The following is a 59,544-nucleotide window of genomic DNA, read 5'->3' on the forward strand; positions in this document are numbered from 1 at the left end:
TGCCTATCTCTCTTATCTTTCTTATGGTTAACCCACCTATGTGACTGTATATGCAGTTATTCTCCCTTCCTAAAACTGCCATACATCAGATCCCCTTGCTCTTGTAAATTCCTCATTGACTCTAACTGACGTTCCAGCCGATCAATTTGATCTGATAGGATTCGCAACCAATAGCATTTGTTGCAGTTGTAATCCTCAGTAACACGTAAACTCTCCCTAAATTCCCACATCCAACAAGCAGAGCATATTACTCGACTGAAGGCCATTTACCTGACAAAGGAGCAACGCTCTGAAAGCTAATGCTTCCAAATAAACCTATTGGACTATAACCTGGTGATGTGTGATTTTTAACTTTGTACACCCCAGTCCAACACTGGCACCTCCACATCATGGCTCGCAGCAGCAGTAACAGCCAGCACTTAGCACATGTTTGAATCCATCTCCCCTCTTCCAGGACAGAGGCCCTTCAATCTTTATGTACAATAGAACTGAATTTTAATATATGTAAGAACTGTGTATAAAGAACTGTATTTTGCGATTCTATTGCCGTCTCAAACTGTGCTGTGATTGCTGAATAAAGAGGCTATTTTCACCACTCATTGATCCCAGTCAATACCTGAACATAATCCCACAAAGGGTTTAGAGGGATATGGGCCAAGCATAGGCAGGTGGGATTAGTTCAGTTTCAGAAAGCTGGTTGGCATAGACGAGTTGGGCCGAAGGGTCTGTTTCCGTGCTATACGACTCCGATTTAATATGAGGTGATTAATCCTGTCTCTTTGCACATTATTAGTCCCTTCTTTTTGCTGTTATATTTGATTCTAGTCTTGACATGCCTTTTTTATCGAATAAAGATTGATTCCTCAGCTTGATGGTAATCGTTGAAAGAGGATATGTTGGGCCATGAGATTACAGATTGTGGTTGGATACAAGTGCACTGCTGCTGAACGTCCAGAGTGTGTCACGTAGGATCTACACATGTGTTGGGAAATGAATAACAAACAAGGAGTTCATACTATCAAGTTAGGTAGCTAGAAGCCAATAATATCAACATCACAATCATACTGAGCCATAACCCTATGTTACTCAGGCTTGCTCAGGATGCAAAGTGAAACCAGCCTCTGATTTCCATCTCAAATAAAGTCACGCTCTGGATAGGCATCTGAGGTGCTGGATGTAAAGGGCGACAGTCAACCAGTAACTCACTCAGTAAGGGGATCAAGGTGTGAGGGTCACTCACTCAGTGAGGGGATTGAGGTGTGAGGATCACTGAGTGAGGAGATCGAGATGTGTGCGTCAGTTACTCGATGAGAGGATCAAGGTCTGAGGGTCATTCATTCAGTTAAGAGATTGAGGTGTGTGGGTCACGCGTTCACTCAGTGAGGGGATCCAGCTGTGAGGATCACTCACTCAGTGAGGGATTGAGGTGTGAGGGTCACTCACTCAGTGAGGGGATTGAGGTGTGAGGATCACTGAGTGAGGAGATCGAGATGTGTGCGTCAGTTACTCAGTGAGAGGATCGAGATGTGAGGGTTACTCAATGAAGGGATTGAGATGTGAGGGTTACTCACTCAGTGAGGCGATCGAAGTATAAGGGTCAGTCACTCAGGGAGGGTATTGAGATATGAGGGTCACTCACTCAGTGAGGGGATCGAGGTGAGAGGGTCTCTCACTCAGCGAGGGGTCGAGGCGTAAGGGTCACTCACTCAGTGAGGGGATCAAGATGTGAGGGTTACTCACTCAGTGAGGGGATCGAGGTGTGAGGGTCACTCACTCAGTGAGGAGATCGAGTTGTGAGGGTCACTCACTCAGTGAGGGGATCAAGGTGAGAGGGTCAGTTATTCACTCAGTGAGGGAATCGAGGTGTGAGGGTCAGTTACTCAGGGAGGAGATCGAGGTGTGAATGTCACTCAGTGAGGGGATCGAGGTGAGAGGTTTTCTCACTCAGTGAGGGGATCAAAGTCTGAGGGTCATTCACTCAGTGAGGGGATCAAGGTGAGAGGGTCTCTCACTCAGTGAGGGGATCGAGGTGAGAGGGTCAGTCACTCAGTGAGGGGATTGAGGTGTGAGGGTCACTCAGTGAGGGGATCAAGGTGAGAGGGTCAGTTATTCATTCAGTGAGGGAATCGAGGTGTGAGGGTCAGTTACTCAGGGAGGAGATCGAGGTGTGAATGTCACTCAGTGAGGGGATCGAGGTGAGAGGTTTTCTTACTCAGTGAGGGGATCAAAGTCCGAGGGTCATTCACTCAGTGAGGGGATCAAGGTGAGAGGGTCTCTCACTCAGTGAGGGGATCGAGGTGAGAGGGTCAGTCACTCAGTGAGGGGATCGAGGTGTGAGGGTCACTCACTCAGTGAGGGGATCAAGGTGAGATGGTCTCTCACTCAATGAGGGGATCGAGGTGAGAGGGTCAGTCACTCAGTGAGGGGATCAAGGTCAGAGGGTCTCTCACTCAGTGAGGGGATCGAGGTGAGAGGGTCAGTCACTCAGTGAGGGGATCGAGGTGTGAGGGCCACTCACTCAGTGAGGGGATCGAGGTGTGAGGGTCACTCACTCAGTGAGGGGATCAAGATGAGATGGTCTCTCACTCAATGAGGGGATCGAGGTGTGAGGGTCACTCACTCAGTGAGGGGATCAAGGTGAGATGGTCTCTCACTCAATGAGGGGATCGAGGTGAGAGGGTCAGTCACTCAGTGAGGGGATCGAGGTGAGAGGGTCAGTCACTCAGTGAGGGGATCAAGGTGAGAGAGTCTCTCACTCAGTGAGGGGATCGAGGTGAGATGGTCTCTCACTCAGTGAGGGGATCGAGGTGTGAGGGTCACTCACTCAGTGAGGGGATCGAGGTGTGAGGGTCACTCACTCAGTGAGGGGATCAAGGTGAGATGGTCTCTCACTCAGTGAGGGGATCGAGGTGTGAGGGTCACTCACTCAGTGAGGGGATCAAGGTGAGATGGTCTCTCACTCAATGAGGGGATCGAGGTGTGAGGGTCAGTCACTCAGTGAGGGGATCGAGGTGAGAGAGTCTCTCACTCAGTGAGGGGTTCAAGGTGAGATGGTCTCTCACTCAATGAGGGGATCGAGGTGAGAGGGTCAGTCACTCAGTGAGGGGATCAAGGTGAGAGAGTCTCTCACTCAGTGAGGGGATCGAGGTGAGAGGGTCTCTCACGCAATGAGGGGATCGAGGTGTGAGGGTCAGTCACTCAGTGAGGGGATCAAGGTGTGAGGGTCACTCAGTGAGGGGATCAAGGTGAGATGGTCTCTCACTCAGTGAGGGGATCGAGGTGTGAGGGTCACTCAGTGAGGGGATCAAGGTGAGATGGTCTCTCACTCAATGAGGGGATCGAGGTGAGAGGGTCACTCACTCAGTGAGGGGATCGAGGTGTGAGGGTCACTGAGTGAGGAGATGAAGCTGTGTGGGTCATTTACTCGATGAGAGTTTCAAAGTCTGAGGGTCACTCATTCAGTTAGGGGATTGAGGTGTGTGGGTCACACGCTCACTCAGTGAGGGGATCAAGGTGTGAGGATCACTCAGTGAGGGGATCGAGATGTGAGGGTTACTTACTCACTGAGGCACTCAAGGTGAGAGGGTCAATCCCTCAGTCAGGGGATTGAGGTGAGAAGGTCTCTCACTCAGTGAGGAGATCAAGATGTGAGGGTCACTCACTCAGGGAGGGGATTGAGGTGTGAGGATCACTCAATGAGGGGATTGAGATGTGAGGGTCAGTTATTCAATGAGGGGATCAAGGTCTGAGGGTCACTCTCTCATTCAGTTAGGGGATTGAAGTGTTAGGGTCACTCGCTCACTCAGTGAGGGGATCGAGGTGTGAGGGTCAGTCACTCAGTGAGGGGATCGAGGTGTGAGTGCCAGTCACTCAGTCAGGGGATTGAGGTGTGAGGGTTACTTGCTCACTCATTGAGGGTTCAAGATGTGAGGGTCAGTCACTCAGTGATGGGATCAAGGCCCGAGGGTCCCTCGCTCACTCAGTGAGGGGATCGAGATGTGTGGGCCAGTCACTCAGTGAGGGGATCAAGGTGTGAGGGTCACTCACTCAGTGAGGGGATCGAGGTGTGAGAGTCACTCACTCAGTGAGGGGATCGAGGTGTGAGGGTCACTCACTCAGTGAGGAGATCGAGATGTGAGGGTCACTCACTCAGTGAGGGGATTGAGGTGTGAGGGTCACTCACTCAGTGAGGAGATTGAGATGTGAGTGTCACTCACTCAGTGAGGGGATTGAGATATGAGGGTTACTCACTCAATGAGGCACTCAAGGTGTGAGGGTCAGTCCCTCAGTCAGGGGACTGAGGTGAGAGGATCATGGTGTGAGGGTCAGTCACTCAGTGTGGGGATCGTGATGTGAAGTTCAGACACTCAGTGAGAGGATCAACTTGTGAGGGTCACTCACTCAGTGAAGGAATCGAGGTGAGAGGTCAGTCACTCAGTCAGGGGATTTCAGTATGAGGGTCACTCAATGAGGGGACCGAGGGTCTCTCACTCAGTGAGGGGACCGAGGTGAGAAGGTCTCTCACTCAGTGAGGGGACCGAGGTGAGAAGGTCTCTCACTCAGTGAGGGGATTCCAGGTGTGAGGATCACTCAGTTGAGGGATCGAGATGTGAGGGTTACTCACTCAGTGAGGGGATCGAGATGTGAGGGTCACTCACTCAGTGAGGGGATCGAGGTGTGAGGGTCACTCACTCAGTGAGGGGACCGAGGTTAGAAGGTCTCTCACTCAGTGAGGGGATTCCAGGTGTGAGGATCACTCAGTGAGGGGACTGAGGTGAGAGGGTCTCTCTCTCAGTGAGGGGATCGAGGTGAGAGGGTCTCTCTCTCAGTGAGGAGATCAAGGTGTGAAGGTCAGTCACTCAATCAGTGAGGGGATCAAGGTGTGATGGTTGCTCGCTCACTCAGCGAGGGGATCGAGATATGAGGGTCAGTCACTCAGTGAGGGGATCAAGGTCCGAGTGTCACTCACTCAGTGATGGGATCAAGGTGTGAGGGTCACTCACTCAATGAGGGGATCGAGGTGTGAGGATCACTCAGTGAGGGTATCGAGATGTGAGGGTCAATCACTCAATAAGGGGATCAAGGTCCGAGTGTCACTCACTCAGTGATGGGATCAAGGTGTGAGGGTCACTCACTTAGTGAGGAGATTGAGATGTGAGGGTCACTCACTCAGTGAGGTGATCGAGGTGTGAGGGTCACTCAGTGAGGACATCGAGATGTGAGGGCCACTCACTCAGTGAGGGGATCGAGATGTGAGGACCACTCACTCAGTAAGGGGATCGAGGTGTGAGGATCACTCAGTGAGGAGATCGAGATGTATGGGTCACTTACTCAGTGAGAGGATCGAGATGTGAGGGTCACTCACTCAGTAAGGCGATCAAGGTGAGAGGGTCAGTCACTCAGTGAGGGGATCAAGGTCCGAGGGTCACTCGCTCACTCACTGTGGGGCTTACAAATGTGTTGCTTACAAATGTGTTGCTGGAAAAGCGCAGCAGGTCAGGCAGCATCAAAGGAACAGGAGAATCAATGTTTCGGGCATAAGCCCTTCTTCAGGATTCCAAAACGTCGATTCTCCTGCTCCTTTGATGCTGCCTGACCTGCTGCGCTTTTCCAGCAACACATTTTTAAGCTCTGATCTCCAGCATCTGCAGACCTCACTTTCACTCAGTGAGGGGATTGAGGTGTGAGGATCACTCACTCAGAGAGGAGATCGAGATGTGTGGGTCACTCAGAGAGGAGATCGAGATGTGTGGGTCAGTTGCTCAGTGAGGGGACCAAGGTGAGAGGGTCTCTCACTCAGTGAGGGGATCCAGGTGTGAGTGCCAGTCATTCAGTCAGGGATTGAGGTGTGAGGGGATCAAGGTGTGAGGGTTACTCAGTGAGGCGATCGAGGTGAGAGGGTCAGTCACCCAGTCAGGGGATTGAGGTAAGAGTGTCACTCGCTTAATGAGGGGTTCGAGGTGAGAGGGTCTCTCATTCAGTGAAGGGATCGAGGTAAGAGGGTCTCTCACTCAGTGAGAGGATTGAGGTGTGAGGGTTACTCACTCAGTGAAGGGATTGAGGTGTGAGGGTCACTCATTCAGTGAGAGGATCGAGTTGTGAGGGTCACTCAGTGAGGGGGTGGAGGTATGATAGTCAGCTAGGAGTGGTGGGTTTGCGAGAGGAATGAGGGACGAGGGTCGCTTACTCAGTTGGTGAGTGTGTGAGGGGCTTGTGATGTGAGGGTCAGTCAGTCTTCAGTGTGATCGTCATGTTGCCTGGAGATAGTGGATTCTGTGCTTACAGATTATAAACAGTTGATTATGTTCTGCTGCTTGTGTAATGTCCTCAACAAATCCTGCTGAGCTCACCAGTCATTTTTGTTTCTCCTGTCAAAAAGTATGGCGCTGGAAGAGTACAGCCAGTTAGGCAGCATCCAAGGAGCAGGAGGGTCAGCGTTTCGGTCATAAGCCCTTCAACAGTTTCTACTGTTGAGACCAATTACACTGAAGAAACTGTGGATTCTCTCAACAGACTCTCCTCTCTTTAGATCATTCAGCTGTTTGACCTAGAGCTGAGCTCATGTCCCACCTCCAATTCCATCTCTAAGATTGCTCGTTTCCACTTTTCAGTGATCCCTCTCTCACACTAAACACTTCATGCAAGCCCTGGGTTCAATTGTTCTGGCTGTATCCATCAACTCTGATTTCTCCCTCCCACACTTGCGAACTATTCCCAGTCTTGTACATGTGCACTGTCTCCCTCAACTCCAATCCACCGAATCTAACATCTACATCAAGCTCCAGAGGTAATCTTTTCCAGCCTTACCTCCTTTCCTATCCAATGATGTTGAAGTGTTGCACGTTTCCCCTGGTTGTATCCTAACATTAGTGACTGAGCCTTCCAATCTGTTCTGAAACAGGTGGCTATGCAGAGGAACCATCAGATGTCTACTCTGTCTCAGCTGAATACACGTTCCAAAGCTTCAGAGTGCAAAAACAAATCTGCAGCAATATGATGTAATCAGCCTATTAGCAGGTTTTCTCATTCTTGGAGGTATACAAAATACCCATGAGTTATATAAATATCAAAAAAACTTCACTGGTTTACAACTTTCCTCTCATGTTGAAAAACAACTAGAAGTTGGTGAAAAGTTTTTCATTTGTTCCAGCTGACTGAATAATATTAAGATATCCTTGGTAATGATATGGTGCTCCAGATCCTACTGTGTCTTACAATCTTGGTACACGCTTAATGCAAGCAATAAATTACAGTGAAAAACATTGGATGAGTGTATCATTTTAGTCCACTGTTTACAAGTTTCTTTGTGTTGGTTATTCTGCTCATTTCAGTTACAGAGAATGAAATGCCCTACCCTACATTTTCTGAAAGCCTGCTATGAAGGAAAGATAATGGTGTTAGCCCATTCACATAGATATACAACATTTCAATTAATGTACAGGTGAAGGAAGAAACTAAAAGACAGCAAATATACGAATGGATCAGGAATAAAAGACTGTCAGTGAGGAATCACGGGGGAGGAACAGGTTAATGCAAGTGGATCTCGGTTTAATTTGGATGTACAACCATATTTGAAGCAGAAGAAAAGGTTACAGCAACATACAGCCAGGCTCATCATTGAACGGTACATTGCTCATTCCAACAAAAATCTGCTCTGCTGGGATCATGCAATTCAACAGACTGGTCTGAAGTTACCGTTTAATGTCTTTGTTAGCATCACCTTATTTACACAATGAGGAAATTCCAGTTAGAGGGGATTACTCTCAAAAATATCTTATCCAGAAAAGCTATCTCTGCTTTTTCTCTCCTTATTTCTAATCCATAAAGACAACTTCACCTGGACCAAGCTGATAATCTGTTTGTACCCCTCACCTCACCATATTTATTTTGTTCATGGACCCACCTCTTTCTGTCTGAATTTTAATCTCACAAAGCTGCTGACCATCACCTTCCCTTCCTGGCTCCTATGTTGACTAATATTATTGAGGGTTCTAAATCCTCAGATTTGTTTCCTTCCGTTCAGATCTGTCATTACCGCTGTGTTCATCTAAAAGAGAATTAACCACCCCTTCATTCTGACAAATTATCATGCCACCTCCAGCTTTTCTGTTCCTGTCAAAATCCTTGAAGCTAAGAAGCCGATGCATTGACAATTTATCCGATTGGATTTGTCCTGTTTTTGTGAAAAAGACACAGTTGAGCAATTTTCCAAAGTGTAGGTTGATGGTGGTGTTGTCACTGAACTGGATGTCAGATTTCAAAATGTAGAGGCTATAGCTAGAATGGACAGGCTGGGATTCCTCCCTCTGAAACAGAGAAGGCAGAGGGGTGAGCTGAGATAGAGGTCCAGAAAATTCCACCAGAATTTGACATGGTAGATATGAAGAAAAATTACTTTGTGCAGATACCAAAGTTGAAGGCAATCAATATTTGATAGTTATCCATAAATCCAATCAGGAATCCACCTTTGTCTGACTACTTTTCCCACAGAATGGTGAGAATGTGGAACTCAGTAGCTCAGAGTGGTAATGGTGAAGAAAGTTGCATTAAAGGGGAAGCTAGATAAGCGCAGGAGTGTGAACGGACTAAAATGTTATTCTGGCAGGCTGGGATGTCAATCAGATGTTTCTATGCTGTATATTTGTTCATGATTGCATTACTCTGTACTTTTCAAATATCTGTCTATGGTTTGGACCATATTTTCCAATACATACAAAGTGAGCACACATCTAGTTTGGTCTAGATTTTGACCTTTGCTTGTATTTGTAATAGCAAACATGGACCTCTTGTCAATCCCAGTGTATTCCGACAGCTTTTCAAACTAAGAGAAAAAGGAGAAAGAGAAAGGTTTCAAACAGTAATTTTATAAACCGGTAAGATGTTAACATAATCTGGATCATCGATCTGACGATTATTATCACTCCAGTTATCATTTATCTCTTTGCTGTCCACAATTGTGGGCGGCACGGTGGCACAGTGGTTAGCACTGCTGCCTCGCAGCGCCAGAGACCCGGGTTCAATTCCCGACTCAGGCGACTGACTGTGTGGAGTTTGCACGTTCTCCCCGTGTCTGCGTGGGTTTCCTCCGGGTGCTCCGGTTTCCTCCCACAGTCCAAAGATGTGCAGGTTAGGTGAATTGGCCATACTAAATTGCCCGTAGTGTTAGGTAAGGGGTGGGTGTAGGGGTATGGGTGGGTTTCGCTTCGGCGGGTCGGTGTGGACTTGTTGGGCCGAAGGGCCTGTTTCCACACTGTAATCTAATCTAATCTAATCAAATCTAATCTAATCTAATTGGTTGCTGTGTTTTCTGTATTTAAATATTGGCTAAAGGCTTTTGCCTGTCAGATGCTTTGGCACATCCTGAGGTTGTGAAAAGTGTTTTATAAAAAGCCGTTCAAATATGTGACAGTTACATATTTGAACAGAAACAGCTCTTAAATGAATCACTTGATAAATTGATTTTTCATTGTTGATAGAGGAGGGAACACAGGCCACTGCTCCAGGCTCTTTACAAATAGTGTCAGGGAGAGGCAGGCAGAGCCTCAATTAAACATCTCATTTCACAGACTGCACCTCTGCCATTATTGCACTCCCTCAGGATTGTAATTCCTGAATTACTACATGATAGTGAGAGCAGGAACAGGAGGATAGGGCAATGAATGTGTGGCTGAGGAGCTGGTACAGGAAGCAGGGAGTGAAATGTTTGGATCATTGGGATCTCTTCTGGGGCAGAAGTGACTTTTACAAGAAGGACAGGTTGCATTTGAACTGCATAGGGACCAATATCCCAGCAGGGAGATTTGCTTGAGCTGCCAGGAAGGGGGATCCAAAGCAGCAGTGAGAAAAGAGAGAATATTGAGGTTGGTGCAGTAGTTAAGGGGAGCATGGTGGGCTTCCCTTAATAGACAAGGTGGGCAAGAGCATGGGAGAAAATAAGGTAAAATTGATGGATTAAACAACATTTATTTCAATGCTAGAGGCCTGACAGGTAAGGCAGAAGTTGAGTGTGTGTTGCTGGAAGTGGGATAAATGTGGATTTCAACAGCTTCCTCATTTCCCATCCCCCCACATTATCCCAGTCCCAAGCCTCCAACTTGGCACCACCCTCCTGACCTGTCCATCACCTTTCCCATCTCTCCACTTCACTCCCTCTCTGACCTATCACCTGCTCCCTCACCTACATCTACCTATCACTTTCCTAGCTACCTTCCCCCCAACCTCACCCCCTCCCATTTATCTCTCAGCTCCCCCCACAAGCCTTATTCCTGATGAAAGGCTTATGCCTGAAACATCGATTCTCCTGCTCCTCGGATGCTGCCTGACATGCTGTGCTTTTTCAGCAACACACTCTCGACTCTGATCTCCAGCATCTGCAGTCCCCACTTTCAACTAGGTAAGGCAGAAGAACACAGGGAATTGGTGCAAATTTAGGACTGGGATATCATATCAACTCCAAACCATGCCTGAGGGAGGGATAGAACTGGCAGCTCAATGTTGTGAGGTATACATGTTTTGAGGAGGATTGAAAGGGAGGCAAGAGAGGAGGGGCAAGTTGTGTTTTTCATTAGAACGTACAACAAAACAGCGCAGTCCAGGCACTTCAGCCCTTGATGTTGCGCTGCCCTGTGAAACCAGTCTGAATCGCATCTAACCTACACTATTGCATTATCTCATCCTTACGTCTGACTATTTAAAAGCCCTTAAAGTTGGCAAGTCTACTACTATTGCAGGCAGGGTGTTCCATGTCCTTGTTACTGTCTGAGAAAAGAAACTACCTCTGACATCTGTCCTATATCTATCACTCCTCAATTTAAAGTTATGTCCCCTTGTGCTAGCCATCACCATCTGAGGAAAAAGGGTCTCACTGTCCACCCTATATAATCCTCTGATCATCTTATATGTCTCTACTAAGTCACCTCTCCACGTTCTTCTAACGAAAACAGCCTCAAGTCCTCAGCCTTTCCTCATAAGATCTTCCCTTCATACCAGGCAACATTTCTGGTAAATCTCCTCTGAACACTTTCCAATGCTTTCACATCCTTCCTATAATGCAATGACCAGAACTGTACACAATATTCCAAGTGCAGCCGCAGCAGAGTTTTGCACAGCTACAACTTGTCCTCATGGCTCCGAAACTCAAGTCTTCTATTAATAAAAGCTAACACACCAGATGCCTTCTTAACAACCCTCTCACCCTGGGTGGCAACTTCCATGGATCTATGTTCCTGGACACCAAGATTTCTCTGCTTATCTACAATATCATGAATCTTAGCATTAGCCCAGTGCTCTGTATTCCTGTTACTCCTACCAAAGTGAATCATCACATGTTTCTGCATTAAACCCCACTTGCCACCTCTCAGCCCAGCTCTGCAACTTATCTATGTCCCTCTATAAGCTGTGACTTCCTTTGGCACTATCCACAACTCCACCGACCTTGGTGTCATCAGCAAATTTACTAACCCATCCATTTATAAAAATGACAAACAGCAGTGGCCCCAAAATAGATCCCTGTGGCACACCACTAGTAAATAAAGTCCAGGAAGACCATTTCCCATCTGTCTTCTTTCAGCTAGCTAATTTCTGATCCAAACTGCTAAATCACCCTTGAACCCATACCTCCATATTTTCTGCAATAGCCTACCATGGGGAACCTTATCAAACATCTTACTGAAATCCATATATACCACATCAACTGGTTTACCCTCATCCACCTGTTTAGTCAGCTTCTCAAATAACTCAATAAGGTTTGTAAGGCACGACCTACCTGTGTTGACTATCCCAAATCAAATTATTCCCTTCTAGATGATTATAAATCCTATCTCTTCTAATCCTTTCCAGCACTTTACCCACAACTGAAGTAAGGCTCACTGGTCTATAACTACCAGTCGAATTTGTGGTCCTTGTCATCTGTGTGCATCGCTACTAGGGAGAGCTGGTCGTGGCTTTTAGTGGCTAATTGGTGTTTGTAGATGCGGATTGCTAGCTGTCTGCCTGTTTGTTCCATATAGTGTTTCATACAGTCCCTGCATGGAATCCTGTACACCATGTTTGTCCTGCACATGATGGATATTGGGTCTTTTGTTCTGGTGACTTATCTGAGTATGGCTGTTAGTTAATGGGCTGTCATGAACCCCAGTGGTCAGAGAGATCTGGCTGTTAGCTCTAAGACATTTTTTATATGGTAGTGTGGTTAGTCTGTTGGGTCATGGCATGTCCTCGTCCCATTGTTTGTTTGCCAGGCATCTGCGGATGAAGTTGCCAGGATATCTGTTCTTGGTAAAGACTTTGTGGAGATGTTCTTCTTCCTCTCTTCACAGGTCGGGAGTGCCGCCATATGAAGTAGCCCTTTTAACCAAGATCCTGATGCAGCTTCTCTTTTATGTGTTTGGTTGTAATTCAGGATCTGGCACATGTAGGTGGCTTTTCTCTCCACCTTTGTTGTGTATTCACCTGTTCTGTGTTCTTTCTATCATCACATTCAGGAATGAAAGTTAGTTGTTTGTTTCCTCTCTCTTGTAAATTTGATCCCTGTGAGGATGGTGTTGATAAGACTCAATACCCATCATGTGCAGGACAAATGTAGCTTACAAGATTCATGCAAAGACTGCACAAACAAACAGGCAGACAACTAGTAATCTGCATCCAACTAGCCACTAAACACCATGACCAGCTGTCCCAAATCACCTGAACATACCCACAACTACATCACTGAAGTTTGTGTATGTGTGGAATCACAGGTGATAGATGAGATACTAAGTGAATATTTTGCCTCAGAATTTACTAAGGAGAAGGACACAGGAGCTAGAGAAATTGGGAAAATAAATAGTGATGTCTTGAAAGAGTCCACAAGGGAGGAGATTGCAGAGCCATTGGCCTTGACTTTTATGTCCTCGTTGTCTGCAGGAGTAGTGCCAGAAGACTGGAGGGTAGCAAATGTGGTTCCCTTGTTCAAGAAGGGGAGTAGGGATAACCCTAGTAACTATAGGCTGGTGAGTCTCACTTCTGTTGTGGGCAAAGTCTTAGAGACAATTGTAAGGGATAGGATTTATGAACATCTGGATAGGAATAATGTGATCAAGGATAGTCAGCATGGTTTTGTGAAGGGCAGGTCGTGCCTCACAAACCTTATTGAATTCTTTGAGAAGGTGACTAAGGAGGTGGACGAGGGGAAAGCGGTAGATGTGGTGTATATGGATTTTAATAAGGCGTTTGATAAGGTTCCCCATGGTAGACTACTGCAAAAAATACGGAGGTATGGCATTGAGGGTGAGTTGGAGGTTTGGATTAGGAGTTGGCTGGCTGGAAGAAAGAAGACAGAGGGTAGTAGTTGATGGCAAAGGTTCATCTTGGAGTGCCGTTACTAGCGGTGTTCCGCAAGGATCTGTTTTGGGACCATTGCTGTTTGTCATTTTTATAAATGACCTGGAGGAGGGGTTAGAAGGTTGGGTGAGCAAGTTTGCGGATGATACGAAAGTCGGAGGAGTTGTAGACAGTGAGGAAGGATATGGCAGGTTACAGCGGGATATAGATAAGCTGCAGAACTGGGCAGAAAGGTGGCAAATGGAGTTCAATGTAGCTAAGTGTGAGGCGATTCACTTTGGTAAGAGTAATAAAAAGATGGGGTACTGGGCTAATGGTCGGATACTTGGTAGTGTGGATGAGCAGAGGGATCTTGGTGTCCATGTACACAGATCTCTGAAAGTTGCCACCCAGGTAAATAGTGCAGTGAAGAAGGCATATGGCGTACTGGCTTTTATTGGTAGAGGAATTGAGTTCCGGAGTACTGAGGTCATGTTGCAGTTGTATAAGACTCTGGTGCGGCCGCATCTGGAGTATTGTGTGCAGTTTTGGTCACCATACTATAGGAAGGATGTGGAGGCACTGGAACGGGTGCAGAGGAGGTTTACCAGGATGTTGCCTGGTATGGTAGAAAGATCGTATGAGGAAAGGCTGAGGCACTTGGGGTTGTTTTCATTGGAGAAAAGAAGGTTTAGGGGTGACTTGATAGAGGTGTACAAGATGATTAGGGGTTTAGATAGGGTCGACAGTGAGAATCTTTTTCCACGTATGGAGTCAGCTATTACAAGGGGGCATAGCTTTAAATTAAGGGGGGGTAGGTATAGGACAGATGTTAGGGGTAGGTTCTTTACTCAGCGAGTCGTGAGTTCATGGAATGCCCTGCCAGTAGCAGTGGTGGACTCTCCCTCATTATGGGCATTTAAGCGGGCATTGGATAGGCATATGGAGGATAGTGGGCTAGTGTAGGTTAGGTGGGCTTGGATCGGCGCAACATCGAGGGCCGAAGGGCCTGTACTGCGCTGTATTCTTCCATGTTCTATGTTCTATATACAGAAGAGGAGGTGTTGTACGTCTTAAAGCACATAAAGGTAGATAATCCCCAGGACCTGATCAGATGTCTTCCAGAATGTTCTGGGGAGCTAGGGAAGTGATTGCTGGGTCCCTTGCAGAGAAATTTGTATCGACAGCCACGGATGAGAAGCTGGAAGACTGCAGGATGGCTAATGTTGAGTCATTATTTAATAAGGGCTGCAAGGAAAAGCCTGGGAACCATAGACAGGTGAACCTGACTTCTGTGATGGATAAGTTGTTGGAGGGAATTCTGAGAGATAGGATTTGCATGCTTTTGGAAATGCATAGACTGATCAGGGAGAGTCAGCATGGCTTTGTGCATGGGAAATCATGTCTCACAAATTTGACTGAATTTTTTGAAGAGGTCACCAAGGAGATAGATGAGGGCAGAGCAGTAGACATTGTCAACATGGACTTTTGTAAGACCTTCAACTAGGTCCCGCAAGGTAGACTGGTTAATAAGGTTAGTTCATATGGGATCTAGGGAGAGCTAGCCAATTGGATAGAAAATTGGCTTGACAGTAGAAGACAGAGGGCGGTGGAAAAGGGTTGTCATTCAGACTGGAGGTCTGTGACCAGTAATGTCCCGCAAGAATTGGTGTTGGGTCCACTGTCATTTATATCAACGATTTAGATGAGAATATAGGAGGCATGATTAGCAAATTTGTGGATGACACCAAAATTGATGATATCGTGGACTGTGAAGCATGATATCTAGGAGCGCAACAAGATCCTGATTAAATGGGGCTATGGGCCAAGAAGGGGCAGATGGAGTTTAATTTAGATAAATGTGAGGTGCTGTATTTTGGTAAAGCAAACCAGAGTAGGACTTACACAGTTAATGGTATGGCCTGGAGGAGGGTTGTTGAACAGAGGGACCTAGGGGTGCAGGTGTATAGTTCCTTGAAAGTGGAGTCACAGGTAGACAGGATAGTGGAGAAGGCATTTGGTACGTTTGCTTTCGTTGGTCAGTGCATTGAGTATAGGAGTTGGGAGGTTATGTTGTGGCTGAACACGACATTGATGAGGCAATTTTTAGAACATTACCTACAATTCTGGTATCCGTGCTCTAGGAAGAAAGTTAAAGAAGAAAGGGTTCAGAAAATGCTTACAAGGCTATTTTGGGGAATGCACGGTTTGAGTTATAAGGAAAGGCTAGAGAGGCTGGGACTATTTTCCCTGGAGTTTTGGAAGCTAAGGGTGACCTTAATACTGCTCATAAAATCATGAGGGCATAGAAAAGGTCTTTTTCGCAGGACAGAGGAATTCAAAATAAGATGACATAGATTTAAGGTGAGAGGTGAAAGATCTAAAAGGGACTGGCGGGGCAGAAGGTGGTGAGTGTATTGAAGTGAGCTGCCAGAGGAAGAGGTGGAGGATATTACAATTACAACATTTACGAGACACTTGGATCGATGTAAAGGTAGGGGATATCAGCCAAACACATGGGATGAGTTCAGTTTTGGATACCTGATCCACATAGACTGGTTGACCCAAGGATCTGTTTCCCTGCTGTATGACTCGATGATTCAAAGAAATCAATTCACCATCACCTCGGCAACTGATGGTTGGTAATAAATATAGATCCTCCCAGTGATGCCTACACCCTGAACTAAGTTGCAAAATTTACATCAATACACATGATGCTACAAACTAAAACAGTCCTATTACCTTCTCCTGTAGCAGCTTGTAGTCATATATGTAACCATAATATTTCTCTGGTATCCCTAATTTGTCAAAGTTGGTCCCAATCACAATCCTGTAAATATCTGAAAAGAGATATTCAGAAACAATATTAATGTTAAATAGCATACTGAATGGCAATATAGGCTTCATATAAGAAAGCAAAGCAGACTTACATTTCTTTGCCACAAGAGTTTGGAGTTTATGAAACACTTCCATCTTATCCTGAGGAATATTGCTCACAGCGTTCATATCAAAAAGGAAAGCGACTCCATGGATTACATTTTCTGGATTGATTGAATACTGATCGTTGAAACTGGGATTAAATTCCTGCAACTAAATCAAAACAAACTAGAGTCATAGTGTCCCACAGCACGGAGACTGGCCCTTTGTCCCAAACTGGTCCATGCCGACCAAAATGTCCATCCTTGCTCACCCCATTTCCCTGTACTTGGCCCATATCCTTCTAAACCTTTCCTATCTATGTATTTGTTCAAATGCCTTTGAAATGTTATTAATGTACCCACCTAAACTGCTTCCGTTGGCAATTCATTCCATATGCGTACCATTCTCGGTGTAATAAACTTGCCCATCAGTTCCCTTTTATTCTTTCCCCTCTAACCTTAAACCTCGGAGGGTCAGTACGGACTTGTTGAGCCTGTTTCCACACGGTCGGGGTTCTATGATGCCCTCAAGTCCTGATTTCCCAACCTTGGGAAAAAGATTGAGTGCATTCAGCCAATCCAAACCTCTCATGATTACATACACTTCTATTAGATCACCTCTCAGTCTCCTGAGCTCAAAAGAAAGAAGTCCTAGCTTGTCCAACCTCTCCCAATAACTCAATCACTTGAGTACTGGCAACATCCTTGTAAATTTCTTCTACACTCATTCCAGTTTTATAACATCCTTCCTGTAGTAAGGTGACCAAAACTGAACATTATACTCCAAGTGCGGCCTCACCAACATCCTGTATAAATGCAACATAACTTCCCAACTTCTATACTCACTGCCCTGACTGATAAAGGACAGTGTGCCAAAAGCCTTATTCACTGCCCTGTCTACCTGGGACTCCATTTTCAGAGAACTGTGCACCTGAACTCCAAGGTCCCTCTGTTCCACTATACTCCTTAAGATCCTACCATTCACCATGAAACTCCTACCTTGATTTGACTTTCCAAACTACGATACCTCACACTTACTTATATTAAACTCCATTTGCCATTTATTGGCCCCACTTCCCCAGCTGATCAAGATTCTGCTGCAATTTTTGATAACCTTCCTCACTGTCTACGTTATCTACTATTTTAGTGTCATCTCCAAACTTACTAATCACGCTTCGTACATTCTCATCTAAATCATTGATGTCAATAACATTCAGCAATGGGCCCAGCACTGACCCCTGAGGCACTCCATTAGTCACAGGTCTCCAGTCCGACAAGCATCCTTCCACTATTACTGTCTGCTTACTACAATTAAGCCAACTGTGTAAGTAATTTGCCAGCTCCCCCTGAATTGGCAGGTCTGATGTGGTGGGCATCACAGAGACATGGCTACAAGGGGATCAGGACTGGGAGCTGAATATTCAAGGCTATGCATCCTATCGAAAACACAGGCAGGTGGGCAGAGGGGTTGGGGTTATCTTATTAGTAAGAAATGAAATGAAATCAATTGTAAGAAACAAAGTAGGGTCAGATGGTGTAGAATTCAGGAAACACAAGATTTTAAAAAACCCAGAGTTGGAGTTATATACAGGCCTTCAAACAGTAGTCAGGAGCTGGGTTGCAAGACACACCAGGAGATAGAAAAGATGTGTAGGAAGGGCAAAGTTACAGTGATCATGGGGGATTTCGATATGCAGGTGGACTAGGAAAATCAGGTTGGTAGCAGATTGCAACAAAGGAATTTGTGGAATGTCTATGAAATGGTGTTTTGGAGCAGCTTGTAGTGGAGCCCACTAAGGATCAGGCAATACTGGATTTAGTGTTGTGCAATGAGGCAGATTGATAAGGGAGCTTAAGGTGAAGGAACCCTGAGGAGGCAGTGATTATAATACCATTGAATTACCTCTGCAATTTGAAAGGGACAAGATCGAATCAGAGGGAACGGTTATACAGCTGAATAAAGACAACTATAGAGGCATGAGGGAGAATTGACTGGGAGAGGAATGTTGAAGGAAAGAAAGTAGAACAGCAATGACAGGAGTTTCTGGGAGAAATTCAGGAGACAGAGCAGGGATTCATCCCGAGGTACTAGGAGGATGAGGCAACCATGGCTGACCAGGGAAGTCAGGGATAGCACAAAACAGAAGAGAAAGCATATAATGTGGGGAAGGGCAGTGGGAAACCAGAGGATTGGGAAGCTTACAAAGACCAACAGAGGGCAAACAAAAAAAGAAATGAGGGAGAAGATTAAATATGAGGGTAAATTCGCCATAGACCGTAGAGTTTCTTCAGAAATATAAAGGGAAAAAGAGAGGCAAAAGTGGGCATTAGGCAGCTGGAAAATGGCGCTGGAGAGATAGTAGTGGGGAACAAGGAAATGGCTGAGGAACTGAATATATTTCATGTCAATCTTCCTGGTGGAAGACATGAGTTATATCTCAAAAATTCAAAAGAGTGAAGGGGGGGGGGGGGCAGAGCTGAGTATGGTGGCCATCACCAAGGAGACAGTGCTAGATAAACTGAATGGCCTGAAGTGGATAAGTCACCTGGACCAGATGGACTACACCCCAGAGTTCCAAGGGATATAACTGGAGAGATACTGGAGGTGTTAGCGGTGATCTTTCAGGAATTATTAAAATCAGGAAGGGTCCCAGTGGACTGGAAAATCGCTAACATGACATCCCTGTTTAAAAAGGGAGTAAGGCAAAAGACAGAAAATCACAGACCGATTAGACTAAGCTCAGTTGTGGGTAAGATCCTGGAATCCATTGTGAAGGATGAGATTTCTGAATCCTTGGAAGTGTGTGGTAAAATAGGGCAAAGTCAGTATGGTTACATCAAGGGGAAGTCACTCCTGACAAATCTGCTAGAATTCTTTGAGGAAATAACGAGCAGGTTAGACCAAGGAGAGCCAATGGATGTTCTCTACTTGGACTTCAAGAAGGCCTTTGACAAAGTGCCACACAGGAGGCTGCTGGGTAAGATAAGGGCCCATGGTGTCAGAGACAAGGTGCTAGCATGGATAGAAACTTGGCTGTCTGACAGAAAGTAGAGAGTAGGGATAAAAGTGTCCTTCTCAGGATGACAGCCGGTGACAAGCGGTGTTCCGCAAGACTCAGTGTTGGGACCACAACTTTTCACTTTACACATTAACAATCTAGATGAAGGAACTGAGAGCATTCTGGCTAAGTTTGCAGATAATAGGAAGTTAGGTAGAGGGACAAGTAGCATTGAGGAGGCAGGGAGGCTGCAGAAAGATTTGGACAGGTCAGGAGAGTGGGCAAGAAGTTGCAGATGGAGTACAAGGTGGGAAAGTGTGAGGTCATGTACATTGATCAGAAGAACAGAGGCATGGACTCTTTTCTAAATGGGGAGAAAATTTTGAGTCTGAAGTGCAAAGAGACTTGGAGTTCTAGTCCAGGATTCTTTCAAGGTAAACTTGGAGGTTGAGTCAGTAGTTAGGAAGGCACATGGAATAATGGCAGTTATTTTGAGAGGACTTGAATATAAAAGCAGAGATATACTTCTGAGGATCTGTAAGGCTCTGGTCAGGCCACATCTGGAGTATTGTGCACAGTTTTGGGCCCCATATCATTAGGAAGGATGTCCTAGCCCTGGACCATGTTCAGAGGAGGTTCACGAGAATAGTCCCAGGAATGAACAGCTTAACATATGAGGAATGTTTAAGGACTCTGGATCTATACTCGATGGAGTTGAGAAGGATGAGGGGAATCTAACTGAAACTTATAGAATACTGCAAGGCCTGGACAGAGTGGATGTTGGGAAGATGTTTCCTTTGGTGGGAGAGACTAGGACCTGAGGGCAGAGCCCCTTTAGAACAGAGATAATGAGAAACGTCTTCAGGCAAAGAGTGGGGAATCTATGGAATTCACTGCCATAGAAGGTCATTGAGTATATTTAAGACTGAGACAGATAGGTTCTTGAGTATCAAGGGGATCAAGGGTTACCAGGACAAAGTAGGAGAATGGGGTGGAGAAACTTATCAGCCAGTTTCAATGCTCTGCTGTGCAAACTCCTTTCACAGACAGTTACCTCCCAGAGAGCTCTTAAGCTAGCAGTCTCTGTGGCAGTTTTCTTTTAACTATTCAAAAACGTCCAGTTTTATATCCCAAAACATTGGATTGTTTCATTTGTTTTAATATTATCAAAATACTAAATTCAAACTTGATTGGATTTTGTTATCTTGGGGCATAATTTAAACTGAATGGCCAAATGTGAATTTTGTTTGTCTCAACCCAGCTACTGCTAGCCATCTCCACCAAGTGTTACATTGTTGCCCTGTTCAGAACATTTTTGTGCTATGTCCGGCTGTGCCCTCAGGCCTTGGTAGCTTTTCAACTCTCTTCAAGGTACGAGACCTCTGCACCTTTATAACAACAGGGATCTGGTTTGAAATCCCACTTCAGGCAACTGTCTGTGGGGAGTTTGCAAATTCTCCCCGTGTTCTGCAGGTTAGATGAATACAAACACAAACATACACTCTCTCAGACACGCACACAGACACACCCTCCTTCACACATGCTTACATACACACACCCTCTCACACACACATTCTCTCTCCCTCTCCCTCACACACCCATAGTCTTTCCCTCTCCCTCAGATACAAAAACACACACACTCTCTCCCTCTCCTCACTCTCACACGCACTCTATCCCTTTCCCTCACACACTACACACACACACTCACTCTCTCTCCCTCACACACCACACACACTCACCCTTGCCCTTCCTCACACACACACACTAATACAATCCCTCCCTCTCCCTCACACAGACATCCACATTCTCTCTCGTTCTCTCTCACACACACACGCATACACTCTCACCTTCTCCCTCGCTCACACAAACACACACTTATGTACTCTCTCTCCCTCACACACACGCATACACTCTCACCTTCTCCCTCGCTCACACAAACACACACTTATGTACTCTCTCTCCCTCACACACAACACACTGCCTCTCCCTCTCCCTCACACACACTCTGTCTTCCTCTCCTTCACACACATACAGACACTCTCTCTTTCCCTCACTCACACACATGCACTCTCCCTCCCTATCCAACACACACGCGCACTCTCTCTCCCTCTCCCTCACATACACACATGCATTCTCTCTCTCCCTCACTCACACACATGCAATCTCTCTCCCTCTCCAACATACACATGCACTCTCTCCCTCTCCCTCACACTCTCTCACTCACAAGCACACGTTCTCCCTCTCCCTCTCACACACATACAAGCAGTCTCTTCATCTCCCTCACACGTGCATACAAACACACACTCTCTCTCTCCCTTATACACCTACACGCATTCTGTCTCCCTCTCCCTTACACATACATACACCCACATTCTCTCTCCTTCTACCTCACACACACATGCACTGTCTCACCCTCTTCCCCGCACACACACGCATGCACTCTCACTCCTTCCCCCTCACACTCTCACACACACGCTCCCCCTCTCCCTCACACACACACACTCTCTCTCCCTTTCTCTCATACGCACTCCCTCTCCCTCACACATGCTTACATACACACACACACTCGCATTCTGTCTCCCTCACAGACACAGACACATACCCACCAACACGCTCCCCCTTAAACATGCTTACACACACCCTCTCACACACACGGACTCTCTTCCTCTCCTACTCTCTCTCACACACACACACACACACACACTCTCTCTCTCTCTCTCTCTCTCTCTCTCTCTCTCTCTCTCTCTCTCACACACAGACACAGACACATACCCACCCATACTCTCCCTCACTCATGCTTACATGCACACACACACACTCTCTTCTACTCCCACAGACACACACATGGTCTCTCTATCCCTCTCCCTCATGCACATGCTCATCCACACTGTCCCTCACACATACACACACCGTCTCACACACACACGCACTCCCTCCCTCTCCCTCACACACACAGACACACACGCACTCTCTTCTTCACAGACAGACACATACCCACCCACACTCTCTCACTCACTCATGCTGACATACACACTCCCTCTTCCTCTCTCTCTCTCACACGCACATCATTCTCTCTCTCCCTCATACATGCACACGCACTGTCTCTCCCTCTCCATCACACACACACACACGCATTTTCTTCCTTACACACATACATGCACTCTCTCCCTCTCTCTCTCTCACACACACACACATACACACCCTCGCTCTCCCTCTCACACATGCACTCTCTTGCCCTCCCTCTCACACACTGTCTCCTTCTCTCTCACATACGAACTCTCTCTCCCTCTCACACACATCTCCTTCACACATACATACACGCACACAGTCTCGCTGTCCCCCCTCTCTCATACACACGCATACACACACAGGCTCTCTCATACACACACTCTCTCACATTCATATACTCCCTCACACTCACATACTCACTCAGACATTCACACATACCCTCTCTCATATACACACTCTCACACATTCATGTACTGCCTCACACTCACATTCTCTCTCTCACACACACACACACACACATACACACACACCGGACCCTCTCTCATATACACACACTTTCACAAGGGTATACTCTCTCACACTCTCTCTCAAGTACACACACACACACACACACACACATATGCAGGCACTTACCCACCCAAACTCTCTCCTCACACATTCCTTCATACATACACCCTCACACAAACGCACTCTCTCCCTCTCCCTCACACACACACATTCACTCTCCCTCACGTGCACACATATATGCGCTCTCTCTCCCTCTCCCTCACAGACAAATACACACTTTCTCTTGTTCTCCCTCTCTCCCCCTCTCTCTCTCTCTCACTTCCCTCACACACAAACATACACGCACCCTCTCTCCCTCTCCCTAACATACATGCATGCACTCTCTTTCACTCTTCCTCACGCACTCATACACACACACACACACTCTCTCTCTCCCACTCACATACTCACTCTCTCCCTCACACACACACTCACTTTCTCCCTCCCCCCACACACACAGATATGCACTCTGTCTCCCTCTCCCTCACACACATATGCACTTTCTCTCCCTCTCCCTGACACACACACATTCTCTCTCTCCCTCTCCCTGACACACTGAGACACTCACGCATTCTCTCCATCACACATGCATTCTCTATCTCTCCCTCACACACACACGCACACACACATTCTCCCTCACAGACACACACACACTCTCTCTCCGTCTCTCGCACACAAGCACACACTCTCTCTCTCTCCCTGACATACACACATGCACTCTCTCTCACGCAAACATAAACATTCTCTCTCCTACACACATGCACACACAAACTCTCACAGGTGTATACTCTCTCTCACACACTCTCTCAAGTGTGTTACACATACATACTCTCTCTCCCTCACACATGCATTCTGTCTCCTTCTCCCTTACACACACATGCACACACAAGAACTCTCTCCCTCACACATGCTCACATACACACACCCTCTCTCACACACGCACTCTCTCTCTCTCCCTCAAACACACACACTCTCTGTCTCACACACACACACACATACACACGCGAACTCTCTCCCCCTCACACACACAGACACAAACACACACACATTCTCTCCCTCACACACGCACTCTCTCTCTTTCTCGCTCACACACACACTCTCTCTCCCTCTCCCTCACACACACGTGCGCCCGCACACATTCTCTCTGTCCCTCACACATAGACACATATGCATGCACTCTATCTCCTTCTCCCTCTTATTCTCTCTCTCACACACACATGATCTCCCTGTGCATCACATACACACATGCACTCTCTCTCCCTCTCCCTCACACACCCACGCACTCTCTCTCGCTATCCCTTACATATACGCACACACACTCTCCTTCTCTCTCGCACGTGTACATGCATGCACACGCACACACACGCACTCTCTCCCTCTACCTCACACACTTTCTATCTCACTCTCCCTCACACACACACATACACGTGCACTCTCTCCCATTCCCTCACACACCCACACACTCTGTCCCCCTCTCCCTCGTGTACACACATGCACTCTGTCTCCCTCTCCCTCACATATACATACGCACTCTCCCTTTTCCTCAAACACACTCTCTCCCTCTCCCTCACATACACATGCGCGCATATACACAAACACTCTCTCCTCCCCTTGCATGCGTGCACACACTCACACTTATGAACTCTCTCTCCCTCTCCCTGACACACTGCATACTTGTGCACTCTCTCTCCCTCTCCCTCTCACACACACGTGCAGTTTCTCTTCCTTTCCCTTTCTCAACACAAAATAACTCTCTCCCACTACCTCACACACACACACATACACTTTCACTCCCTCTCGTTCACAGACATACACCGTCTCTCCCACTCTCTCACACACACACACTCTTTCTCCCTCTCCGTCACCCTCTCTCTCATACACACAAATAAACACACTTACGCACTTTGTCTCCCTCTCCTTCTCCCTCTCTCTAACATACACATGCACACTCTCTCCCTCTCTTCCTCACACACACGCGCACTCTCTCTCCCTCACCCTCACATGCACACACGCACTCGCTCTTCCTCTTCCTCACACACTCTCCCTCTCTACCCACCCCCACACACACACTCACACACTCTCTTCCTCTCCCTTATGCGCACACGCACGCTCTCTCTCACACACACATTCTTTCTTGCTCGCTCTCTCACACACACACTCTCTCTCTCTCCCAACTCCCTCTCCCTCACACACAGACCCACACACATACACATTTACCCACCCACACTCTGCCTCTCACACTTTTACATATACACACCTCACACACATGCATTCTCTTTTCCTCTCCCACACATAGACACACACACACACACTCACACACAGGCTCTCTCATACACACACTCTCTCATATTCATATACGCCCTCAAACTCTCACACTCACATAGACCCACACTCATACACATACACTCTCTATCTCTCTCACACACACACTCTCTCAGACTCTCTCACATTCTCTCACACAAACACACACCAGACCTTTTCTCATACACACATACTCTCACAGGCGTATACTCACTCACACACTCTCTCAAGCACACACATTCACACACACACACACACTCCCTCTCAAGCACATGGATGCATACGCACACCCACAAACAGATAGACACACACACATACACACACACACTCTCTCTCTCCCTCACACGTGCACACTCTCTCTCCCTCTCCCTCACACACACACTCTTTCTCTCTCCCTCTACCCCCCTCCCACACACACACACACACACTCTTCCTCTCCCTCATGCACACGCGCACACACATGCACTCTCTCTCTCTCCCTCACACATGCACTCTTTCTCGCTCTCTCTCTCATACACACACACAAACTCACACACTCTCTCTCTCTCTCCCACTCACCCCCTCTCCCTCACACACAGACACACACACTGTCTCACTCTCCCTCACTCACTCACATACCCACACCCACACCCCCACACTCTCTCGCTCACACACACACATACACATGTACCCAACCACACTCTGCCCCTCACACATTTACATACACACACCCTCACACACACATTCTCTCTCCCTCTCCCACACATAGACACACAGTCTCTCACACGCAGGCTGTCTAATACACACAATCTCTTACATTCATATACTCCCTCACACTCACACAGACCGTCTCTCATACACATACACTCTCTCTCTCTCTCTCACACACACACACTCACACATACCCTCTCTCACACACGCATATACTCTCAGACACACACACACACGACCTTTTCTCATACACACATACTCTCACAGGCATATACTCTCTCAAGCATACACATACTCCCTCTCAAGTACATGGATGCGCATGCACACCCACAGACAGACAGATAGACACACGCTCTCTCTCTCTCTCGCTCTCACACACGCACACGCACTTTGTCTCCCTCTCCTTCTCACATACACACACATTCTCTCTCCTTCACACACTCGATCTCTCTCACACACACACACACACACACACACACACACACACACACACACACACACACACACACACACACACACACACACACACACACACACACACACACACACACACACACACACACACACATTCTCTATCCATCTCCCACATACACACACGTGCACTCTCTCTCCCTCTCCCACACAGATATACACGCACTCTCTCTCCCTCTCCCACATAGATATACAAGCACTCTCTCTCCCTCACACACATACACGCACTCTCTCTCCCTCTTCCTCTCCCTCACACACACACACACTCTCTCTTCCTCTCCCTCACACACACATGCACTCTCTCTTCCTCTCCCTCACACACACGCACTCTCTCTTCCTCTCCCTCACACACACATTCACTCTCTCTTCCTCTCCCTCACACACACGCACTCTCTCTTCCTCTCCCTCACACACACGCACTCTCTCTTCCTCTCCCTCACACACTTTCCCCTCTATCCCCCTCCCACACACACAATCTTCCTCTCCCTCATGCACACGCACTCTCTCTCTCCCTCACACACACATGCACTCTTTCTCGCTCTCTCTCACACATACACACACAGACACACACAGTGTCTGTCTCTCCCACTCACCCCCTCTCCCTCAAACACAGACACACACACACACACACTCTCCCTCTCCCTCACACACACTCCCTCACTCTCCCTCTTCCTCACACAAACACCTGCAATCTCTCTCCCCTGAATAGTCAGAAACAAACTTGTAAGGATATCTCAGTTGTCTGTAAGAATAATAGGGTGATAATGGTAGGGGATTTTAACTTTCCAAACATAGACTGGGACTGCCAGAGTGTTAAGGGTTTGATGGAGGGGAATTTGTTAAGTGTGTACAAGACAATTTTCTGATTCAGTATGTGGATGTACCTACTAGAGAAGGTGCCAAACCTGACCTACTCTTGGGAAATAAGGCAGGGCAGGTGACTGAGGTGTCAGTGGGGAAGCACTTTGGGGCCAGCGACCATAATTCTATTAGATTTAAAATAGTGATGGAAAGGAACAGACCGGATCTAAAAGTTGAAGTTCTAAATTGGAGAAAGGCCAATTTTGACGGTATTAGGCAAGAAATTTTTAAAGCTGCTTGGAGGCAAATGTTCGCAGGTAAAGAGACGGCTGGAAAATGGGAAGCCTTCAGAAATGAGATAACAAGAATCCAGAGAAAGTATATTCCTGTCAGGGTGAAAGGGACGGCTGGTAGGTATAGGGAATGCTGGATGCCTAAAGAAATTGAGTGTTTTGGTTAAGAAAAAGAAGGAACCATATGTAAGGTACAGAGAGGATAGATCGAATGAACCCTTAGAAGAGTATAAAGGAAGTAGGAGTATACATAAGAGGGAAATCAGGAGGGCAAAATGGGGACATGACATATCTTTGGCAAATAGAATTAAGGAGAATGCAAAGGGGTTTTACAAATACATTAAAGACAAAAGGGTAACTAGGGAGAGAATAGGGCCCCTCAAAGATCAGGTCAGGCAGCATCCAAGGAGCAGGAGATCCTGAAGAAGGGCTTATGCCCAAAACGTCGATGCTCCTGCTCCTTGGATGCTGCCTGACCTGCTGCGTTTCGCCAGCAACACATTCTGAAGCTCTGATCTCCAGCATTTACAGTCCTCACTTTCTCCCACTCAAAGATCAGAAAGGCAGCCATTGCGTGGAGAAAATGGGGGAGATACTAAATGAGTATTTTGCATCATTAATTACTGTGGAAAAGGATATGGAAGATATAGAATATAGGGAAATAGATGGTGACCCCTTGCAAAATGTCCACATTACAGAGGAGGAAGTGCTGGATGTATTGAAATGCGTAAAGGTGGATAAATCTCCAGGACCTGGGGCTTAAAACTGTGTGGGAAGCTGGAGAAGTGATTGCTGGGCCTCTTGCTGAGATATTTGTATCATCGATAGTCACAGGTAATGTGCTGGAAACCTGGAGGTTGGCTAACATGGTGCCACTGTTTAAGAAAGGTGGTAAGGACAAGCCAGAGAACTATAGACCAGTGAGCCTGACCTCAATGGTGGGCAAGTTGTTGGAGGGAATCCTGAGGGACAGGATGTACATGTACTTGGAAAGGCAAGGACTGATTAGGGATAGTCAACATGGCTTTGAGTGTGGGAAATCATGTCTCACAAACTTGATTGAGTTTTTTGAAGAAGTAACAAAGAGGATTGATGAGGGCAGAGTAGTAGATGTGATCTATATGGACTTCAGTAAGGCGTTCGACAAGGTTCCCCATGGGAGACTGATTAGCAAGGTTAGATCTCATGGAATACAGGGAGAACTGGCCATTTGGATACAGAACTGGCTCAAAGGTAGAAGACAGAGGGTGGTGGTGGAGGGTTGCTTTTCAGACTGGAGGCCTGTGACCAGAGGAGTGCCACAAGGATCGGTGCTGGGTCCTCTATTTTTGTCATTTACATAAATGATTTGGATGCAAGCAAAAGGGGTATAGTTAGTAAGTTTGCAGATGACACCAAAATTGAGGTGTAGTGGACAGCAACTAGGGATTCCTCAGATTACAACGGGATCTTGATCAGATGGGCCAATGGGCTGAGAAGTGGCAGATGGAGTTTAATTCAGATAAATGCGAGGTGCTGCATTTTTGGAAAAGCAAATCTTAGCAGGACTTATACACTGAATGGTAAGGTCCTAGGGAGTGTTGCTGAACAAAGAGACCTTGGAGTGCAGGTTCATAGCTCTTTGAAAGTGGAGTTGCAGGTAGATAGTATAGTGAAGAAGGCGTTTGGTATGCTTTCCTTTATTGGTCAGAGTATTGAGTACAGGAGTTGGAAGGTCATGTTGCGACTGTACAGGACATTGGTTAGGCCACTGTTGGAATATTGCGTGCAATTCTGGTCTCCTTCCTGTCAGAAATATGTTGTGAAACTTGAAGGGTTCAGAAAAAACTTACAAGGATGTTGCCAGGATTGGAGGATTTGAGCTATAGGGAGAGGCTGAACAGGCTAGGGCTGTTTTCCCTGGAGCGTCAGAGGCTGAGGCTTGATCCTATAGCTGGTTACAAAATTATGAGGAGCATGGATAGGGTAAATAGGCAAAGTCTTTTCCCTGGGGTGGGACAGTCCAGAACTAGAGGGCATAGGTTTAGGGTGAGAGGGGAAAGATATAAAAGAGACCTAAGGGGTAACGTTTTCACACAGAGGGTGGTATGTGTGAGCTGCCAGAGGAAGTGTTGGAGATTGGTCCAATTGCAACATTTAAAAGGCATCTGGATGGGTATATGAATAGGAAGGGTTTGGAGGGATATGGGCCGGGTGCTGGCAGGTGGGACTAGACTGGGTTGGGATATCTGGTCGGGATGGACAGGTTGGACGAAAGGGTCTGCTTCCATGCTGTACATCTCTATGACTCTATGACACATACACACTCACTCTCTCTCCCTCTCTCTCACACACACATGCACACACACTCACTCTCTCTGCCTCTCCCTCACACACACACACACGCACGGTCTCTCCCTCTCCCTCACACTCATGCACTCTCTCTCGCTCTCCTTCACATACACACATACAGTCACTCTCACTCTCCCTTACACGCGCACACATACTTGCGCACTTTGTCTTCATCTCCTCACATACACACACACTCTCTCTCCTCACACACACTCTCCCTCACACACACAAACTTTTGCTCTCCCTCACACACACTCCCTTGCTCTCCCTCTCTCTTTCACTCAATCACACACACACACACTTTCACATTCATATACTACCTCACACTCACACACACTCACAGAGACCCTCTCTCATACATATACACACACTCTCACGTGCATATACTCTCTCACACTCTCTCTCAAGCACATGCATGTACACGCACACCCACATATACACACACAGACAGACACACACACACACACACACACACAGGCACATACCCACGCACACACTCTCCTCATATATACCTGCATACACACACCCTCACAAACACGCACACGCACTCTCTCCTTCTCCCTCACACACATACACACATTCTCTCTCCCTCTCCCTCACGCATCTCTCTCCCTCTCCCGCACACGCAAATATGCACTCTCTCTCCCTCACACACATGCGCGCTCTGTCTCCCTCATGCACACACACTCTCTCACTGTCCCTCACACAAGCATGCACACATTTGCAGATACATTCTATTTTGTTCAGAAACCATACAATCTGTAGACAGTCAATGTGGTACTTTATAAATTCCTACTTTGGAAATAAAACCAGTCTGGCTCCAGGATGATGTACAAACAGACTTGAAACATGGTCTCACATCAAAAACGCATTGTCTGACCTTTTTTTTGAGAAAACTTTAAATTATTTTAAGACAGTGATTTACATATTAATCAATTGAAGCCTGCGCCTCCACTCTAACTGATTAAAGACTTAATAGCCATCTGGAGTTGTTCAATACATTTGCGTAAGTTGTATGACCCTTTGATCTTTTACTGTAAATTCTCTCGATGTACTCTCTCTCTCACTAGCTGCTTGGGGAAGGAGTGGGGACTCTAAAAGCTTGTGGTTTTAAATAAACCTGTTGGACTATAACCCGGTGTGGTTTTTGACTTTGTCGACTCTAGTCCAACACAGACACCTCCACATCATGAGTTCAAGGTGATCAGTCCACAATGATGTGTAGAGAGGGCACTCCTCAGTAAGGTACAGTACTGTGTGTGTCTCTTAGTAACTGCATACAGAGTCTGTATTGAGGCCCCACCTCAGGATGCTGGTTTCACAGGGGCTAATCCTGAAAGTAGAACAGTGCTGGACAAGCACAGCAGGTCAGGCAGCATCTGAGGAGCAGGAAAACCGACGTTTCGGGCAAAAGCCCTTCATCAGGAATCTGCAGTACCCACTTCCGCCTGGGGCTCATCCTGAAGCCGTTGAGCAAGGCCCTTTCCCTCTGGTCATTTGAAACTTGCCTGCTGAACAGTGAAGTTCCCCAGTCTAACAGTGAAAACCCGTCCATCTCATTCACTCTTAATAAAAGCAAAATACTGCAGATGCTGGAAATCGAAAATAAAAACAGAAGGTGTTGGCGAAACTGAGCAGGTGGAGAGCGAGAGACCTAACATTTTGAGTTCACTTACAGGACACTTTGGGACTTGGACTCTGCCTGGACTGACAACTATCCTTGTAATACTGTAGCAGGAACACTGTGTGCTCAGGGACACACAACCAGTTCATGGACTGCAACAGACTCCAGGCTCTTCATTCACTGTCATTGCACTCAGTCACATTGAGCTGACCTGGGTGCTCTCATCATTCCTGCCTTGCATTGCCTTTTTGTGTTTTGCCCTCTCAGCCTGAAATACCAGGCCCATAAACTGCTGCCTTGCTGTTCCATTTAGCACAGCCGCAAAGACAGGAAGCTTGTCTCTGTTGTCATTCCCTGCAGGCCTCAGTCCAGTTTAGGAGGGTAGCCTTCCCTCAGGGGATCTCAGCACAGGAAGTCAGGGACAGCCTCTGGGATCGCTCCAGGGCTTACTCAGGGTCAGGATCCGAGGAGCTGAATGACAGGGAGCACAATACCCCTCCTGATTCTTTCTGCCCCATTGTGGCTGTGTGTGTGGGATACAAGCATCGTTGGAGATGATGTTAGGTGACAAAGCCATAACTATTGGCGCAGGTGGGCAGTGTCCCAGACACACAGGGCATGTAGGGTTATGGGGTTGTAGATTGGGGTGAGTGAGGGTGATGGAGAGGGGGAAGATACTGAAGATGCCTGCAATAGAGCATGAGTCTTGGTGGGAGGTGATTACAGAGGAACAGATAATGAGGAAACAGTGAAGATAGTGGTACTTAGACTCACACAATAGAGAAGGTCATTGATCTTCCTAAAGCATTCCTCCAGTCAGCGAAGACAGCTTCAACTGGGACAGCAAGCTCAGATCTGGAGTGATTGTTACAAGGTCAGACGGGTGGATCCCATAGAATAGAAGTTCCCTGATTGGGGCTGTTAACCTGGTCCAATCAGGGAGCCCTGGCTGACAGATAGATACAGGAGTGTCCGAGGTTCTGTTCACTCTGAGAGTTGGCTCTGAGGGAGCTGGAAGGAGCCTCCTCATGTAAATAAAGGGGGACTTGGAGATGGGATACTGGCCCTTGCATAGTTAATTCTATGGCGATGACAGAAGCCCACTCCTGAAGAAATTCACTTGCAACAGTCACCTTTTTATAGGGGTAAGCATTTCTGATATCATGCTGTTATTTGGGAAGGTTGACTTATTGAATCCTGCTGTCACAGACTGGATCCAGTATGTGGAAAGAATCCATCAGTTTTTCCAGGTAAATGGCATTGTTTTTTAAATGCCCCAATGAGTAATCTTTCTGACAGCTTGTGGACCTGCAGCTTTTTTGGTTATTCAGAGCTGAACTCCCCCTGAGACACCAAATTTTAAAACCTTTGAGAAGTTGATGGATTTAATTAAGGAATATTATGACTCAAGCCTCCTCTAATTCTGAGACATTATCGGATGAGCAGGAAAATCTCTGCTGGATATGAAAAGATCTTTGGGGTCTTGGACAGAGGTGAGCAGGGAGGTGTGGGCACAGGTGGCAAGGGAAGGTGCCACCTTTCCTGGGTTGCGGGGGGGGGTGGTGTGGACCTAACGAGGGAGTCATGGAAGGAATTGTCTCTGCAAAGCACAGATAGGAGTGTGTGGAGGGAAATATGTCTCTGGTGGTGGGGTCTGACTGGAGGTGGCAGAAATGGCCGAGGATGATGCCTTGTATCCAGAGATCGGTGGGGTGGAAGGTGAGGACCAGGGGGTTTTATTATTGTTGCGATTGGAGGAGTGGGGTTCAGGGGTGAGGTTTAAGGGTGGAGATGCGCTGGATGGGGGGAAATTGCGGTCCTTGAAGTAGGAAGCCAGCTGGGATGTTCTGGAGTGGAAGTGAGCCTCCTGGGAGCGGATGTGGCGGAGGTGGAGGAGTTGGGAGTAAGGGACAGCATTTTGACAGGAGGGGATGTGCATTTCGGTGGGTTTGAAATGGATGTCTGTGTTCAGTCAGTCACCAGAAATGGAGATGGAGAGGTCTAGGAAGGGAAGGGCGGTGCCCGAGATGTCCAGGTGAACTTGTGGGCAGGGCAGAAGGTGTTAGTGAAGTTGATGAACTGTTCAGGGCTCTCATGGGAGCACAAGGCACCTCCAATACAGTCATCAATGTAGCAGAGGAAAAGGTGGGGGATGGTGCCAGTTGTATGGAAGATGACTCTCCAGCAGTCCTCGCTTTCTCACAAATTGAAGGTGAGCAGATCATCAGGGGCCAATATTAAAGGCATTTAAATGGTCACTGGGTGAACATATGGATGATAATGGATTAGTGTAAGTTCGGTTGGCGTTAGATTAGTTCAACAGATCGGCGCAACATCGAGGGACAAAGGGCCTGTACTGCGCTGTAGTGTCCTATGTTCTAGCAAAGGAGTGTCACTACAAGGACCTGGCTGCAGTCTGTAAAACCCTCACTGACCTCACAGGAGTAGTGAAGATCAGTGAGTTCATCTTCAGAGACCATTTCCTAACCACTGCTGCACTAACACCATATGCAGCTCAGTATATCATAGCCCTGTCACTGCCTTATTGATCATGTTTAACAATCACACCTCGTGTCTACCTTCCAGAGACTCCACCTCACACCCTCACACTCAACACAACAACAGGTTTCACACTCACTCACTTCAGCTATGACATGTATATCACCCTCAACTCACCTAACAATCTTGTAGGGCAAGATCAGACACAATGGAGGAATCAGTGGGTGTGCAGGAAGGAATTTCTGCATCTCCTGAGCTCCTTGGAGGAATCAGTGCAGTGAGTTATTGAGCATGCCTCACACAAGTTTTCCAAACCCAAGGTCACTACTCTGAGCATTGTCTCAGCAAGCAGATACCAGGAGGAGAGAAGGAATGTTTCAATACCTTTGTAAATAATTGCAAGAACCCCACTGAGTTGAGAGAATGTCTTGTCCTGGATTGCACAAACTGGACAAGAACCATCTGCGAAGATACTGACCACTATTCGAGCATCACTGACAGACTCAGATGTGAAGACCTGCCTCTGCAAATACCTGCCACCCCACTTGTGGAAGGGTGACTATGACAAGGTAAGGCAATTCTCAATGTCTCTGTTAGACAGTTCCCCCACTTGTGGCACAACCCTTCAGCTGTTATCAATGAAGACTTTGCAGGAATGATAAGACAGTGTGAGCTGTTTATGTTCCTGGTGCTTGGGTTGATGCCATGTGGTCTGTCCAGTTTTATTCCTTTTATACTGAGACTTACAACGGTTTTATAGAACTGACTATCTGGGGAGGCCATTTCAGGGCAGGGTAAGTCTCAACTACATTGCTGTGGGTCTGGAGTCATATGTAGGTCAATCTGGAGAAAGATAGCAGATTTCCTTCCCTTCATGACATGAAGGAATCCAATGGGTTTTTAACGAGAATTGACAATAGGTTCATACTTACCATCACACACAAGATGTGCTGCAGAAAATTCACTGACGATCCTTCGACAACACCCGCCAAACCCACGACCATTTCCATCCAAAAGGACAAGGGCAGCAGATACATGAGAACATCACCCCCTGCAAATTCCCATCCTGATTTGGCAATATATTGCTGTTCCTTCAGTGTCACTCTCTCCCTCATGGCAATGTGGGTATACATGGACTGCAGCAGTTCAAGAAGGCAGCTCATCCCCACTTTTTCAAAGGGGGCAACTGAGCATTGGCAAAAAATACTGGGCCCAGCCAGCGACCCCGATGTCCCATGAATGAATAAAAAATATTCATGTCATTCATGTGTGAAAGGTTGGCCACTTTGTATCACATGTGCTTCAGTCCAATTATATGTTTTACATTTTAATTGAAGTGTGAAAGTGTAAAATAATTGAAACTTACATTGGTATTTGGTGGCACTCTTCCTTCCAGGATCATCCTTAGTACATTATTTACATCTGCTTTTTCCCTGAGTGCATTCCAACCAGTTGGATCCCAAAAACGTAGGAAGCTTTGCCGGTAGAATCTGAGCTATTAAATAAAAACATGTATAAACATTTGAAATAACAGTAGTTTAGGGGCTACACCACTGGATTAATTATTTCACAAAGTCAGGCTGAATGTTCTGCAGGTGATGGGATTGTTGAGTTGGGAAACTCAGGTCTGCTCACTTGAGGGCAGTGAGGGATAGATCATGTCCTGAGGTCACTCTGAGATGGAAAAGGAAGCTAGCGAAAGCCAAGGTGAGCCAGTTAAAGTGACCGCCTCCATTTTCGGAATTTTAGTTGGTTATATTAAAGGCTGGTAAGCCATCACATGCCCTCACCTCCCTAATCCCACCCATTCCCCATGTTGTTCCATCACCCTAACCTCCTTCCATATCTCATGCTGGTTTAATGCGCTTCTCAATACCCCCATGTCACTTCCATGGCCCCGCTACATTTTCCATGTCCATGCTGTATCTTGTTGTATTGTCTGTAAAGACGCAGGAACTAATTAGTCAGGAACCAATTGATCTGTGTTTCATGGTCTCAGGAGCCACATTCACAACTGCTGTGCACAGTCATATGATGCATAAGTAGCATTCTAGATAGGAGCTCCAATATTCCCAATTCTAACGTGTAATTATCTCCAACACATGGGAACCAAAAGACAATCAAAATATGTAATGTGTGGCATAATGTCTGCAAGAAAGCCTAAAAATTTTGAATAAATTGGGAAAACCAACCCAAAACTGAGCCAGAGAAACAAAAAGAAACAGTAATTCATCATGTGAAAATGTAAAACAAAACTCAGTGCCAACATGAGTTTTGTTTTACATTTTTACACATGATGAATTACTGTTTCTTTTTGTTTCTCTGGCTCAGTTTTGGGTTGGTTTTCCCAATTTATTCAAAATTTTTAGGCTTTCTTGCAGACATTATGCCACACATTACATATTTTGATTGTCTTTTAGTTATAGATAGTTATAGAACAAATTAACCAGCCGAGGATGTCACAGGAGCATTTTGCAAAGTTTCAACAACAATGGAGACTAACATTCTATAATTTCTTCAAAGGCACTGACAATGAAAGGATGATCAACGACCTTTTTTCCCGTGAGCAAGAGATGAAAGATTACATTTTTTTAAAACAGCTTGGAACTCAGTGAAGAGGACAACAGAAACCCAGACAAAATCTCTAAAAGATTCAGGCAAAATCAAAGATTTGGATGAATTTCAGAGCCTCCAGTGGAGTTAAGAGAGTCTATTAACAACTTTGCAACAGAATTGAAAATGCAGCCTTTAAGTTTAAGTTTAAGAGAAATGAAAGTTTGACAGTCAGCTCATCTCATGTTCTGCACACCCTGAAGTATGAACTGAAAAATATGAGTTTGCAATGTCTCAGGCTGTAGATACTGACAGTGCACATGAAGCCACAAGCAGACAGATGAAGGCACTGACTACCCAGAAACACTAGCCATCAGATAAGCCAAGAGAAAGGTAACAAGGCTAAGATAGTGAAAAAAAACATTAAAAGTGAGGATACAAAACAGAGGAAAAATGTGCAGAAGCTTTGAGTCTTCTTCAGAACTCTCTCAAGGTAGTCCACAGATTCACTCATGTATTTTAGGAATGGGAATTGCTTGTGCTTATGATACTGAGGAAGGACTGACTCTTAGTTATCTTCATAAAAGATCTGTAGGAGGAAACCCACACAGACACGGGGAGAACGTGCAAACTCCACACAGACAGTTGCCTGAGGCGGGAATTGAACCGGGTCTCTGGCGTTGTGAGGCAGCAGTGCTAACCACTGTGCCACCATGCTACCCACTAAGGCATTAGGAACTATAGATGGAGTCAGTGGAGGGAAGGCTGGTTTTCATAATGGACTGGGCTGTGTTCACAGCTCACTGTAATTGCTTGCAGTTTTGGGCAGAGTAGTTGCCATACCACACTGTGATGCACCTGGATAGGATGCTTTCTATTATACATCTATAGAAATTGATAAGACCAAAGACCAATACACCAACACTGCCCTTCAGCCCTCCAAGCCTGTGCCCCCACATTTTCCCCTTCCATATTAAAACCGTCTTCACTTACAGCATCTGTCACCCTCTATCTCCTTGCCAATCATTTATTAATTCAGGTGCTTCTTGAATGTTGCTATTGTGTCTGCTTCCACCACCTCCTCTGGCAGCACATTCCAGGCACTCACCATCTTTGTATGAAACATTTATCTCACACATCTCTTCCAAACATTCTCACCCCTGCCGCATCTTGACCCTGTGTGCCCTAGTAACTAACCCCTGGGAAAAAAACCTCATACTTACCACTTTATCCATGCCATTCACAATCTTATAAACTTCTATCAGGTTGCCTCTCAACTTTCTGCGTTCCAGTAAAAACAAACCCAGTCTACCTAACCTTCCTTCCGAGCTAAAATGCCCCATACTAGGCAACATCCTGGTAAACTCTCCAAAGCATCTACATCCTGCTGGGGGTGTGATGACTAGAACTGAATACAATATTCCAAGTGTGGCTGAACTAAAGCTCCATAAAGCTGCAGCATAATTTATCTATCCTTATATTCAATGTCCCTTCCAATGAAGGCAAACATACCATAAGCTTTTTTTAGTACCTTATCTACCTACGCTGCTACCTTCAGTGATCTGTGAACCTCCACACCCAGATCCCTCTGAATTTCGGAACTACTAATACTACCGCCATTCACTGTATAATTTCCACAAGCACTTGCCCTTCCAAAATGCATCACCTCACATATGTCTGGATTAAACTCCATCTGCACATGCCCTCAACTGATCCATATCTTGCAATATCCTCTGACAATCCACCTCGTTATCTGCAACTCCACCAATCTTTGTGTCATCCACAAACTTACTACATTTTCCTCCAAATAATGTATGTAGATCACAAACTGCAGAGGTCCCAGCACTGATCCCCATGGAACACCACTAGTCATAATGCTCCATTCTGAAAAGCATCCTTCCACGGATACCCTCTCATCTCCTATGACTAAGCCAGTGTTGTATCCATCTTCCCAGCTCACCCCGATACCATGTGACTTCACCTTTTGTAACAGTCTGCCATGAGGAATATTGTCAAAGGCTTTACTGAAGTCCATGTTGACAAAACCAACTGCTTTTCTCTCATCAATCATCTTCATTACTGTTGTGAAGGTATGTACTGTACCTTAAGTCAGTCAGACAGTTGCCTGAGATGGGATTTGAAACCAGATCCATGGTGGAGGGGTGTACTGTACCTTTAAGAAAGTTGAAAAGCTAGCAAGGACTGACAAAGCACAGAGTCCTGAACAAGGTAACAATGTAACACTTGGGAAACAAATGGCTGCAGTGGTGTTGCCATGGAACAAAAACAAAAGGCAAATTTGGCCAATCAGTTTAAATTATGCCCCAAGATACCAAAATCCAATCAAATTTGAAATATAATGTTTTTGATAACATCAAAACCAATGAAATAATCTGATGTTTTAAGGGATAAAACCAGATATTTTGAACAGTTAGAGGGAGAACAGTTAGAGACATCCATAAATATAGACTGCTAGCTGAAGAGCTCTCTGAAAGGTGCCTGTCTATAAGACATTTGCACAGCAGAACATTGATCATGACCTGGAGAAAATCTACAGAGGAAAAGCTACAAAGAACAATCAACAAAGTTGGCTGGTTTTTGAAACGTGATTTTATTTTTGTAAATCTTCATCAGGATATCTTTATCGGACCAGTATTGTAGAATGGGAGGTAAAAAATAGGTTTAAGAGAAAGGAATTGTAAATAGTTGTTGGTTTTAATATTCTCTGTTGGACATAAAGAATAAAATTCTTAATTTTTATCTTAAGTAGTGATCTCTGGGATTGTTCTTTGCCTCTTGAATTTTAACAGATTACGGTGTGAGGTGAACCTTTTCTGTGTTGCTGCTTTAAATTAGCAGAGGGGTTTACCCTGTCTCGGAACAGTGACCTCCTCAAAAAACCTGATCAAGTTAATGAGGCATGACTTACCCCACACAAAACCATGCTGTTTACCACCATTACATCATGCTTCTAAATGTGTTTCGATCTTGTCCCTGAGAATTGTTTCCAATCATTTCCTTCCCACTGTGAGGTTTACAGGCCTGTAATTGCCTGGACTAACTCTGCTACCCTCCTTAAACAAGGATCAACATTGGCTATTCTCCAGTCCCCTGGGACCTCACCTGTGGCCAAAGAGGATACAAAGATATACGTTAATGCTTCAGCAATTTCTTGTCTTGCCCCCTTTAATATTCTGGGATAGCTCCCATCAGGACCCAGGGACTTATCTACCTTAGTACTGTTGCGAAGTCGGTGTGTAAAATTGTAAAATAGGGGAAGAGTACATAGTCTCTTTAAAAGATGATATCTCGCACCCCCTTCCCCATGTTTAGTATCTTGAAAGAAAATGGATGTTTGGGCAGCAGTTTAAAGTGCAGATACAGAGAGCACCCAAACTGAAACATCTTGTATCAAACAGCCAAGCAGTATTTTTACCAAGACTAGAATATTTTCAAATTTAGCTGACCAACTTAAACCTACTCCTTAGATACTAAAATCTGTTCAAATTTAAATCTGATTGGTTGAAAGTTGTCAACACCATCTGATTATAAAGAAAGCAATCGGTCATCAAGAGTATGGAGATGGAGCATTTTGGACAGTTGGGGCAAGCCAACTGAAGCGACAGCAACTTCCAGCTCTCAGAAAAAAGCATAAAAGCTACCATGGCACGTTTAGCTTCTATTCCAGACTGCAGAATTCACACAGAGAACAGTCCTGTCACAAAAATTTGACAGAGACAGGCGTTTCACAAAGATCAGCGGAGACAGCGAGGAGCATTTCAGAAGATATATTCTGTGTGAACTTTGACAGACTGAGTTCTAAAACGTTTATTGTTTTGGTTTGTAAGTGGGATTTGTATTTATTTGAACAGAAACCTATTAGAATTTTGTTTTATTCTGGAATAGATAGTTAAAGAGAGATTTTCGATTTGTTAGTAATTCTTTTAATTTGTTCACTGCTGGAGTTAGATCAAAAAATTGTTACTTGTTAGTTATGCAGTGGTTGAAGGGAATCTATTTCATTTAACTACTCCTTTATCACAGATTTCAGGGTGAGAGATAAATTATATCTCTTGTCACACTTCTTTATCAGCTTATGAGATGGGGTGAGCTTCTCTGAGTGTTTCAGTTTTAATTATTAGAGGGGTGTCAATTTCCCCTTCGTAACAATACTGTTTCAGATGTACAACACCTCTCCCTTTGTAAACTGCAACTTGGCTTCACACCCTTCCTTGAGATCAACCTCCACTAATTCCCTCTCTTTGGTGAATACTGACACAAAGTAGTCATTTAGGAGCTCACCTACCTACACATACACTCCCTCCTTTTGTCCTTGAGTTACACAACCCTTTCCTTGGCTACCCTCTTGTTTTTGATGTATGTATAAAAAGCCTTGGGATTCTCCTTAATCCTGTTGCCTAATGACTTTTCGTGACCCCTCCAAGCCCTTCTAATTCATTGTGTAAGTTCTGTTCTACTTTCATAGAATCATAGAACCCCTGCAGTGTGAAAACAGGCTCTTCGGCCCAACAAGTTCACACTGATGCATATCCCACCCAGACCCTATTACTCTACATTTATCCCAATGAATGCACCTAACCTACACATCCCTGAACACTACGGGTAATTTCCCATGGCCAGTTCATCTAATCCATAGATCGTTGGATTGTGGGAGGAAAACGGAGCACCCAGAGGAAACCCACGCAGACACAGGGAGAATGTACAAACTCCACACAGACTGTCATCCGAAGTTGGAATCGAACCTGGGTCCCTGGCATTGTGAGATAGCAGTGCTAACCACTGAGTCACCATGCCATCCATTGTATGCTTACGTACTTCAAGGGCTTCATCACTTCCAATCCTCTTAACTCTTAAGTATGCCACCTTTTTCTTTCTGATCAAGGTCATCCAAGATTCATGTAACTTGCCAAACCTATCCTTCTTTCCCAGCATGAATATGTTGCTCCTGAATTCTTATCAAATGTCCTTTGAAATACTCACACATGTCCGATGTAGATTTACCCTCAAATAGCCATCTCCAATCAGAATTCTCCAGTTCCTGCCTAATACTGTTATAGTTCACCTTCCCCCAGTTTAACACCTTCATCCAAGGACTGCAGTTATCTCTATCCATGAGTATCTTAAAACACATAGTATCATGGTCACTACTTCGAAAATGCTCTCCCACACTCACCTAGTTGGACTCATTTCCCAAAACCAGGCCCAGTATAACTCCTTCCCTGGATGGACGGTTTACGTATCATGTCAAGAATCCTTCCTGAATGGTGCTGAAAAATTCTCCCTCCAAGCCCCAATCACAAAGTGAGTACCAGTCAATATATAGGAAGTTAAAATCATCCACCACAACAACTCTGCTGTTTTCACATCTTTCCAAAATCTATCTACATATTCTGACCTCTATCACCCACTGACAATGGGCAATTTAGCATGGCCAATCCACCTAAACACTCCACAATGTCCCCAGATGCCGCTCCAACTCTAAAACTCAGGCCCTCAGGTGCTGCAGCTGGAGACACTTCTTGCACACGTGCAGGCGCCAGGGCACCGGAAATGTGCCCGGCTTTCCACAGTGAGTAAGAGGAGCACACAATGATTTGGAGCTCTCCTGCTATGTCTTACCTCTTTAACTTAATTAATCCTTACAATGTTAAATACTTTCAATACTAAGTTGAAGCTTGTGGACATGCTGAATTTTGTTGGAGGAATGCTTCTGAGGAAATAGAAGCACTGGTCTGTTTTCTTGATGGTCTGTGATGATGATCCTCCTTTAACAAGGTTAATGTTGTCCTTGGCTTTTTTTTTCAGAGAGATCGTAAAAGACACACACTCCGAAAAGTCTACGTTTGAAGGGTTTTAGGACCAGTTTGATTATAACTAACAGATACTGCCTCAGACAAAAGGCTTTCAAGTTTTTTTTAAACATTACAATGAAAGGGTGGTGACCAGTTCTTCCAGATCAACTTTTCTCTGGTTTGATTTAGTTTTGGCAGTCTGGCTACTCACTGAAAGCAGGCAGGCTAGTGTGAAGCAGCAGGACCCAAAGAAGCTGATCCTCCTCTCTCTGACATCTCCCTTTTTTTTTAAACAGAACCCCCGTGGTCCTCACCTTCCACCCCACCAACCTCCACAAAGTACATCATCCTCTACCATTTCTGCCACTTCCAAACGGGCCCCACCACAGGGATATATTCCCTCCCCACCCCTATCCACTTTCCGCAAAGACCGTTCCCTCCGTGACTACCTGGTCAGGTCCACGCGCCCCTACAATCCACCCTCCTGTCCTGGCACCTTCCCCTGCCACCGCAGGAATTGCAAAACCTGCGCCCACACCTCCTCCCTCACCTCCATCCAAAGCCCCAAAGGAGCCTTCCACATCCAAAGTTTCACCCATGTCATTTTTTGTACCTGTTGCTCCCAATACGGTCTCCTGTACATTGGAGAGACTGGACGCCTCCTAGCAGAGCACTTTAGGGAACATCTCTGGGACACCTGCACCAATCAACCCCACCGCCCTGTGGCCCAACATTTCAACTCCCCCTCCCACTCTGCCGAGGACATGGAGGTCCTGGGCCTCCTTCACCGCTGCTCCCTCACCACCAGACGCTTGGAGGAAGAACGCCTCATCTTCCGCCTCGGAACACTTCAACCCCAGGGCATCAATGTGGACTTCACCAGTTTCCACATTTCCCCTTCCCTCACCTCACCCTAGTTCCAAACTTCCAGCTCAGCACTGTCACCATGACTTGTCCTACCTACCTATCTCCTTTTCCACCTATCCACTCCACCCTCCTCTCTGACCTATCACCTCCATCCCCACCCCCATTCACCTAGTGTAGTTTTTGCTACCTTCTCCCCAGCCCCACCCCCATCCCATTTATCTCTCCATCCCGAAAGCTTCCTGCCTCCATTCCTGATGAAGGGCTTTTGCCCGAAACGTCGATTTTCCTACTCCTTGGATGCTGCCTGACCTGCTGTGCTTTTCCAGCACCACTCTAATCTTGACCTCCATCAGTAACCAGTAATCCTACCGTCTCCTTTATCTTTAATGTTGTAAGTCTCCATACTGCACAATCTCCCCACCCCTGACCCCACCAATCAGTTTCAATCTGGACAGAAAACACACAAAGAAATGTGCTTTAACCAAAAAAAAGGGAGTGTACCTCGGGTGTTAGTGATTGATCGTCGTTCCCACTTGGGACAATGCTCAGCATCCTTCCTTCTGGGTGCAGAGCGGAGAAGAATGTGTTAATGGTGGATGATTTACCAGCTCCCACCATTCCAAACAGCAAGATGTTGAAATAACCCCCCACACATTCTCTGGGAGGGTTGTACGAGCGCAGGTAGCTCCTCAGCGACTCCAGATTCCTGCCAAACCCAGAAAGAAGGGGAAGAGTGAGATCTCATGGTGAAGTAAAGGGTTCTGTCTCACGGTGACTAGTCCTAGAGCTCACTTCCTGATCAAGGCCACTCACCGCTGGTCGATAATTGGGGTGTGAACAGCATCTTTCTTCGAATAAGCTGAGACAGGAAGCAAAGATAATAAATTACTTGTTTTAAAATATAAGAGTATTTTGAGATTACGAAGGATCGCAGAAGCAATATAAAGTTTTAATCTTACAGCTTCCCATCTCCGACCTCCCTGCGCATTTCAAACTCAGGAACTGGTGAAAGTGAAACTAAGTATATCAGCTTTGGAAATCCCCGAATCGGCTCAGCGCTGGGTGGGTCCCGGAAACAAAACAATACGTACAACAAAGACGGAAGGCAGGCAGGTGTTTATCCTTTTGGTATTGTTCCCCAGCACCATTAACCTGAGAGACTCATAAACATTAACTTCTCAAAATGACATTTTTAACAGCCTATTTTCCCCCTAAATTCCACAAGGAGCTGGAATTTTCGACTGGAGTCAGGACCACGACTGGCTCATGACTGGGGAGTGAGATTGTCAGCTCCTCACTCTGACAGGACTGACAGGACCTCACGCTGAGCTGAGTTTGGAATCAATGAATCGATTCCTGAAGAAGGGCATGTGCCCGAAACGTCGAATCTTCTGTTCCCTAGATGCTGCCTGATCTGCTGTGCTGTTCCAGCAATAAAGTTTCAACTTTGATCTCCAGCATCTGCAGACCTCACTTTCTCCTCTTTGGAATCAATTCAACCAAATTCAAATCGGTCAGGACGTTACTGTGGCCAAATGCCAACAACCCATGCTGACAAAGTTCTTTACCCCAGTCTGGAAATCTTGTGGTGCTTTTGAAAGTCTTGATTCAATATTTCCCGGTAAACTGGCTCTGCTCCCAGGGAGACAAACCCAGCTTCTCCCAGTCTCTCCAGATGAACTGAAAGACCCTCATCGCTGAGAGATTCTGCTCAATCTCCTCACATCCTCCGAGGATGGTCACATTGTCCCGAAACACCCAGGATTGTCAGCAGTTGTCCAGCAACTACCTGAACATCAATATTTCTTATACCCTTCTGGTTTGATATGACAGGGCACGTTCCGACAATTGAAGCTGCCGGGACTCGTTCCACATTCGACCCTTCACGAGATGAGGACGGAGAAAGGAAGTGAATTTTAACAAGAAAATATTATTAAATATCGAAGATGAGTCATGTCTCCCAGCAATGTCACACTTCACTTGCCTGCCGCCCAGCCCCTACACCACCTCCCTATCTGTGTATCCTCCTGCAGCCCCTACACCCCCTCCCTATCTCTATAAACCCCTCCAACCCCTACACTCCCTCCCTATCTCTGTAAACCCCTCCAACCCCTACATCACCTCCCTATCTCTGTAATCCCCTCCAGCCCCTACACCACCTCTCTATCTGTGTATCCTCCTGCAGCCCCTACACCCCCTCCCTATCTCTGTAACTCCCTCCAGCCCCTATACCCCCTCCCTATCTCTATAAACCCCTACATCTCCTCCCTATCTCTGTAATCCCCTCCAGCCCCTACACCCTCTCCCTATCTCTGTAACCTCCACCATCGCCTACACCCCCTCCCTATCTCTGTACACCCTCCATACCCTACCCCCCTCTCTAACTCTAAAACCCCCTGCATTCCCTACAAACCCTCCCTATCTCTGTAACCCCCTCCAGTCCCAAAACCCCTTCCCTATCTCTGTAACCGCCTCCAGCCCTAACACCCCATCCCAATCTCTGTAACACCTTCCAACCACTACACCCCTCCTTCACTTTGATACCCCATCCATCCCCTACACACCCTCCCTATCTCTGTAATACCCTCCATCCCCTACACCCCTCCCTATCACTGTAACCTCCTCGAGCACCTACTAGCCCCTCCCTCTCTGTAACCCCCTCCAGGCCCTACACCCCTCCCTATCTTGGTAATCCCCTCCAGCCCGTATACCCCTCCCTATCTCTGTAACCCCCTCCAGGCCCTACACCCCTCCCTATCTCGGTAATCCCCTCCAGCCCCTACACCCCTCCCGATCTCTGTAATCCCCTCCAGGCCCTATACCCCTCCCGATATTTGTAACCACCTCCAGCCCCTACACTCCCTTCCTATCTCTGTAACACCCTCTAGCCCCTAAACCCCGCCCTCTCTCTCTAGCCTCCTCCAGCCCCTACACCCATCCCTCACTCTGATACCCCATCCATCCCCACACACCCTCCCTATCTCTGTAACACCCTCCATCCCCTACACCCCTCCCTATCTCTGTAACCCCCTCCAGCCCCTAAACCATCTCCCTATCTCTGTAACCCCCTCCAGCCCCTACACCACCTCTCTATCTCTGTAACCCCCTCCAGGCCCTACACCCCTCCCTTTCTTGGTAACTCCCTCCAGCTCCGAAACCCCCTCTCTCTCTCTCTGTAATCCCCTCCAGCCCCTACATTCCCTCCCTATCTCTGTAACCCCCTCCTGCCCCGACAACCCCTCCCTACTCTCTGTAACCCCTTCCAGCCCCTACACCCTCTCCCTATCTCTGTAACCCCCTCCAGCTCCGACAACCCCTCCCTATCTCTGTAACCCTCTCCAGCCCCGACAACCCCTCCCTATCTCTGTAACCCCCTCCAGCCCCGACAACCCCTCCCTCTCTCTGTAACCCCCTCCAGCCCCAACAACCCCTCCCTAACTCTGTAACCCCCTCCAGCCCCTACACCCTCTCCCTATCTCTGTAACCCCCTCCAGCCCCTCCCTCTCTCTGTAACCCCCCCCCCAGACCCCACACACCCTCCCTATCTCTATCAACCCCATCCAGCCGCTCCACCTCCTCCCTATCTCTGTAACCCCCTCCAGACCCAACCCCCTGAGTAGGACTTTAAACTTCTGAGTTGCGGGGAAGGGAAAGTGAAAGCGACAGGGATTATGGAGTTAAATGGAAAGATAAGCGGCAGGATAACATATGTGCAGGCAGATTTAAACTTGAGACAGACTGGGAATGCAGCAAAAAGGAAGGATAACTTAGGACATCTTATGACTTCCAATATCTCTAATGATAAGAAAGTTAACATTAAGGCACTTTACCTGAATGCTGGAAGCATTAGTAACAAAACAGATGAACTAATGGCACAGATCATCGTGATTGATTATGATGTGGTAGGCATCACAGAGACGTGGTTACAGGGGGTCAGGACTGGCAGTTAAACATCCAAGGGTTTTCAACTTATCGAAAAGACAGGGAGGTGGGCAGAGGGGGCGGGGTTGCCTTGTTAGTTAAGAACAAAATTAAATCTATGGCATTGAATGCCATAGCGTTGGATGATGTGGAGTCTGTGTGGGTGGAATTGAGGAACCACAAAGGCATAAAAACCATAGTGGGAGTTATGTACAGACCTCCTAACAGTGGTCAACATGTACCGGGAAATAGAGAAGGCATGTCAGAAAGGCAAGGTCACGGTGCTCATGGGAGACTTCAATATGCAGGTGGACTGGGTAAATAATGTTGCCAGTGGATCCAAAGAAAGGGAATTCATGGAATGTTTCCAGGATGGCTTTTTTGAACAGCTTTTCATGGAGCCCACAAGGGAGCAGGCTATTCTGGACCTAGTGCTATGTAATGAACCAGACTTTATAAAAAATCTTAAAGTAAGGGAACCCTGAGGAAGCAGTGATCATAATATGGTAGAGTTCAGTCTGCAGTTTGAAAGAGAGAAGGCAAAATCGGATGTAATGGTGTTACAGTTAAATAAAGGTAATTATGAGGGCATGAGAGAGGAACTGACGAAAATAGACTGGAAGCAGAGCCTAGCAGGGAAGACAGTAGAGCAAAAATGGCAGGAGTTTGTGGGTAAAATTGAGGACACTGTACAGAGGTTCATCCCCAAGAAGAGAAAGATTATCTGGGGAGGGATTAGACAGCCATGGCTGACAAAGGAAGTCAGGAAATCTATCAAAGAAAAAGAGAGATCCTATAAAGTGGCCAAGAGCACTGGGAAATCAGAAGATTGGGAAGGCTACAAAAACAAACAGAGGATAACAAAGAGAGAAATAGGGAAGGAGAGGATCAAATATGATGTTAGGCTAGCCAGTGATATTAGAAATGATAGTAAAAGTTTCTTTCAATACATAAGAAACAAACGACAGGCAAAAGTAGACATTGGGCCACTTCAAACTGATGCTGGAAGCCTAGTGATGGGAGATAGGGAAATAGCAGGAGAACTTAATAAGTACTTTGCGTCAGTCTTCACAGTGGAAGACATGAGTAATATCCCAACAATTAAAGGGAGTCAGGGGGCTGAGTTGAGTATAGTTGCCATGACAAAAGAGAAAATGCTAGAAAAGCTAAAAGGTCTTAAAATTGATAAATCTCCTGGCCCTGATGGGTTACATCCTAGAGGTCTGAGGGAGGTGGCTGAGGAAATAGCGGAGGCTTTGGTTGGGATCTTTCAAAAGTCACTGGATTCAGGGAAAATCCTGGATTATTGGAAGATCACTGTTGTAACCCCCTTGTTCAAGAAAGGATTAAGACAAAAGATGGAAAATTATAGGCCAATTAGCCTAACCTCGGTTGTTGGTAAAATTCTAGAATCCATCATTAAGGATGAGGTTTCTAAATTCTTGAAAGAGCAGGTCGGATTAGAACAAGTCAATATGGATTTAGTAAGGGGAGGTCGTGCCTGACAAACCTGTTGGAGTTCTTTGAAGAGGTGACAAGTAGGTTAGACCGGGGAAACCCAGTGGATGTGGTCTATCTAGACTTCCAAAAGGCCTTTGATAAGGTGCCACACGAGAGGTTGCTGAGCAAGGTGAGGGCCCATGGTGTTCGAGGTGAGCTATTGGTATGGATTGAGGATTGGCTGTCTGACAGAAGGCAGAGAATTGGGATAAAAGGTTCTTTTTCGGAATGGCAGTCGGTGACAAGCGGTGTCCCGCAGGGTTCAGTGTTGGGGCTGCAGCTGTTCACATTATATATTAATGATTTGAATGAAGGGACTGGGGGAATTCTAGTGAAGTTTGACGATGATACGAAGTTAGGTGGACAGGCAGGTAGTACTGAGGAAGTGGGGAGGCTGCAGAAGGATCTAGACAGTTTGGAAGAGTGGTCCAGGAAATGGCTGATGGAATGCAATGTGAGCAAATCTGAGGTCTTGCACTTTGGAAAAAAGAATACAAGCATGGACTACTTTCTAAACGGTGAGAAAATTCATAAAGCCAAAGTACAGAGGGTTCTGGGAGTGCTAGTTGAGGATTCTCTAAAGGTAAACATGCAGGTTGAGTCCGTGATTAAGAAAGCGAATGCAATGTTGTCATTTATCTCAAGAGGGTTGGAATATAAAAGCACCGTTGTGCTACTGAGACTTTACAAAGCTCTGGTTAGGCCCCATTTGGAGTACTGTGTCCAGTTTTGGTCCCCACACCTCAGGAGGGACATACTGGCACTGGAGCGTGTCCAGCGGAGATTCACACGGATGATCCCTGGAATGGTAGGTCTAACATACGAGGAACGGCTGAGGATCCTGGGATTGTATTCATTGGAGTTTAGAAGATTAAGGGGAGATCTAACAGAAACTTACATGATAATAATGGCTTGGAGAGGGTGGACGCTAGGAAATTGTTTCTGTTAGGTGAGGAGACTAGGACCCGTGGACACAGCCTTGGAATTAGAGGGGGGATATTCAGAACATTTCTTCAGCCAGAGAGTGGTGGACCTGTGGAATTCATTGCCGCAGAGTGCAGTGGATGCCGGGATGCTGAATGTCTTCAAGGCAGAGATTGATAAATTTTTGATGTCACAAGGAATTAAGGGCGACAGGGAAAATGCTGGTAAGTGGAGTTGAAATGCCCATCAGCCATGATTGAATGGCGGAGTGGCCTCGATGGGCCGAATGGCCTTACTTCCACTCCTATGTCTTATGGTCTTATATCTTTGTAACGCTATCCAACTCCAATACCCTTCCCTACATCTGTAACCCCTACCAGCTCCTACACACCCTCCCCATCTCTGTAAACCTATCCAGCCACTACACCCCCTCCCTATCTCTGTAACCCCCTCCAGCCCCGATACCCCCTCCCTTTCTCTGTAACCCCTACAGCCCTTACACATCCTCCCTATCTCTGTAACCTCCTCCAGCCCCTACACCCCCTCCCTATCTCTGTAACCCCCTCCAGCCCCTATCAGCATAGCCTCCTCCAGTGCCTACACCCCTTCCCAATTTTTGTAAACCCCTCCAGTCTCTACACCACCTCCTTACCTCTGTAAACCCCTCCAGTCCCTATACCCCTCCCTATTTCTGTAACTCCCTGCAGTCCCTACACCCTTCCCTATCTCTGTAACCCCCTCCATCCCCTACACCCCTCCCTATCACTATAACCCCCTCCAGTCCCTACAGCCCCTCCCTAACCTTGTAACCCACTCCAGCCGCTACACCACCTCCCTATCTCTGTAATCACCTCCAGCCCCTACACCCCTCCCTATCTCTGTAACCAGCTCCAGCCCTGACACCCCCTCCCTATCTCTGTAACCTCCTCCAGCCCTGACACCACCTCCCTACCTCTGTAATCCCCTGCAGCCCCTAGACACCCCCCCATCTCTGTAACCCCCTCTAGCCCCTACACCCCTCCCTATCTCTGTAACCCCTCCAGCCCCTATACCCCCTCCCTATTTATGTAACCCCATCCAGCCCCTTAACACTTCCCTATCTCTGTATCCATATCCAGCCCCTACATCCCTCCCAATCTCTGTAAGCCCCTCCTGCCCCTACACCCCCTCCCTATCTCTGTAACCCCCTCCGGACCCTAAACCACCTTCCTATCTCTGTAATTCCCTCCATCCCCGTCACCCCTCCCTAACGCTGTACCCCCTCCAGCCCCTAAACCCACTCCCTATCTCTGTAACCCCATCCATCCACTACACCCCTCCCTATCATTGTAACCTCCTTCTGCACATATACCCCTTCCCAATTTTTGTAACCCCCTCCAGTCTCTACACCCCCTCCCTACCTCTGTAAACCCTTCCAGCCCTTATACCCCTCCCTATCTCTGTAATCCCCTCCAGCCCCTATACCCTCCCCTATCTCTTTAACCCCCTCCATCCCCTATACTCCTCCCTATTACTGTAACGTCCTCCAGCCCCTACACCCCTTCCCTATCTTTGCAACCCTCTCCATCCCCTACACCCCGTCCCTAACTGTGTAACCCCTCCAGCCCCTACACCCCTTCCCTATCCCTGTAACCCCCTCCATCCCCTACACCCCACCCTATCACTGTAACCTCCTCCAGCCCCTACACCCACTCCCTCACTCTGTAACCCCTGCAGCCCCTACACCCCCTCCCTATCCCTGTAACCCCCTCCAGCCCCTCCCTATCTCTGTAACCACCTCCAGCCCCTGCACCCCTCCCTATCTCTGTAACCACTCCAGCCCTGACACCCGCTCCCTATCTCTGTTATCTCCTCCAGCCCCTCCCGATCTCTGTAACCCTCTCCAGTCCCAACATCCCTCCCTATCTCTGTAATCTCCTCCAGTCCCTACACCACCTCCCTACCTCTGTAACCCCCTCCAGCCCCTAAAAACCCCCCATCTCGGTAACCCCCTCCAGCCCCTACACCCCCTACCGATCTCTGTAACACCCTCCAGCCCCTACACCCCTTCCCTTTGCCTGTAACCTCCTCCAGCACCTACACCCCCTCCCTATCCCTGCAACCTCCTCAAGCCCCAACACACTCCCCATCCCTGTAACCTCCTCCAGCCCCTACACCCCCTCCCTATCTCTATAACCCCCTCCAGTCCCTACACCCCTACCCATTCTCTGTAAACCCCTCCAGCCTCTACACCCCCACCCATTCTCTGTAAACCCCTCCAGCCCCTAAACCCCCTCCCCATCTCTGTAAACCCGTCCAGCCCCTACACCCCCTCCCTATCTCTGTAACCCCCTCCAGAACCAACCCCCGCATATCTCGGTATGCCTATCCAGCCCCTATACCCTTCCCTACATCTGTAACCCGTACCAGCCCCTACACACCCTCTCCATCTCTGTAAACCCGTCCAGCCACTACACCCCCTCCCTATCTCTGTAACCCCCTCCAGCCCCTACACCCCCTCCCTATCTCTGTAACCCCTCCAGCCCCTACATCTTTCCCTAGCTCTGTAACCACTTCCAGCCCCAATACCCCCTCCCTATCTCTGTAACCTCCTCCAGCCGCTCCCTGTCTCTGTAACCCCCTCCTGTCCCTACACTTTGCCCTCTATCTGTAATCCGCTCCATCCCCTACACCCCTTCTCTATCTCTGTGATGAGGCCTACACCCACTCCCTATCTCTGTAAACCCCTCTGGACCCTACACCACCTCCTGATCTCTGTAACTCGATCCATCCCGGACACCCCTCCCTAACGCTGTACCCCCTCCAGCCCCTACACCCACTCCCTATCTCTGTAACCCCATCTATCCACTACATCCCTCCCTATCACTGTAACCTCCTCCAGCACCTACACCCCTTCCCAATTTTTGTAACCCCCTCCAGTCTCTACACGACCTCCCTATCTCTGTAAACCCCTCCAGCCCCTATGCCCCTCTCTATCTCTGTAATACCCTCCAGCCCCTACACCCCCTCTCTATCTCTGTAACCCCTCCAGCCCCTAATCCCCCTCCAGCCCCTATACCCCCTCCCTATCTCTGTAACCCCCTCCAACCCCTACACCTCCTCCCTATCTCTGTAACTCTCTCCAGCCCCTACACACCCGCCCCATCTCTGTAACCTCCTCCAGCACCTACACCCCTTCCCAATTTTTGTAACCCCCTCCAGTCTCTACACCTCCTCTCTTTCTCTGTAAACCCCTCCAGCCCCTATACCCCTCCCTATTTCTGTAAGCCCCTCCAGACCCTACACCCCCTCCCTATCTCTGTAACCCCCTCCATCCCCTACAACGCTCACTATCGCTGTAACCTCCTCCAGCCACTACACCCCCTTCCTGCCTCTGTGACCCTCTCCAGCACCTACACTCCCTACCTATCTCTGTAACCTCCTCCAGCCCATACACCCCACCCTATCTCTGTAACCCCCTCCAGCACTACACCCCCTCTCTATCTCTGTAACCTCCTCCAGCCCCAATACCCCCTCCCTATCTCTGTAACCCCCTCCAGTCCTTACCTCCCTCCATATCTTTGTAACCCCTGCAGTCCCTAGACCCCTATCACTGTAACCCCCTCCTGCTCCTACACCCCCTCCCTGTCTCTGTAACCCCCTCCAGTCCCTAGACCCCTGTCTATCACTGTAACCCCCTCCAGTCCCAACATACCTCCCAATTTCTGTAACGCCTCCATCCCATGCACCCCCTCCCTATCTCTATAACCCCCTCCAACACCTACACCCCTCCCTATCGTTGTAACCCCCTCCATCCCCTACACTACCAAACTATCTCTGTAACCTCCTCGAGCCCGACACCCACTCCTTATCTCTGTAGCCCTTTCCAGCCCCTACACCCCCTCCCTATTGTTGTAACATCCTCCAGCCCCTACACCCCCTCCCTATCTCTGTAATCCCCTCCAGCCCCTACACCCCCTCCCTATCGCTATAACATCCTCCAGCCCTACACCCCACCCTATCTCTGTGAGCTCCTCCAGTCCCTACACCCCACCCTATCTCTGTAAGCTCCTCCAGCCCCTACACCCCTCCCTATCTCTGTAACCCCCTCCAGCCCTAGACCCCCTCCCTCTCTCTGTAACCTCCTCCAGCCCCTCCCTATCTCTGTAACCTCCTCCAGCCCCAATTCCGCCTCCCTATCTCTGTAACCCCCTCCAGTCCCTACCTCCCTCACTATCTCTATAACCCACTCCAGTCCCTCGACCCTTCTTTCTCTAACCGTTCCAGCCCCTACACCCCTCCCTATCTCTATAACCACCTCCCGCCCCTACACCACCTCCCTATCTCGGTAATCCACTCCAGCCTCTATAGTTCCTCCCTATCTCTGTAACCCCCTCCATCCCCTATACCCCTCACTATCTCTGTAACCCCCTCTATCCCCTACTCCACCTCCCTATTTCTGTACCGTCCAACAGCCCCTACATCCCTCACTATCTCTGTAACTCCCTCCAGCCCCTACACCCCTCCCAATCTCTGTCACCCTCTCCAGCCCATAAAACCCTCTCTATCTCTGTAACCCACTCCAGCCCCAACACCACTCCCTATCTCTGTAATCCACTCCAGCCCCTACACACCCTCCCTATCTCTGTAATCCACTCCAGCCCCTACACCCCCTATGTATCTCTGTAACCTCTGCCAGCACCTATACCCTCACCCTCTCACTTAACCCCCTCCAGCCCATACACCCCTCCCTATCTCTGTTACCCCCTGCAGGCCCTACCCTCCTCCCGAACTCTGTAACCCCTCGAGCCCCTACACCCTCTCCCTAAGTCTGTAAACCCCTCCATCCCCATACCCTCTCCCCATCTCTGTATTCCCCTCAAGCCTCTACACCCCCTCCCTATCTCTGTACACCACTCCAGCCTCTACACTCCCTCCCTATCTCTATAACCTCCTCCATACCCGATACCCCTCCCTATCTCTGTAACCCCCTCCAGTCCTTACCTCGCTCCACATCTCTGTAACCCACTCCAGTTCCTAGACCCCTCTCTCTCACCCGTTCCAGCCCCTACACCCCTCCCTATCTCGGTAACCCCCTCCACCACCAACCTATCTCTGTAATCCCATCCATCCCATACACCCCCTCCCTATCACTGTAACCCCCTCCAGCCCCTACACCCCCTCCCTATCTCTATAACCCCCTCCAGCCCCTACACCCCCTTCCCTATCTCTGTAACCCCCTCCAGCCCTACACCCCCTCCCTATCTCTGTAACCCCCTCCAGCCCCTACTACCCCTCCCTATCTCTGTAACCTCCTTGAGCCCGACACCCCCTCCCTATCTTTGTAATCCCTTCCAGCTCCTACACCCCCATCTCTGTAACATCCTCCAGCCCCTACACCCCCTCCCTATCGCTGTAACATCCTCCAGCCCCGACACCCCACCCTATCTCTGTAAGCTCCTCCAGCCCCTACACCCCTTCCCTATCTCTGTAACCCCCTCCAGCCCTACACCCCCTCCCTATCTCTGTAACCCCCTCCAGCCCCAACACCGCCTCTCTATCTCTGTAACCTCCTCGAGCCCGACACCCCCTCCCTATCTCTGTAACCCCCTCCAGCCCTACACCCCCTCCCTATCACTGTAACTTCCTTCAGCCCCTATACCCCCTCCCTCTCTCTGTCACCTCCTCCAGCCCCTCCCTATCTCTGTAACCTCCACCAGCCCCGATACTCCCCCCATCTCTGTAACCCCCTCCAGTCCATACCTCCCTCACTATCTCTGTAACCCACTCCAGTCCCTAGACGCCTCTCTCTAACTCGTTCCAGCCCCTAGACCCCTCCCTATCTCTGTAAACCCCTCCAGCACCTATACCCTCTCCCTATCTCTGCAACCCACTCCAGCCCCTACACCCCCAACCTATCTCTGTAATCCCTTCCAGTCCCTACACCCCCTCCCTATCTCTGTAGCCCCCTCCAGCCACTACACCCCCTCTCTATCGCTGTAACATCCTCCAGCTCCTATACCCCACCCTATCTCTGTAAGCTCCTCCAGCCCCTACACCCCTCCCTATCTCTGTAGCCCCTTCCAGCCCCTACACCCCCTCCCTATCGCTGTAACATCCTCCAGCCCCTATACCCCTCCCTATCTCTGTAACCTCTCCATCCCCTACTCCACCTCCCTATTTCTGTACCATCCAAAAGTCCCTACATCCCTCCCTATCTCTGTAACCCCCTCCAGCCTCTACACCCCCTCACTATCTCTGTAACACTCTCCAGACCCTATATCCCCTCCCTGTCTGTCACACCCTACAACCACTACACTCCTTATCTCTGTAACTTCCTCCAGCCCCTACACCCTTCCCTATCTCTTTAACACCCTCCAGCCCCTACACCTCCTTCCTATCTCCGTAACACCCTCCAGCCCCTATACCCCCTCCCTATCTCTGTAACCTACTCCATCTCCTACTCCACCTCCCTATTTCTGTACCATCCAACAGCCCCTACATCTCTCCCTATCTCTGTAATCCCCTCCAGCCCCTACACCCCATCCCTATCTCTCAACCTCCTCCATCCCCTACACCCCCTCCCTATCTCTGTAACCCCTTCCAGCCCCAACACCACTCCATATCTCTGTAATCCCCTACACCCCCTCCCTATCTCTGTAACCTCCTCCAGCACCTATACCCTCTTCCTCTCACTGAAACCCCCTCCAGCCCCTGCATCCCCTCCCTATCTCTGTAACCCCCTCCAGCCCCAATACCACTCCCTATATCTGTAATCCCCTCCAACCCTTACACTCCTCTCTATCTCTGTAACCTCCACCAGCCCCTACACCCCCTATCTCTATAACCTCCTCCAGCCCCTACACCGCCTCCCTATCTCTATAACCCCCTCCAGCCCCTACACCCCCTTCCCTATCTCTGTAACCCCCTCCAGCCCTACACCCCCTCCCTATCTCTGTAACCCCCTCCAGCCACTACACCCTCTCCCTATCTTTGTAATCCCTTCCAGCCCCTACACCCCCATCTCTGTAACATCCTCCAGCCCCTACACCCCATCCCTATCTCTGTAGCCCCCTCCAGCCCCTACACCCCCTCCCTATCGCTGTAACATCCTCCAGCCCCGACACCCCACCCTATCTCTGTAAGCTCCTCCAGCCCCTACACCCCTTCCCTATCTCTGTAACCCCCTCCAGCCCTACACCCCCTCCCTATCTCTGTAACCCCCTCCAGCCCCAACACCGCCTCCCTATCTCTGTAACCTCCACCAGCCCCTACACCCCCTATCTCTATAACCTCCTCCAGCCCCTACACCGCCTCCCTATCTCTATAACCCCCTCCAGCCCCTACACCCCCTTCCCTATCTCTGTAACCCCCTCCAGCCCTACACCCCCTCCCTATCTCTGTAACCCCCTCCAGCCCCTACACCCCCTCCCTATCTCTGTAACCTCCTTGAGCCCGACACCCTGTCCCTATCTTTGTAATCCCTTCCAGCCCCTACACCCCCATCTCTGTAACATCCTCCAGCCCCTACACCCCATCCCTATCTCTGTAGCCCCCTCCAGCCCCTACACCCCCTCACTATCGCTGTAACATCCTCCAGCCCCGACACCCCACCCTATCTCTGTAAGCTCCTCCAGCCCCTACACCCCTTCCCTATCTCTGTAACCCCCTCCAGCCCTACACCCCCTCCCTATCTCTGTAACCCCCTCCAGCCCCAACACCGCCTCCCTATCTCTGTAACCTCCTCGAGCCCGACCCCTCCCCATCTCTGTAACCCCCTCCAGCCCTACACCCCCTCCCTATCACTGTAACTTCCTCCAGCCCCTATACCCCCTCCCTCTCTCTGTCACCTCCTCCAGCCCCTCCCTATCTCTGTAACCTCCACCAGCCCTGATACTACCCCCATCTCTGTAACCCCCTCCAGTCCATACCTCCCTCACTATCTCTGTAACCCACTACAGTCCCTAGACGCCTCTCTCTAACCCGTTCCAGCCCCTAGACCCCTCCCTATCTCTGTAAACCCCTCCAGCACCTATACACTCTCCCTATCTCTGCAACCCACTCTAGCCCCTACACCCCCAACCTATCTCTGTAATCCCTTCCAGTCCCTACACCCCCTCCCTATCTCTGTAGCCCCCTCCAGCCACTACACCCCCTCCCTATCACTGTAACATCCTCCAGCCCCTATACCCCACCCTATCTCTGTAAGCTCCTCCAGCCCCTACACTCCTCCCTATCTCTGTAGCCCCTTCCAGCCCCTACACCCCCTCCCTATCGCTGTAACATCCTCCAGCCCCTATACCCCTCCCTATCTTTGTAACCTCTCCATCCCCTACACCCCCTCCCTATCTCTGTAACCCCCCCCCCAGCCCCTACACCCCTTCCCTATCTCTGTAATCCCCTCCAGACCCAACACCCCTTCCCTTTGCATGTAACCTCCTCCAGCACCTACACCCCCTCACTATCTCTGTAACACTCTCCAGACCCTATATCCCCTCCCTGTCTGTCACACCCTACAACCCCTACATTCCTTATCTCTGTAACTTCCTCCAGCCCCTACACCCTTCCCTATCTCTTTAACACCCTCCAGCCCCTACACCTCCTCCCTATCTCTGTAACACCCTCCAGCCCCTCCCTATCTCTGTAATACCTTCCAGCCCCTATACCCCCTCCCTATCTCTGTAACCTACTCCATCTCCTATAGCCCTCCCTATCTCTGTAACCCCCTCCAGCCCCTACACCCCCTATCTCTATAACCTCCTCCAGCCCCTACACCGCCTCCCTATCTCTATAACCCCCTCCAGTCCCTCCAACTCCTCCCTATCTCTGTAACCTCCTCCAGCCCCTACACCCCATCCCTATCTCTGTATACCCCACCTGCACCTCCACCCCTTCCCTATCTCTATAACCCCACTCCAGCACTTACACCATCTCCCTATCTCTGCAACCCCCTCCAGCCCCTGCACCCCCTCCCTATCTCTGCAACATCCTCCAGCCCGTACATCCCCTCCCTATCTCTGTAACCCACTCCAGGCCGTAAACCACCTCCAGACTAAAATATTCTGCAGTACTTCACAATGTTAAATTCCCTTATTAACGTGAAACATCATCCCACGTTAACAATTGTACCAGAGACACAGAACTGGATCTCAGTGACCCTGCCTTCCTACACTTTAACAATTGCATCAGACAGAAGATCTGGATCCCAGTGAGCCCGCCCACGTAGACTTTAACAATTGTGTCAGAGACACAGAGCTGGATCTCAGTGAGCCTGCCTTCCTACACTTTAACAATTGTGTCAGAGACACAGAGCAGGATCAAAGTGACCCTGTTGTCCTACACTTTAACAATTGTATCAGAGACACAGAGCTGGATCACAGTGAGCCTGCCTTCCTACACTTTAACAATTGTATCAGAGACACAGAGCTGGATCACAGTGAGCCTGTCTTCCTACACTTGGAGACACAGAGCTGGATCACAGTGAGCCTGCCTTCCTACACTTGGAGACACAGAGCTGGAGCACAGTGACCCTGCCTTCCTACACTTTAACAATTGTATCAGAGACACAGAGCTGGATCACAGTGAGCCTGTCTTCCTACACTTTAACAGTTGTATCAGAGAAACAGAGCTGGACCTCAGTGAGCCTGCCTTCCTACACTTGGAGAAACAGAGCTGGAGCACAGTGAACCTGCTATCCTACACTTTAACAATTGTATCAGAGACACAGAGCTGGATCACAGTGAGCCTGCCTTCCTACACTTTAACAATTGTGTCAGAGACACAGAGCTGGATCACAGTGAGCCTGCCTTCCTACACTTTAACAATTGTATTAGAGACACAGAGCTGGATCACAGTGAGCCTGCCTTCCTACATTTTAACAATTGTATCGGAGACACAGAGCTGGAGCACAGTGACCCTGCCTTCCTGCACTTTAACAATTGTATCAGAGACACAGAGCTGGATCACAGTGAGCCTGCCTTCCTACACTTTAACAATTGTATCAGAGACACAGAGCTGGATCACAGTGAGCCTGCCTTCCTACACTTTAACAATTGTATCAGAGACACAGAGCTGGATCACAGTGAGCCTGCCTTCCTACACTTTAACAATTGTGTCAGAGACACAGAGCTGGATCACAGTGAGCCTGCCTTCCTACACTTTAACCATTGTATCGGAGACACAGAGCTGGAGCACAGTGAGCCTGCC

At 47.9% G+C, this 59,544-nt stretch overlaps 1 protein-coding gene across 1 annotated transcript; it reads right to left on the bottom strand.

Moving 5' to 3' along the window:
* Window positions 1-7,267: 7,267 nt before the first annotated feature.
* Window positions 7,268-44,044, bottom strand: LOC148139368 (interferon-induced protein 44-like). The gene is made up of 7 exons (XM_087980734.1): window positions 43,974-44,044; window positions 43,828-43,873; window positions 43,516-43,720; window positions 35,148-35,276; window positions 16,230-16,389; window positions 16,042-16,139; window positions 7,268-8,821 (listed from the first exon to the last, which is right to left on the bottom strand). The coding sequence occupies exons 1-7, from the start codon at window positions 43,981-43,983 to the stop codon at window positions 8,657-8,659; spliced, it is 813 nt and encodes a 270-aa protein (XP_087836860.1). The 5' UTR covers window positions 43,984-44,044; the 3' UTR covers window positions 7,268-8,656.
* Window positions 44,045-59,544: the final 15,500 nt, after the last annotated feature.

This window comes from Chiloscyllium plagiosum, unplaced genomic scaffold, assembly GCF_037043375.1.
Source record: "Chiloscyllium plagiosum isolate Xiang-an unplaced genomic scaffold, Cpla_swu_hap1 HiC_scaffold_38, whole genome shotgun sequence".
In the NCBI taxonomy this organism is placed as follows: domain Eukaryota; kingdom Metazoa; phylum Chordata; class Chondrichthyes; order Orectolobiformes; family Hemiscylliidae; genus Chiloscyllium; species Chiloscyllium plagiosum.

Coding starts and splice junctions, on each gene's coding strand:
- LOC148139368 (XM_087980734.1), bottom strand. Junction 35,277..43,515: donor ATCAATCACTAACACCCGAG/GTACACTCCCTT, acceptor TTTATTTAATAG/CTCAGATTCTACCGGCAAAG. Junction 16,390..35,147: donor GAGTGCCACCAAATACCAAT/GTAAGTTTCAAT, acceptor GTTTTGATTTAG/TTGCAGGAATTTAATCCCAG.